Here is a 72,089-nt window from a genome sequence, read left to right as displayed (position 1 = left end):
TATAATTGTATGACGGAGTTCTAGGATTGCCTCTGGCATTCCCAGAACCTTATTTATTGTACGCGTGGCACCTTTACCATGCTAAGAACCTTCGGTTATCACCCCATACTGTGTTGTTATTTTCAGATGCAGGTCGATAGGCTCAACGCTAGGTGTCTAGATTCCTTGAAGCAGAGTAGTCCCTGGTGTATTTTGGGTTTTAGTTTGTATATGTATGTATATATGTACTAGCTTGCTGTAACGACCCAATTTTCAATATGTCTAGATCATACCGGAAACTGAGCGCTACCAATTTGTCTTCCTAATTATTATCTATTATTTATCATATGAGCCTGATTCGTTGTTAAAAGTGTGGTTAATTTGTGGTGCGCGAAATTGTGAACTATACTTTTTCACAACTCTCATAATCCCTGGTAATGGCTCCAAAAACTTGGTGCGCTCAATACCATGGCATTACACAACTTCGCACAACTAACCAGCAAGTGCACTGGGTCGTCCAAGTAATAAACCTTACGTGAGTAAGGGTCGATCCCACGGAGATTGTTAGTATTGAAGCAAGCTATGGTCATCTTGTAAATCTTAGTCAGGCAAACTCAGATATATATGGTGATGAACGAAAATAACATAAAAGATAAAGATAGTGATACTTATGTAATTCATTGGTGTAAGAGCTTCAGACAAGTGTATGAAGATGCCTTCCCTTCCGTCTCTCTGCTTTCCTACTGTCTTCATCCAACCCTTCTTACTCCTTCCCATGGCAAGCTCGTATAGGGTCTCACTGTTGTCAGCAGCTACCTCCCATCCTCGCAGTGAAAGCTAATGCTCAATACTCTGTCACAGTACGGCCAATCACCGGTTCGGTTCCCTCCCCTACCGGAATAGAATAACTCTTTTGCGTCTGTCACTAACGCCCAGTAGGTTACAGGTTTGAAGCACGTCACAGTCATTCAGTCATTGAATCCTACTCAGAATACCACAGACAAGGTTAGACCTTCCGGATTCTCTTGAATGCTGCCATCAGTTCTTGCCTATACCACGAAGACTCTGATCTCACGGAATGGTTGGCTCGTTTGTCAGGCGAGCACTCGGTTGTCAGGCGATCAACCATGCATCGTGCAATCAGGAATCCAAGAGATATTCACTAAGCCTCAGATGCTTGTAGAACAAGAATGGTTGTCAGTCACCTTGTTCATGGGTGAGAATGGTGATGGGCGTCAATCATCACCTTCATCATGTTGAAGAACAAGTGATATCTTGGAACAAGAACAAGCGGAATTGAATGGAAGAACAATAGTAATTGCATTAATACTCGAGGTACAGCAGAGCTCCACACCTTAATCTATGGTGTGTAGAAACTCCACCGTTGAAAATACATAAGCATAAGGTCTAGGCATGGCCGAATGGCCAGCCTCCCAATGATCTAAGAACTAAAATGTCCAAAGATGATCTAGAGATCTAAAAGTGATCAAAAGATTTTTTTTATACAATAGTAAAAGGTCCTACTTATAAGAAACTAGTAGCCTAGGGTGTACAGAAATGAGTAAATGACATAAAAATCCTCTTCCGGGCCCACTTGGTGTGTGCTTGGGCTGAGCAATGAAGCAATTTCGTGTAGAGACTCTTCTTGGAGTTAAACGCCAGCTTTGGTGCCAGTTTGGGCGTTTAACTCCCATTTAGGTGCCAGTTCCAGCGTTTAACGCTGGGATTTCTTGAGGTGACTTTGAACGCCGGTTTGGGCCATCAAATCTTGGGCAAAGTATGGACTATTATATATTGCTGGAAAGCCCAGGATGTCTACTTTCCAACGCCGTTGAGAGCGTGCCAATTGGGCTTCTGTAGCTCCAGAAAATCCACTTCGAGTGCAGGGAGGTCAGAATCCAACAGCATCTGCAGTCCTTTTGAGTCTCTGGATCAGATTTTTGCTCAGGTCCCTCAATTTCAGCCAGAAAATACCTGAAATCACAGAAAAACACACAAACTCATAGTAAAGTCCAGAAAAGTGAATTTTAATTAAAAACTAATAAAAATATACTAAAAACTAACTAGATCATACTAAAAACATACTAAAAACAATGCCAAAAAGTATACAAATTATCCGCTCATCACAACACCAAACTTAAATTGTTGCTTGTCCTCAAGCAACTGAAAATCAAATAAGATAAAAAGAAGAGAATATGCAATGAATTCCAAAAACATCTGTGAAGATCAGTATTAATTAGATGAGCGGGACTTTTAACTTTTTGCCTCTGAACAGTTTTGGCATCTCACTCTATCCCTTGTAATTCAGAATGATTGGCTTCTTTAGGAACTCAGAATCCAGATAGTATTAATGATTCTCCTAGTAAAGTATGATGATTCTTGAACATAGCTATTTATTGAGTCTTGGCTGTGGCCCAAAGCACTCTGTCTTCCAGTATTACCACCAGATACATACATGCCACAGACACATAATTGGGTGAACCTTTTCAGATTGTGACTCAGCTTTGCTAAAGTCCCCAATTAGAGGTGTCCAGGGTTCTTAAGCACACTCTTATTTGCCTTGGATCACAACTTTATTCTTTCTTTTTCTTTCTTTTTCTCTTTCTTTTTTTCGGTTTTTTTTTTCGTTTTTTTTTTTTGAAATGCTTTTTCTTGCTTCAAGAATCATTTTATTGATTTTTCAGATCCTCAGTAACATGTCTCCTTTTTCATCATTCTTTCAAGAGCCAACATTCATGAACCACAAATTCAAAAGACATATGCACTGTTTAAGCATACATTCAGAGAACAAAAATATTGCCACCACATCAAAATAATTAAACTATTATAAAATTCAAAATTCATGCAATTCTTTCTTTTTCAATTAAGCACGTTTTTATTAAGAGAGGTGATGGATTCATAGGACATTCATAACTTTAAGGCATAGACACTAAGACACTAATGATCACAAGACACAAACATGGATAACCATAAGCATAATTTTCGAAAAACAGAAGGACAATAACAAGGAAATCAAAGAACGGGTCCACCTTAGTGATGGCGGCTCTTTCTTGCTCTTGAAGATCCTATGGAGTGCTTGAGCTCCTCAATGTCTCTTCCTTGTCTTTGTTGCTCCTCCCTCATGATTCTTTGATCTTCTCTAATTTCATGAAGGATGATGGAGTGTTCTTGATGCTCCACCCTTAGTTGTCCCATGTTGGAACTTAGTTCTCCTAGGGAGGTGTTTAGTTGCTCCCAATAGTTTTGTGGAGGAAAATTCATCCCTTGAGGAATCTCAGGGATCTCATGATGAGTGAGATCTCTTGTGTACTCCATCCTTTTCTTGGTGATGGGCTTGTCCTCATCAATGGAAATGTCTCCCTCTATGTCAACTCCAACTGAATAACAGAGGTGGCAAATGAGATGAGGAAAGGCTAACCTTGCCAAGGTGGAGGTCTTGTCCGCCACCTTATAGAGTTCTTGGGCTATAACCTCATGAACCTCTATTTCTTCTCCAATCATGATACTATGGATCATGATGGCCCGGTCTATGGTAACTTCGGACCGGTTGCTAGTGGGGATGATTGAGCGTTGTATGAACTCTAACCATCCTCTAGCCACGGGCTTGAGGTCATGCCTTCTCAATTGGACCGGCTTTCCTCTTGAATCTTGCTTCCATTGTGCGCCCTCTTCACATATGGTTGTGAGGACTTGGTCCAACCTTTGATCATAGTTGACCCTTCTAGTGTAAGGATGCTCATCTCCTTGCATCATAGGCAAGTTGAACGCCACCCTCACACTCTCCGGACTAAAATCCAAGTATTTCCCCCGAACCATAGTGAGATAATTCTTTGGATTCGGGTTCACACTTTGGTCATGGTTCTTTGTGATCCATGCATTGGCATAGAACTCTTGAACTATCAAGATTCCGACTTGTTGAATGGGGTTGGTAAGAACTTCCCAACCTCTTCTTCGGATCTCATGGCGGATCTCCGGATATTCACCCTTTTTGAGTGAAAAGGGGACTTCGGGGATCACCTTCTTCAAGGCCACAACTTCATAGAAGTGGTCTTGATGCACCCTTGAGAGGAATCTATCCATCTCCCATGACTCGGAGGTGGAAGCTTTTGCCTTCCCTTTCCTCTTTTTAGAGGTTTCTCCGGCCTTGGATGCCATAAATGGTTATGAAAAAACGAAAAAGCAACGCTTTTACCACACCAAACTTAAAATGTTTGCTCGTCCTCGAGCAAAAGAAGAAAGAAGAGAGTAGAAGAAGAAGAAATGAGGAAGAAGGGAGATGGTAGTGTGTTCGGCCAAGAAGGGTAAGAAAGGGGGTTTAGGTTGTGTGAAAATGAAGAGTTGAAGAAGGGTATTTATAGGAGAGAGGGGGTAAAGGTTCGGCCATTATGGGTGGGTTTGGGAGGGAAAGTGGTTTGAATTTGAAGGGTGAGGTTGGTGGGGTTTTATGAAGGATGGATGTGAGTGGTGAAGAGAAAGATGGGATTTGATAGGTGAGGGGTTTTTTTGGGGAAGAGGTGTTGAGGTGATTGGTGAATGGGGGAAGAAGAGAGAGAGTGATGGTAGGGTCCTGTGGGGTCCACAGATCCTGTAGTGTCAAGGAAAAGTCATCCCTGCACCAAATGTTGCTCAAAATCACGTTTTGAGCCATTTCTGGCGTTAAACGCCGGGCTGGTGCCCATTCCTGGCGTTTAACGCCAGGTTCTTGCCCTTTACTGGCGTTTAACACCAGTCTGGTGCCCCTTTCTGGCGTTAAACGCCCAGAAGGGTGCCAGACTGGGCGTTAAACGCCCAACAGCTAGCATTACTGGCGTTTGAACGCCAGCTTCTCCTCCTCCAGGGTGTGCTGTTTTTCTTCCTGTTTTTCATTCTGTTTTTGCTTTTTTCATTGTTTTTGTGACTTCTTATGATCATCAACCTACAAAAAAGATAAAATAACAAAAGAAAATAATTAATTATAAAACATTGGGTTGCCTCCCAACAAGCGCTTCTTTAATGTCATTAGCTTGACAGAGGACTCTCATGGAGCCTCAGAAACACTCAGAACCGTGTTGAAACCTCCCAACACCAAACTTAGAGTTTGAATGTGGGGGTTCAATACCAAACTTAGAGTTTGGTTGTGGCCTCCCAACACCAAACTTAGAGTTTGACTGTGGGGGCTCTGCTTGGCTCTGTTTTGAGAGAAGCTCTTCATGCTTCCTCTCCATGATGACAGAGGGATGTCCTTGGGCCTTAAACACCAAGGATTTTTCATTCACTTGAATGATTAACTCTCCTCTGTCAACATCAATCACAGCCTTTGCTGTGGCTAGGAAGGGTCTGCCAAGGATGATGGATTCATCCATGCACTTCCTAGTCTCTAGGACTATGAAATCAGTAGGAATGTACTGGTCTTCAACTTTAACCAGAACATCCTCTACACGTCCATGGGCTTGTTTTCTTGAGTTGTCTGCCATCTCTAATGAGATTCTTGCAGCTTGCACCTCTAAGATCCCTAATTTCTCCATTACAGAGAGGGGCATGAGGTTCACACTTGACCCTAAGTCACACAAGGCCTTCTTGAAGGTCATGGTGCCTATGGTACAAGGTATAGAAAACTTCCCAGGATCCTGCCTCTTTTGAGGCAGTTTCTGCCTAGACAAGTCATCCAGTTCTTTGGTGAGCAAGGGAGGTTCATCCTCCCAAGTCTCATTTCCAAATAACTTGTCATTTAGTTTCATGATTGCTCCAAGGTATTTAGCAACTTGCTCTTCAGTGACATACTCATCCTCTTCAGAGGAAGAATACTCATCAGAGCTCATGAATGGCAGAAGTAAGTCCAATGGAATCTCTATGGTCTCATTTTGAGCCTCAGATTCCCATTGTTCCTCATTGAGGAACTCAGAGGAGAGTGGTGCACGCCCACTGGGGTCTTTCTTAGTGGCGTCTTCTTCCTCTCTTTCCTCTCCATATTCGGCCATGTTGATGGCCTTGCACTCTCCTTTTGGATTTTCTTCTGTATTACTTGGGAGAGTACTAGGAGGGAGTTCAGTAACTTTCTTGCTCAGCTGACCCACTTGTCCTTCCAAATTTCTGATGGAGGACCTTGTTTCATTCATGAAACTTTGAGTGGTCTTTATTAGATCAGAGACCATTGTTGCTAAGTCAGAAGTATTCTGCTTAGAACTCTCTGTCTGTTGCTGAGAAGATGATGGAAAAGGCTTGCCATTGCTAAACCTGTTCCTTCCACCATTATTGTTATTGAAACCTTGTTGAGGTCTCTCTTGATTCTTCCATGAGAGATTTGGGTGATTTCTCCATGAAGAATTGTAGGTATTTCCATAGGGTTCTCCTAGGTAATTCACCTCTTCCATGGAAGGGTTCTCAGGATCATAAGCTTCTTCCTCAGATGAAGCATCCTTAGTACTGTTTGGTGCATTTTGCATTCCAGACAGACTTTGAGAAATCAAATTGACTTGTTGAGTCAATATCTTGTTCTGAGCCAATATGGCATTCAGAGTGTCAATCTCAAGAACTCCTTTCTTCTGACTAGTCCCATTGTTCACAGGATTTCCTTCAGAAGTGTACATGAATTGGTTATTTGCAACCATTTCAATCAATTCTTGAGCTTCTGCAGGCGTCTTCTTCAGATGAAGAGATCCTCCAGCAGAGCTATCCAAGGACATCTTAGATAGTTCAGAGAGACCATCATAGAAAATACCTATGATGCTCCATTCAGAAAGCATGTCTGAAGGACATCTTCTGATTAATTGTTTGTATCTTTCCCAAGCTTCATAGAGGGATTCTCCATCCTTCTGTCTGAAGGTTTGGACTTCCACTCTAAGCTTACTCCATCTTTGTGGTGGAAAGAACTTTGCCAAGAAGGCATTGACTAGCTTTTCCCAAGAGTCCAGGCTTTCTTTAGGTTGAGAATCCAACCATATTCTAGCTCTGTCTCTTACAGCAAAAGGGAATAGCATCAGTCTATAGACCTCAGGGTTAACCCCATTAGTCTTGACTGTGTCACAGATTTGCAAGAATTCAGCTAAAAACTGATGAGGATCTTCCATTGGAAGTCCATGGAACTTGCAATTCTGTTGCATTAGAGAAACTAATTGAGGCTTAAGCTCAAAGTTGTTTGCTCCAATGGCAGGGATAGAGATGCTTCTCCCATAGAAGTCGGGAGTAGGTGCAGTAAAGTCACCCAGCACCTTCCTTGCATTGTTGGCATTGTTGTTGTTTTCGGCTGCCATGGGTTCTTCTTCTTTGAAGAATTCGGTCAGGTCCTCTAAAGAGAGTTGTGCTTTGGCTTCTCTTAGCTTTCGCTTCAAGGTTCTCTCAGGTTCAGGGTCAGCTTCAACAAGAATGCCTTTGTCTCTGCTCCTGCTCATATGAAAGAGAAGAGAACAAGAAGATGTGGAATCCTCTATGTCACAGTATAGAGATTCCTTGAAATGTCAGAGGAAAAGAGAAATAGAAAGAAGAAGGAGAAGAAGAATTCGAACTTTAATTAGATAAGGTTCGAATTGTGCATTTAGAAGGAGTGGTACTCCATAAATAGAAGGATGTGAGAAGGAGGGAAGAGGATTTTCGAAAATTCAATTAAAAGATTTTGAAAACATTTTGAAAATTTGATTGATAATTTTCGAAAATTGAAAGTGGAAGAGAAATCAAGTGATTTTTGAAAAAGATTTTGAAATTAGAAACTAAAAAGATTTGATTGAAAACTAATTTGAAAAAGATATGATAAAAAAAACATGATTGAAAGGTTATTGTCTTAAAAAGATGTGATTGAGAAGATATGATTTGAAAACCATTTTAAAAGATATGTTTTGAAAATTATTTTAAAAGATTTGATTTGGAAAATTAGTGACTTGCCTAACAAGAAAAGATATGATTCAAACATAAAACCTTCCTTAACAGAAAAGGCAAAAAATGTTCAATCAAATCATTAATTGTTAGTAAGTATCTTTGAAAGGAAAGAAATTAATTTTGAAAACATTTGAGTGAAAAGATTTGATTTGAAAAAGATTTGATTTTGAAAAACTTGAAAAAAAATTGATTTGAAAACAAAATCTTCCCCCTAGCACCATCCTGGCGTTAAACGCCCAGAATGGTATACATTCTGGCGTTTAACGCCCAAAATGCTACCTTTTTGGGCGTTAAACGCCCAACCAGGTGCCCTGGCTGGCGTTTAAACGCCAGTCTGCCTTCTTCACTGGGCATTTTTGAATGCTCAGCTTTTTCTGTATAATTCCTCTGCAGTGTGTTCTGAATCTTCAATCCCTTGTATCATTGACTTGAAAGGACACAAATTAAAAATATTTTTGGATTTTTAATAATTAAAATGCAACAAGAATCAAATAACAATGCATGCAAGACACCAAACTTAGCAGTTTGTATACTACTGACACTAATGAACTGAAAATGCATATGAGACACACAAAATACTCAAGTCAATAGAATTCAAAGTTTAGAACACGAAAATCATCAAGAATTACTTGAGGATCCTTAAGACACATGAATGAATGCATGTAATTGACACCAAACTTAAGATGAGACACTAGACTTAAGCAAGAAACATCAAATATTTTTGGTTTTTATGATTTTTTTATTTTTTTAATTTTTTTTGTGTTTTTCGAAAATTAAGTGGAAAAAGAAGGTATCAAAATTCTTAATGAGAATTCCAGGAATCAGCGCAATGCTAGTCTAAGACTCCGGTCCAGGAATTAGACATGGCTTCACAGCCAGCCAAGCTTCCAAAGAAAGCTTCGGTCCAAAACACTAGACATGACCAAAGGTCAGCCAAGCCTTAGCAAATCACTGCTCCAAAAGCAAGATTGATACGAAATCAACAAGCTCTTGTGGTGATAAGTTGAAACCTCGGTCCAATCAGATTAGACATGGCTTCTCAGCCAGCCAGATTTCAACAAATCATCATGAAACTCTAGAATTCATCTTCAAGAATTTCGAAAAAAAATAAATACCTAATCTAAGCAACAAGATGAACCGTCAGTTGTCCAGCCTGAACAATCCCGGGCAATAACACCAAAAATTTGATGTTGTTGCCGGATCTTGGCACTGATGTTACCAAAGGCTTGCTCAAAACTAGAACAATCCCCGGCAACGGCGCCAAAAACTTGGTGCGCGAAATTGTGAACTATACTTTTTCACAACTCTCATAATCCCTGGTAATGGCTCCAAAAACTTGGTGCGCTCAATACCATGGCATTACACAACTTCGCACAACTAACCAGCAAGTGCACTGGGTCGTCCAAGTAATAAACCTTACGTGAGTAAGGGTCGATCCCACGGAGATTGTTAGTATTGAAGCAAGCTATGGTCATCTTGTAAATCTTAGTCAGGCAAACTCAGATATATATGGTGATGAACGAAAATAACATAAAAGATAAAGATAGTGATACTTATGTAATTCATTGGTGTAAGAGCTTCAGACAAGTGTATGAAGATGCCTTCCCTTCCGTCTCTCTGCTTTCCTACTGTCTTCATCCAACCCTTCTTACTCCTTCCCATGGCAAGCTCGTATAGGGTCTCACTGTTGTCAGCAGCTACCTCCCATCCTCGCAGTGAAAGCTAATGCTCAATACTCTGTCACAGTACGGCCAATCACCGGTTCGGTTCCCTCCCCTACCGGAATAGAATAACTCTTTTGCGTCTGTCACTAACGCCCAGTAGGTTACAGGTTTGAAGCACGTCACAGTCATTCAGTCATTGAATCCTACTCAGAATACCACAGACAAGGTTAGACCTTCCGGATTCTCTTGAATGCTGCCATCAGTTCTTGCCTATACCACGAAGACTCTGATCTCACGGAATGGTTGGCTCGTTTGTCAGGCGAGCACTCGGTTGTCAGGCGATCAACCATGCATCGTGCAATCAGGAATCCAAGAGATATTCACTAAGCCTCAGATGCTTGTAGAACAAGAATGGTTGTCAGTCACCTTGTTCATGGGTGAGAATGGTGATGGGCGTCAATCATCACCTTCATCATGTTGAAGAACAAGTGATATCTTGGAACAAGAACAAGCGGAATTGAATGGAAGAACAATAGTAATTGCATTAATACTCGAGGTACAGCAGAGCTCCACACCTTAATCTATGGTGTGTAGAAACTCCACCGTTGAAAATACATAAGCATAAGGTCTAGGCATGGCCGAATGGCCAGCCTCCCAATGATCTAAGAACTAAAATGTCCAAAGATGATCTAGAGATCTAAAAGTGATCAAAAGATTTTTTTTTTATACAATAGTAAAAGGTCCTACTTATAAGAAACTAGTAGCCTAGGGTGTACAGAAATGAGTAAATGACATAAAAATCCTCTTCCGGGCCCACTTGGTGTGTGCTTGGGCTGAGCAATGAAGCAATTTCGTGTAGAGACTCTTCTTGGAGTTAAACGCCAGCTTTGGTGCCAGTTTGGGCGTTTAACTCCCATTTAGGTGCCAGTTCCAGCGTTTAACGCTGGGATTTCTTGAGGTGACTTTGAACGCCGGTTTGGGCCATCAAATCTTGGGCAAAGTATGGACTATTATATATTGCTGGAAAGCCCAGGATGTCTACTTTCCAACGCCGTTGAGAGCGTGCCAATTGGGCTTCTGTAGCTCCAGAAAATCCACTTCGAGTGCAGGGAGGTCAGAATCCAACAGCATCTGCAGTCCTTTTGAGTCTCTGGATCAGATTTTTGCTCAGGTCCCTCAATTTCAGCCAGAAAATACCTGAAATCACAGAAAAACACACAAACTCATAGTAAAGTCCAGAAAAGTGAATTTTAATTAAAAACTAATAAAAATATACTAAAAACTAACTAGATCATACTAAAAACATACTAAAAACAATGCCAAAAAGTATACAAATTATCCGCTCATCAATTTGCGAGGTATATTTTTTTTTTGAAAACGTTTGGATTAATAAACATAATCAATTCACAAGTAATAACAGATAAGTCAATTATAAACAACCACACATAAATACATCACGAGTAGCTAGAAACATTCATTTATCCAGCCTTTGTTAGAGTATAGACCTTTAGTTAGAACACCCCTAGATATAGCTAAATAATATCTGTATACATATATATATATACAACATCCCAGGTCCTGACCTGTTCAAGAAGTCCCTAAGCTGGCACCCAGGCTAGCCTAGACTCTATACTTGCCTAGTCCCTCTAAACTACTAAAGCGAGGGAAAGTACGTTCTAAGTCTTCAAAACTCAAGTCAGGTGAACGTCACCAAAGGTAGGACATCATCTGCTATTTCTCTGCACGATCAGACATTGCCATAGGACGTCCCTCTGGTACCTCATCAAGTAGCCACACAACGGGAGTCTCGTACACAGGATTTAGGTTAAAGTGCGCATACGAACGGGGTGCAGACGTTGGCTGGTCTCACAGTATATATGTATAATCAGAGAACGATATTCACCCTAGACTCAGAAGACTATCTAGAGCAGGATCCTCTTCGCAGAACCATCATCAACGAACTACGGTAAGGTACTCTTACTTCCATCTGAAGGGGAAGGGAGAGAGAAGGGGTAAGAACTGGGGAGTTCTTAGTAGGGTCGGGGTTATTAGTTATATTCATTTATTTGGGGTCGATTAGCAGACGAATAATAGAATATAGCGAAGCAGTAACCAAAAGATAAAGATAGAAAGAGAAAGTAGAGGCAATAGAAAGCAGAACACAAACAAAAGAATACAAGAAAATAAAACATAGAAATAGCATACAAGCAGACAAACACAAAGAAATAGATCACACACAGAAAGAAATACAACAGAGAATGATGCGCATACAAGAATGATGCATGTCTAGTCGTAGTACAGGCCATGAGCTCATGTGTCGGTTAGCACCTGCATTCCCGACATTTATCCGGTCACGAGTTCACGATTTCCCGGATACGATTCTCCGTTCAAATAAATGCGCATATAATTATTAGCAGCTCTATTGATACAGCCTCTGCTTTCTACTCGCAGGAAATATACTCTTGGGAACGGAAAATTACTCTTGGGTTGCCTCAGGGCAACAGATAAATAAACAAACATCTCTTGGGTTGCATTAAGCAACAAATATATATATATATAATATCTCTTGGGTTGCATTAGGCAACGAATATATATATATATATATATATATATATATATATATAATATCTCTTGGGTTGCATTAGGCAACAAATATATATATATATAATATACTTTCTCTTGGGTTGCCTCAAGCAACAAGGAACTTCTCAATAAGCCTTCTGCTCTTAGTCTCTTTACCCTGTTCTGATTTCTCTGCTTAACGTATGTATTTAAAGCTTATGTAAATTTCGGTATGAATAGTTAGCTTGTCCCAAGTATAGGTTCATTAAGTCTATACTGAAACAGTTTAACTTTTCATATTATACCTAACCCTAGTCGCAACTCAAGGACTAACTATGTTGCCCTAGTTTGTTCACTAATGTCTGTCTGTTTTTCTGTCATTAAAACTTTACAGACTTTTTCTTCGATTTTTATCTTTTCTTCAACTTTTTATCTTTTATTTATCTTTGCCTCACTAATATGTTCTTACCACTCCCTAAGTGTTTTATGAAGGTAATTATGAGATTCTGCACTTAAAGTTGTCTTTCTAAAGCTTTTACAGAAAACTGCCTTTTTCGCATTATTTTATTATTTTTATTAAAATATTATTTTTAATTAAATATTATTATTTAATATTTTATTATTATTTATTATTTTATTATTAAATTTTCGAAAATTAACTTACCTTTTACTTATAACCTTTAACATTCACTTTTTACCACCCGTAACTTTTAATATTTCTACTTTAACCACCCTAACTTTTAGAAATTACAAAATAACCCCTCAAACACCAAAATAATTACTTCCTTGGCCTTTTATGAATCAAAAAGGTGTTCTTCATTGTTCTTCACCACACTCAAAGTGTTCTTCGTGTTCTTCATAAATTCTTCAGATTCTTTCTCTGTTTTTACCCGTTTTTCAATCTTTTCAGCAACCGATTTTTACCTAAATTCATAATAAATCCCCAGCCACTAAAACCCCATCTTTTCCACATGATTTCAACACAAATTGAACCTCAATTTAGGGCCTGGGGTTCGTTTTTCCAGCAGCCATAAGAACACACATTCATAGCTTGAATTTCATCAAATTTCATCAAATTTTCACCAAAATTTCAACAAGAATTACTCATACAAACAATCAATTTCAAGCACAGCCAAACCATATCATAATCACACAACTCAAACACAATTAATCAAGATTAAATTTGTCAAACCCTACCTGGTTTTGCTGCTCCTAATTCGATTAAACTTTCAGGTGGTCCTTAAGCACTTTTTCCTCCTAAATCACATCAAGAACAACTTTAAATCCAAAAACTCTCAACTGACCAAATCTCACTCAGCATATTAGGAAGAGATATATCACCTTAGAGTTTCTGGAAATTCATGTTTCTTGGCCCTCAAGTCAAGTTAAGCATGATTCCTAAGGAAAAACATCAAGAAAACACATGTTTACATGGTTTTCCTTGAAAACCGAATTGAAGAGGAAGGGAGACAGCCATCTCACCTTATTTCCAGCCTTGATAAGTCACATGGTTATGTAGAGGAAGAAGAGAGGATCATTTTGGTGAAATCAGAGTTTTGATTTGAGTTTTAGTTCAGCAGAAATCAAACTTTGAAGATTAAAGGGTCATGAAAGTTTCTCTCTTTTCTCTCTTCACATTTTCGGCCAAAGGGAGTAAATGACCAGCCTTGGAGTGTCTTGGGGGTGTAAGGAGAGTTGTGATTGGTTGGCTTGAAGGTGGATTAAAATAATATTAAAATATCTCTGGTGTATAACTACTAAAACTAGGTGTATCAGAACACTTGTAAAAATATTTCTAAAAATTATTTTCTGAGCTACTAGCATAAATGACACTAGTAACATATTTATTATGAGAATAAAACATGTATGATGAGCCCTTAGCATTGCTAAAGTCATCAGAGAGTGCTGGTGCTAAGCTGCACCAGTAAACCGTAAACCCGGTTAAACTGATTTTCTGTTTTTAACAAAAATAGACTAGGTAACCTTATAATATCATTCAAGCATTTTCTAATACTAATATAATGATAATATTATACTATTATCTCTATCCTCTCATGAATCGAGTCCGGTTCGTCAAACAAAGACTATTTACGAGAATCAGAATCAAAACTGCCAACCGATACGGTTCAAAAACTAGGTTCTTCGCGATTGCATTATCGAGCTTGCCTCAAAGGAGGTTCTAGCTTAAGGATGACATAATGATAATGAGGATTGAGATGCTTGATGATATAATAGAGGTGTTTCCTTTACTGATCTTCCGGAGAAATTCGTACTTTCAGAAAAGATCTCATGTACTCGAAAATCAGGGTTGTTACACTTGCTCTCCAAGAAACTTGATTATTTTGTTCCTCATAGAGATTACAGGAGAGTTAGGGACTTGTTTCTTTATTTTGGGTATTCGGGATACTTATGTATATATATGTAAATATTCTCCGACCAGTCTTAACTTCACAGCCTGAGTCAGGAGCTAGTTCCTCTGTATTGTTGGCACTCTTGTGACTCTTTCGCTTATTTCTATCCTTAACTTTTAAGTTTCTTAGCACGCAAGTAATTCTATTTCTTGAGCGTTGCGCCTTTTATTTTGCGATTTTGCTTTACCCATTTTTCAAGACTCCTAGTATATTATCTCTTTCCACTATTATATGTAAATATTTTCTGTTTAGAGGTCTGTAACACTACACTACCCCTATTCTCACTACAACATTTTTAAGCTATTGCAACATATGCTATAAACAACACTTAAAAAATGTTGTTTATAATAGTAAAAAACAACACTTAAAATTTATTGCAAAAAAATAAGGCTATTACAACTCTTTATTAATAAGTGTTCTCTTTGATCAATTTAAAGAACATATAAAAAAACGTTGCTTTAGTGAATCAAAAAAACAACATTTATAATATTCATATATTACACTTTATAAGAGTTGTCTTTAAAGATATATAATAAACTTGTGGTGGTAACCGTTGCTTAAATATTTTTCATCATATTTTAATTTCCTCCAAATATTTTAATAGAATTTACTTTCCCTCCTAAACCAAAAACAAGAAAGGAAACACGAGCAATAATTAATTCATCACCTTCCTTACTAACATGTCAAGTACACTTAGAAACACAACTCAATTCATACCATTTTAGAATCAAAATCCTAACCGCAACCCTAGCTCAATTTCTCCAATTTCACGATATTGACTCGCGTTCTGCGTTCCTCTCTCTCGCCGTCGTGGTGTTCTTCACTGCTCTGCTCACGTCGTGTTATGCTTGCATCGCATTCTGCTCTGCTCGTGTCATGTGCTTCTTCTCGCATCGTGTTCTGCTCTGCTCCGCCATGTTCGATCTTCAGCTCGTGTCATTCTGAAACACTCACTTTGCTCCGCCGTGGTGTTGTTCACATCTTCCTCTCAAATTTCTCAGGTATGACAAAAATTTCTCTCAAATTTTACTTACTAGTGGTTAATTTGGTTGAATTGTTGAAATAACAAAACTACTCCAACCACTTTGAATTTTGATTGATGTGAGATTTACTCTTTTCTCTTCGCATTCCTTGTCACGGCTCGCGATTTACTCTTCTCTATTCGATTTCCTTGTCATTGCCTGTGTTCCTCATTGCTGGCGTCGCTGTTGGTGTCTCTGTCGTGTTCGTCACTCCTCGCCTCACCTCGCCGTTGGGTTCGTCCCTCCTCGCGTCACTATCTGTTCATTGCCTACTGCTTAATTAATTATGGTCTTGTAAAATCGCTACAATGTTTCATTGTTATGATATATTTATCTGTTGCTGCTTTAATCACTGAATGATGGCAATTTTAGGGATTGGAATTTAATTATTGTTGGCGAAATCTCAATTTGGGAATTTAACAGTGGATTCATTATTATTGTAGATGTTGGAGTTGGCTGGGAATTCCTTCAGTTCAATTGAGTTAGCGCTAAGTTTTTCGCCATGCTTCCAATTACGTTCACTTCTTTTTTTCTGCTTCTCTCTTTGCAAATTAGGTTTGCTTTCATAGCTACAATATTTGGGGAATTCTTGGAAGCTTTGTCTTGGCTACAGCTACCTCAAGTGCTTAAACATTTGATGGTTTTTGAGTGCAATAGCTATTTCAATGGTTTGGCTGCTTGATGGATTTTGTGTGCAATAGCTATTTCAATGAAAAACTTGTTTTACTACTTTAACTTATAAAAAATAATTTAACTTCAACCTGAAGGCTACTCAATGTGATCATTGATCAGTTTGAAATTTACATATATGATGTTGTTTAGTATTTTGTAATCTATATATTATTTTATTAGCTAAGTAGTTGTAGGGTCAAGTCTTGTTCTGTTTCCTTTTTTAGCTAAATTGTGTCTCCCATTTAAATATAAGGCATTGGTACAAATTAGAATGTTCCATGCCTGCATTTGTTTTTTGCTCTTCCTGAGATTGCACATGCATAGATAGATACTCCTTTAATTTAAGCCATTAGTAATTGTAATTATTTAATTTAAAACATTAATTGGTGGGCATGTGATTCATCTACTACTAAATAATATGTATGGACAGATTGGGGCGAGAAGTAAGCCATGTATGTTAATGGAAATTAACCTAAAAATGGTTTATAAAGTTAAGCTACACATTGCACATGTGCCTCCACAACTTTGATGAACTATACACAATACAGACATGCATTGCATAACTTTGTATTTATGTTCGTTATATATCATATGTGTGTTTGTGCCTTATTGATTTAGTTTAAGGGGGAAGTCCATTTGAATTAAGTGTAATTAAAAAACCTGGGTACCTCATCATTGCATTGTAATCTCCCCATTTAGTTAGAGGTCAGTATTTGTTTAGATATAAAAGCACATGCATTTCTATGTTTAAATTTTCATATAGAAATCAGTGTTTTTGTCTTCGCTAGTTGCTACTTAGTAATAAATTTCATTGTTTTTCATGGTATCTCCAAGTACTAGTCATTTCAATTAATTGGATGTCCTTTTGACATTAGAATTTTACTGCATGCAGATCTATAATTTGGACAGCACAGGCTTTGCAATTCTCTTGCAGTTTCATTTAAGCTCTATGATTTGGACAGCACAGGCTTTATAGAATGCCAAGAGGTAGCTATTCTTTTTATTTGATGCTTCAGGATGTAAGTAACTTATTTTTTTATGGAGGAAGAGATGGATAGATTCAGCAAAGTTCAGGAGAGTTTCTTGCCAAGTTCTTCAACTCTCAGTATACTTGAATTCATATTAGTGATCAAAACATAAATGTGGAGCCAATTGAATTGTTGCAATTGTGAAAAATGTGATGCTTTAGTGATTTTTTATTTGAATTTTGGCAGATTGTTGATATTAGCAAAACCCTATCGTTGTTCATAGAGCTTCAAACCTTAGGTGACAACTTCTGTGATTTGGTTTAATGGAGGTTCCAATTTACAGGAATACCAATGATTTAGAATTGGAAATGATGGGAACTTACAAGGAGTAGGCCTCTTCATAATTTTTTAAATTTATTAGGAATATGCCCCATTACTTAATTGCTGCTAGTGGCTTTACTAAATTATATTATTTAAGTAAAATCACCAAAATTAATTAATTCATTCATTAATTATAAGATAATTTTGATGATAATTGTGATAGGTGCTATTAGATTGATTCTTTGGACACTTTGGCTCTACTCGGTGACCATGACCGCTTTGCCGCTTCCGTTGAATGGATTGATAAAAATATTCGCTTTGATATTGTGAGTGAATGGCTAAGCAGCTGAATTTTAAGTTTCTGTACTCAATTTGGAGTTAAGGATGAATTTAATTACTTTTTGGTCTGTTACAGAACAAAACTGTTTCTTTGTTTGAGACGACAATCAGAGTTCTTGGAGGATTGCTTTCGGCTCATCTTATAGCCAATGATTACGCTACGGTATCTGTTATATACATTATTATATACCTGCATTTTTGTATTTTGATAATAGTCTAGTGATTCTAACATTTGAGCACAGGTGAAAATGAAGTTATCCATTAATCATTATGTTTCAATTGGACATAGTTGAAAAACTGTTGATTCAAATGTGTTGGTTTACAGGGATGTGATGATTGGTGCCATTCCAATCTATAAGGAGCTGTATATTCAAGTTCCAAGGGTCTTAAGTATGGACTAAAAACTTTGTAAAGGTACTTGATTTGATACAAGGAAACAAGACTATGGTTTTGTACTCTGCATTTTTTGGTTCTTTTTATTGGAAAATGATCTAGCTCTTAATCTATATGACATTCATTTTTGTCATCATGAGTTTGTGTCCTGCCATTTGTCTCATTCTTATAAAACAATCATCTGTGTCCTTCATTCACAGCTGGTGATCACCACTTTAGTTCTCAGAAAGTAAGAGTTATAGCAATTGATGCTAAAACTACCCAAGACACTAAACTATGTTTTTTTTTTTGGAGCATTTGATTGTTTTCGATAAGTTGAAGGTTTTGTTTTCAATTTTCTAATCTCCAAAAAGAAAGAAACATTCTAGATATGTCCTATAAGCCAATATATACTACTGACTATGAATATGAATAGTTGATACTACGTCCAATGCATTAATCCATGTCTCGGCTCAGGGAATCTTAATAGGGACCTTAGCAAACCATTTATTGATAAGTGAGTATTTGATACAGCCCGTACATATATATTTTTATATGTTATGTATTATTGTGAATAGTTTAGAATTATTTTTCTATTTAATTATGTTTTTGAGGTACCGAATTATATTTGAAATTTTATTGATTAGTTCAATTTAATTTATTTATACGCATGAGTGTCAATTTGTCATGCTTTTGATTGTTTCTTAATGTTCTTCAAATTTATGTGCAGTTCATTGAAGGTGGAGCAGAGGCTGAAATAAACTCATAGTGAAGTTGACTCGGTGAAAGACCTGAATGAATCAATCCTTCTTCAGGTATATAAAAAGGATAATTTTGACATAATAGATGGTGAAAAGTAGATATGTGTGAACTTCTCATTATGCTAACTATATTTTAGAAATTAAATTTAAATAATGAATACATCTAATATTTAGTACAGAAACAGTCGAGCAGCTTGCCTGTGTTTTTTCTGCTCATCTGAGTTGTTCATTTTTGTTTTTTTCAATGTTGATATAAGATTGTTGCTTTATTCGTACAAAGTGACACCATGCTTTGGTTAAATAACCAGGATGAAGAACATGAAAACAAAGGAAAATATGAGAGCTGTGAAGCTGCTAAAAGCGATGCATCTGAAAGGGAAGATGCAACTGACGAGGTAATGGTTAGCTTCTGGTTCTTTTTTCTTCTGCAAAAAAACCTTGAATATACCGAATTATTATGAAGTTTGAATTTGTAATATATCTCTTTGTTAGTTAGCTCCATATTTATATAGAAGTTAGTTTAGTCAGTGGCAAAAATAGAAGATTGAGATCTCTCTTTGCACATAGCAGAATCTTGAAGCTTCTTTTCTATTTTCTATTCTCTCTTCACGCATCAACTCTGTTTTAATTTAGTAATTTATGTATTTGGTATTTAGTGATTTTGTGTCTTGCATGAATGAAATCTGAGGCAAGCTATTTATTACTTTTATATCTATGTATTTAATATCATAAAAAAAATTCTATTATTATAATTTTTTAGTTTTAATAATAAGTTACTTATTTTTTTGTTGTGTATTATTTGCAGATTTAGCATATGGGACAAGTCAAGCATGGATATAAAATATGCAAGTAGATTGACATCTTTTTTACAAATATTAATTACTATTTTGTTATGTATTGTTAGATAAGAATTTTATTATTTTGTCGAGAATTATTGATGAACACGTATTTGAAATACTAATTGAACCTTTTAATATTTATTTTAATTTTTACTTTATTATTAGTTATTTTGTCTCTTTTATAAATTTTTTCTGTTGTGCACAAATTTATTTATTAATTAAAATAATTACATATGTATGAACAAAAAATTTGTTATAAATTTTATTTTTTTGTATTTTTATTACAAAAGTAACTTTTATTTTTGCTCAAAAGGCAACTCTTCTATTAGTTGCATATTTTGAATATTAGACAACACTTATATGGTTGCATATCCAAAAGAAAAAGCAACACTTGTATAGATTGCATATCCCAAAAAAAAGGCAACACTTATAAAGATTGCATATTCAAAACTAATAGGCAACACTTCAAAGGATTGCAAATTCAAACTTATAAGCAACGCGTAAAAGGGTTGTATTTTATTGCAAATAAGCAACACTTTTTAGTAGTGGCCAAAATATAAGAAAAAATACAACACTGCAAAGTGTTGTCTCAAACACACATTTGAAGTGTTGTTGTTTTTCAACCAAAGGCAACACTTACCAAGTGTTGTCCTCAAAAGCAACGCTTTTGAAGCAAAAAAGTGTTGCCTTGATCTAAGGCAACGGTCGCATATACAACGCCGCCCAAAAACGCTGCCTTAGGTCCAAAAGTGTTGCCATAGATAAAAAGCAACCTTTTATCAGCTTTTAGACAACACTTTTTAAATGTTGTCTCAACTTAAAAATGTTGTAGTGTCTACAACTTAAGTGTAAAACTCTGTGTAATAGGGTGTTACAGTCTCCTTATATATATCAATGTTAATTGTAATTAAAATATAATAATTAATTATTGTTGACAATAAGTTGACAGATAATATATTGGTACCATATATTTTTTCATTTTAAAATTAAAATTAACTTTTTTTTAACTTATTATTTACTATTTACGTGTTCAAAAAAAATATTGTACTCCTATACTTTTTCTTTATAATTTGATAAACATCATCAGTATATTATGGTTATTATTACATATATAAGTCTTACTATTTGTGACTAAAAGTTGATTTTATTTTTTTTAAATTGAATCTGGAAAAAAAATTGTAACCTATTCGCTCAGTCAAGTTCAGATTTCAGAAAAACGTAGAAATTAAAGAATATCCGATAAAGATGATCCCAACAAAGTCATATGCATATAATAGAGAAGTGTTATGCATATAATACACATTAGCGTTTCATCAACTTGTATTATTGTCACAAATAATTTTGTTTTCGTCTTATTCTCCCACATGCATGTACATAACTTGTAATAATACCAAAAATTATTAATGTGTGATGGTAAATAATTAAAGGGGATTCATCAATTATTCTAAATAATACTATTTATTAAAGGTAATATTGATTCAACAACTTTGACAATGATTGGTTTGCAATATTTTGAAAACTATATACATATATATATTATCATCACCTTTCTGATATCTTCTTTCATTATCATTATCATTTTCATTATCTTCTTCCAAGTTAAAAGTATTTTCCATTATTCATATAAGAAAACAAAAAGATACCTTCTCTGAACAAAAAAAATAATGTTGCAATCTGTGTCTTTTAATTACTTCACCATTGTACGAGTTTGCCACCGTTTTGATGATGACTAGTTTTTGTCAACATCTAAACCAGCTAGCTAGCAAGAACTTCACAAGCAGATTGGAAGTTCCAAATTGAAGCCGAGGAAAAAAGAATCATTTTTGAGAGGGACTTGTATGAATCATATGGTTTCAACATGCATAACTTACATAACAATGCGTGTGTGTTTATTGGTTTAGTACGTAGAAATATTTAGTGTTTAATTTGTTTCATTTTGCGAAAGTATTTTTAATTTTATATTAGTTTTTTGTTTTATTTTTATGAGATCTATTCTTAAGAACAGAAAATATTTCAATAAAAATAGCTCTTTAGTAGTGTAGATATTGAGGTGACAATTTTTTTCTGATCTGTTCAAGATATTAAATTTCAAATGTATATTTCGTATTAATAAATTTTGTTTAATTAATACGATATTCCTGATCAAAATTTGAGCATCATTTTTGAATGTGTCCCTATCAATAATATTTTCATTTTACCTCGGTCATTTTCACCCATAAAGGGTCTATAACTCTGGCCAATAAATAAGTCCTTGGATGCTTTATCAAATGGGGTTTTGTTATTGTTCCTAGTTTTATTAGAATTGAATGGTAAATAAAACCCATGGTGCTAAAGATTCACACACAGAATAATCCTCATTAATTTCATATGATATATATGAAATCAGATGCGAGTCTATAATTCGGTGCTTATTACTGCACATTATGCGTCATAATTAGTTTTATTTGTCTTAACTTTTACTTTGTAACTAACTAGCTTAATAACCATCATTATTCATTTAATTACTAACGGTCATCACATCAATTGTATTAATTAATTCTTTGTTTATAAAAGACATTTTTTATATCTCAATAGAAAAATATATTCACATGATTAATTTTTTAATTTTATATATCTATTTATTATTTATTAATATTTTATATTTATAAAATTTTTATATCTTTTAAATACTTACTAACTTAAATATTGAAATATTTTTTCAGGTGCCCACTATCCATATTTTTTTCTTATTGAAATATAATTTTTCTTAAAAAAAAAAGATAAACTCAATTTTCTCTAAAATAAAATATATTTCGAAGCTATTATATACCATAAGAAAAAAACGCACACACATAGATATATATTATAAGGAATTAAATAGATTCAAGTTTGGAACTCAAATAAAGTTAATATTAACATAACTAGTCTTATAAATTTTTCATTAGATTGCGTTATTAATTCCAAAGGTTCACATAAATAAATAGATCATTATTAAGAAAATACTAGCTAGAAATAACAAATCAGAAAGTGTGAGGCATTATTATTGCTCAAATTTCAAAGGTAACAGCAGAATTCACATGGGACATTACTGTGAGGTGTGAAGTCCTTTCATGAAGATGAGTTCTTCAACAGGTGGCTGAGATTCTTTTTTGCCTTTGTGAAAATTCAGCGGTGTTAAATTTCACTTTCACCATTAAGGCCAAAGAAATATATTCTCTGATCTGCAAGCACTTTCGTACACAGAATCAAATGAGATCGAGTGGCGTATTTGATATTTTATCTCCATAGGAATAATAATGTTGCATTCTCCGTTTTGCTTTCCACAAAATTACAGGATTAAGTTTTGACCATTACATTATTATATTGATTACATTCTTCGATTAACAAGATCAGAGAATACAAACAAGGATTTAAAAGAAGACAATGTTACAATGAGAAGTAATGTTATTTAATTTGTATTGCCACTTTGGCAAACAACATTTTTCTACGTAGTATTTAGTAAAATAGTTTTTTTTTTTTAACAATACCCCTTACTCAATAGAGTAAATGCTAATTTATGTAGGTCTAAATTTTATTTAACAATTTATTATTAGTCAATAAATTATTATATATATAAGATAAGATTTAAATCATAGATATTTATTTGAATAAATGAATAAATTAATCACTCGACTAATTTAAATTAATTTTGATTAAAATAGGCAAGTACTTTTATCAATGTATTATAAAGTTTGAAAATGTAAAAAATTTTGTAAATATTAAAAATATAATAATTTATATATTTTTTTTATCAACTTAAATTTTTTTAAAAAAAATATTTTTATGACATGATATCAGAGTACTATAATCTAAAAGTTTAGAGTTTAATTCTTATTGAATCCTCTTAAAAAAATTGGCATAAGACAAAATAAAAAAAAATCTATAAAATAAATTCATATAAACTAAAAACAAATGCTCTTAAAAAGATGTGTTAAAAGATATAATGATTTACGTGTTTATTATTCTTTGCATTCCTAATACAGTAACATGATACATTTAAACCTTATGATAAACATTCAAAATTACATTTTAATGCTTAGTAGGATGGTAATTGGTAAACATAATAAAGCACTAGGATGAGAAAGAAAATAGACATGTAACATGTATCAAATTTAGAAAATAAATTATTATTATTATTATTGTTATTGTTGTAGTAGTTGTTGTTGTTATTGTTGTTGTTGTTGTTAGGGTTAGTATGATTTTGTTTTCTAAGATTTTGGCTGAAAATTAAAAACGTTCACTATAAGAAAGTTATCAAATACTATTGAATTTAGCGGCAAAATAAATCCAACAGTATAAATTTTGCCGATAATTATTTATTGGCGGATTTAGTAGTAGATATAAACTTTTAATTGGCAAAATTTTAGAGCTTACTAGCGTAAGATTTTTTTTTTCAGTAAATCCGATGATAATATATTATTTATTATTAATAATTAAATTAAATATTTACCGAGAATTTAACCGACGATAAATCCGACAATAAATTTAAATTTAATCATTTCTAATGTAACAAAATATTAAATTTTATAATTTTTTATAATAATTTGTCTAAAATTTTTAGTAAAGGTTCAAAAACAAATTCAATTACAAAAATTAAACAAAATTAAATCAGAAATTAAAAGAGCAATTATTTACTTAACATTTACAATGAACCAAAAGTAAATGATTTACTTCACATTTAAAAATATAGATTTAAGCATCCAATCTAAAAACATGTTGTCAAAATCAATTATATCATATGAATACAAGTCTACAACAAAGGAAGTATAACTTGTATATACCAAAAATAATTATATTACATCAACTTTCAGATCATATTATGTTCCTATCACTAAGCACGCATTCTATTAGAAAAATTATCATAACTAGCAATAGAAGATTATACATATGAAATATTTCCAACAAATTGTTAAAAAAATCAACAAGACATTACATTATACAATCTAATGATACACAAGAACATGTTTAATGTTTATTGTACCAATCATTCAAAATCGTTTCACACATGACTATTACTTCCTGATAGAGTGCGCAGATTATTGCTAATTTATTTTTCATTTTACCATAAAAAAAAATCAAAATTTTAATTATAAGTGCATATTACTTAAATTAGTGACTTACACCAAGAGATACCTTCACATTTCATACTAAACAAGCATTGTTCATTTGAACGTCAAAACAACAATTATTTACAACAAATCTTACTATCCTTAAAAATTGCATGTGCTAAATAAACAAACTAACAAAAAAGTCAATTTTTACAACAAAAAAATGGCAAAACCTATAGCAGCGATCACAATAACTTCCATTACTTTCTAAAAGGTTGAAATAGGTATATTATTAATCTCAAAACCTAGACAATTTTGAGTACCAATTTAATTCTCACAGAATACATCCAAAAACCACTGAAATCCTAGAGAGATAATAATATTACACAAAACTTAAATGACTCACTTGAAACAAAACTATAATAAATTCAATAACCTAAAACCTTGACAATTACACAATTCAATATCACATGAAAATAAAATAGGTAAGTCAAATTTTACGAAATAACAAACACAACAAAACAAAAATTGCAAAATCTTAACCTTATTATGCATCAAAATGGCACCACCAGGCTCTAACTGATCCTTATTCACCTTTCGCATGGCACCTCCAACCCTACTAACAAGATCAATCCAAATAAAAATTAATAAATAACTAATTAAAATTCAGAGTTGAAAATAAAATCAAAGTTACCGGTAGACAACAAATAATAAATTTCTAGTGTAAACAAATTAACATAATGAAGACATTACTATCAACATTCTTACTACAAATATTAAAGTTTTTACAGAAAATATAAATATAACAAAATCAGAAGATCAAAACAATTAGATAATGATAAGTGAATAGTTCAACCAACGTCATCATATCCAAGTACACTAATACTAATTACAGGGATAAAAATTGGGGGAGGGGAAGAGACAGAGAAGTGTAGGATTAGGATTTAATAAATGCCAACAATGTCATAAAAAAAAAGAAAAAAAAAAGACATATCTAAATAAAAGAGGAAGGATAGCATCACAGCTGACGGAGGCAAGTGACGGTGGTGACGAACGACAGAGGCAGTAACTCGCAGGGGAGAAACAAGCTCCTTAGACACAAGTTCTAGGTGAACGCTCCTCGACGGCAACGATAGCTGGAGTCGAGGGAAGCGGTCAAGGACGGCAAAACGACAGTGAATGGGAGCGATGGGGCTGACGGCAAGAGAGGAAGAGAAAGGAGGAGAGAAGTGAGGTTGATGATGTTGCAGAAATAGATGGGAAGGGTTTGCAAATTCAAATTTAGCATCAATTTTACCGGTGGATTTACCATCGGAAAATCTACCGATAATACACAGCCTGTGACCAAAATGACGTGTTTCATTCAATTACTTTACTGTTGGATTTTTTCGCTCCTAAATCTGATAGTAATGATCGCACCAATTTTTCTTTGTTTCCTCCAATTATCACCAGCAAATTTATTGTCAGAAAACCAAATCTGACAGTAACTTTTTTTACCCGACGAATTTGTAGCCAAATCCGCCGGTAAATCTGCTGGTAAATCCGTCAATAACCTTCGACGCTAAATCTGATGGTATTCAGCGCTTTTCTTGTAGTGGTTCTTTTTTTGTTTTGCGTTCAAAATCATTCCTAACATTAAATTTTTTTTAAAATTATCCTTTGGACCAAAATATCATTCTTAACAAAAATTATAATTATAAAATCAATCATTACAAAATTTAAAATATAATCTCATTTTTTAGTGTTTCCCAATTTTTCCAATTTTCTCATTTTTCTTCTTCTTCACCCATTGCTATTGCTAGCACTGTTTTTCAACAACTCTCTCAACCATCATCTTTACTTCATCTTAGTGCATATACTGCCGCTACCATCACACATCCATTGTTATCCTCATCAACATCAAAATCAAAACCATCTCTCTCTCTCTCAAAATAAATTAAATGTTGTTGTTATTGATGTTGAGTTGAAACTTGACGGAGTTTTTGTTCAACGATGTGTTTTGGTAACAACAATGATAATGACAAATAAGAAACGACAAAGGTCATCCCTTTTTCCTCTTTCAATCTCTCTGCTCGTGTCCTCCTCTCCCTTTTTTTTTCTCTTTCGGTCGACCAAAAAGGCAACGATGACGCGCAGCATCCTCCCTTACCGACGTCATCGCCACCTTCTTCTTCCCCTGTATTTCTCCCTTTGATTATGGCTTTGATGTTTCTCTTCTCTCTCTCTTTCTCTCTTCCTCTCTTATCTTGGTCTCTCTCTCCATTGCTCTCTTGCTCGACGGTAAGCACAGCAGAGGGAACAATAGTGAAGTGGCAGTGTTTGACAATTTAAGACGCTTGCATCTTTCTTTTCTCTTTATCTTCTTTTATGTGTGTTTATCTCTATTTTTTTATTTTATAATTTTTTTAGAATAATTTTATTCAGAAATTTAAAATTTTAGATAAAAAAATAATTTTAAAATAAAATTTAATATTAAGAACAATTTTAAATAAAAAAATTAAAATAATTTTGATATTCAACCAAAATTTTAGATACCAAAATTGTATTTAACCCTTATTATTATTAGTGCTTGATGACTTTATCTACTTTGAATTATTCTTGCCTTTGTGCTATTATATGTTTCAACAACTTGAGAAAAATGACAAGCCCTCATATCAAACAAGGGGAAGTAGACATAAACAAGTACATGAAAAATTTTAGTAGTTTGTGAGTGTGAGCATGAGAAGGACCCCATTATTGTGCTATGTTGAGAATCCCATCATCTCCATCGACAGCCATGTACCAACTTCAATATATTTAGAGAGAGGTGACCTTTCCTTTTCTCATGCGCAAATAATGAAATAAACCTTCACATATAGGAGGGGGCCACATTTGGTTTTGGCTTTTTAATGCATTGGTGTATATGTGACATGTTTAGTTTCAGAAATATCTGTATACCTTTTTAAGCATAACTGAAGTGTATGTATTTTTAAAATATTCATAGTTTATTTTTATTTATTGTAACAACTTTCTTGGCATTTAATAAAATTTAAGAGTATCAATACTTTAGTGTCCAAATTACTCAAATTTTAATTTTTTTTAATCATATTTAAAACCATGTGATAATTGTAACTAGACATACAAAAGATATTTATTAGTCTTATAAATTAAATTCAAAATTCAAATCCATCTATACAATTTATTAAAAACAATATATCTAACTTAAACAACTAATTTAAATCGGTTTAGTTACGTATAACTTTAAAATTACATATTCAAATAATGAAAATAACCATTAATATAATTATCAGATTAGACTATATATACTACAATTTTTGGATGCGGTCCTTTTTTCAAATTTTGTATTAATGTAAAGTACTTATGTATCGAACTATCATTTTTCTTAATCAATTTGAATTAGTGGAGTATTCGGCTCTTAATCAACCAACTACCATGGCTTCATTTCCTTTCATTGTCCAATAAGACATAACATACAATGAATCAGCACATACATATTTTTTCAGGGTCTTGGACCACACTACACACTCCACAGAGTCCCACCAAATCAAAGAACTTAGTGGAACCTAATACTCTATATATCTCACTTGTCCTTTTCTCTTATATACCATATAATATATAATATAATAAAAATTGCACACTCCTACTACTACTGCTAGTGTCATTAACAAGTAGTGTCATTTGACTCATTTTGCTTATAAACACTGGTTCCTTTCTCCACATCCCTACCCACTCACTATTTTTATTCTTTTTCCCCTCAGGCCCTCACACACTTTTTGATACACTAATTAACACCCATAGCCAACTTGGAGTCTTTTGTTTCTACATGTTCTATCCTATTTCAATGATCCATTCAAATTCCATCACTTGAAGTAACAAAAGCATTGATCAAAGTTTCAAACTTTAACTTCATCAAGCCAAGATAGAGAAACCCTTTTCTTATTTTTCTTTCTTTCTTTCACACACATAAACACAAGCACCTATAATATGATGATGATGCCTTTCAAGATGAGTGAGATGATGGCAACAATGGGTTCAACCTTAGCAAGCTTCATGTTTGTTTGGGCAATCATACGCCAGTATTGTCCATATGAAGTTAGAAGGTTCTTTGAGAAATACACAGAGAGAATTATGGGCTATTTCTACCCTTATATAAGAATCTCCTTCCATGAATTCTTGGGTGATAGGCTCAAGAGAAGTGAGGCTTATGCTGCTGTTGAGGCATACCTCAGTGCCAACACATCAAAGAGTGCAAAGAGACTCAAAGCTGAGATGGGAAAAGATAGCACCAACTTGGTTCTCACCATGGACGAGTATTGCAATTCTTACTTTCTTTTTGCCCAAGAATGCGTATCAAAGGTCCTCTTTGGTTTGTATTTTTATTCTGAGTGTTTCTTGTTTTCATTTATTCTTAAAATATTGAAAATCTTTTGTGAAAGAATGAACGAAAACAGGAAATTTTAGCAAATGAAAAAGCAAACCAAATAGACCTTCAAATTTCTTGAATTTGTGACTAGCTTTTTGTTTCCTATAAAATTGTATCATTGAATATTAGGTATGAGAGAGTCACTGATGATTATGAGGGTGCAAAAGTTTGGTGGTTATCTAGCAAGGTTGCGTCACCACCAAGGTCCATGTCATACTACCCTGAACAAGAGAAGAGGTTCTACAAGCTCAGCTTCCACATGAAGTATAGGGACTTGATCACAAGTTCGTATTTGGAACACGTTATGAGGGAAGGGAAGGAGATTCGGTTGAGGAATCGGCAGAGGAAGTTGTACACAAATAGCCCTGGATACAAGTGGCCAAGTTACAAGCAAACAATGTGGAGCCACATTGTGTTTGAGCACCCTGCAACCTTTGAGACAATGGCTATGGATTGTGAGAAGAAGAAGGAGATCATTGAGGATCTGGTTACTTTTAGCAAGAGCAAAGATTTTTATGCAAGGATTGGGAAAGCTTGGAAGAGGGGTTACCTCCTTTATGGCCCTCCTGGTACTGGAAAATCCACAATGATTGCAGCAATGGCGAATTTGTTAGGATATGATGTGTATGACTTGGAGCTTACAGCAGTTAAGGACAACACTGAGCTGAGGAAGCTCTTGATTGAGACGACGAGTAAGTCTATAATTGTTATTGAGGACATTGATTGCTCGCTTGATCTTACAGGGCAGAGGAAGAAGAAAGGTGGCGACAAGTTGTCGGATGATGAGAGTGAGAAGGTGAGCTTAGAACTTAGGAAAGAAGGGAAGGAAGATGGAGGCTGTGGCAGCAGCAAGGTGACGCTTTCGGGGCTATTGAATTTCATTGATGGGATATGGTCTGCTTGTGGTGGGGAGAGGTTGATTGTGTTCACTACTAACTATGTGGAGAAGCTTGACCCGGCGCTGATTCGAAGGGGCAGGATGGACAAGCACATAGAGTTGTCCCATTGCAGCTTTGATGGATTCAAAGTGCTTGCCAAGAATTACTTGAAGCTCGAAACTCATCCCATGTTCGACACCATTCGGAAGCTGATTGGGGAGGTCAAGATCACTCCAGCCGATGTTGCTGAGAACCTTATGCCTAAGTCTCCAATGGATGATGCAGACAAGTGTCTTTCTTGCTTGATTGAATCACTTGAGGAAGCTGCTGCTGCTATGAAAGCTGAGGAACTGAGGCAGAGCTGCGCGAAAAAGGAAGATGAGGAACTGAAGCATGCCAATGATCACATAAACGAAGATGAGGGACTAAAGCACACAAATCACACTAAGGAAAATGGTGAGGTATGGGAGGACTTAGAACCTGCTCAAGCAAAAAACCAAAGCCTATAGCCTTTTATTGTGCCTTTTGTTAGAAGAATTCTTAAGAGCGAAACATGAGAAACATTATTTCTCATCATTGTAGGTAGTAAGTATCATATATTCATATGTCTACATCCCATGAAACCAAAATGTAGATTAAATATACTATAGTGGTCTCGGGTCTGGTTTGATTTGGTTCATCTTGTAATTTGGCTTCTGAGATCTTTGATATCCAACTAAACCTCCGAATTTTAGGATTAACTAGAATCGACGGTAAATTAATGATAGTATATAATAAATATTAAAAAAAATTATGTTTTGTAGAATTAAATTAAATATGTGTAAATTAAAGTTAATTTAAAAGGTGTTTTGTTTAAAATAATTTGTAGTACAAAAGATTTGGATGTTGGAGTTATACAAAGTGACATTTTTATTTGGTAGTTTGATTTTTGCATTTGTTTTAGTTGATGGATTTAGTCTTCTTATATGGCGCTCATTCTCTTTTTCCTTTATTGGTTATTTAGTCTTCTTTATGAATTGTTGAGTTGTATGCACTTTTTATTATGTCGTTTGTTCCATCTTTGCAGGTATGTTTTTCTTCCGAAGATGTGTCTTGAATTTGTATGGTTTTCTTTCTTCTTAATCTCTTGATGTAGTTTTTCAATGACATTTACAACAAAAAGAACAAAAATGTGTAGATTTTTTTTGAATAATTTATTTTTTATAAGAATAATTGAAATAATATAAAATAAAATTACCTGTTAATATTTTTCTTTGACCCACTCTGTCACACAATGTCTCAAGTGATGCAAATTTAAAATAGTCTTGGAAAATGTTCAAAATTAGATCTTCAATTTTTTTCACAACAATTGTGAGTAAAAAATTTGTTTTCATTATACCTTTAATTGGCTTATACAAATCATTTGTATCTTCTATTTTTTATTTTTTTTATAGTATAGACTTTTCCTTCCCTACAGTGGTTAGTAAATCATAATTCATAATTAGTTAAAAAAGAATAATGAATAGCATATTAAAATAAGTATAATTTTAACGATATAAAAATACAATTATATATAAAGTATTATAAAATAATATAAAAAGTATAAAAAGCAAAGATAATTAAAGTATTTTTTCGTAAATTCAATTTAAAAATATAATAAATATGTTTGTTTTGTACTTTTTCATCTAATATAATCATTTCTAAGCAAAGAGACTTTTCTTCGTTTGTGGGTGTTAATGTTTCCCATAGATGAACCACGCAAACTTTGATAAACTAATTGTCTTTTTGTTTGGTGATATTGCCCAAAAAATGATGATCCATTGAGTGAGTTTGAGATGTTGTGTAGTTCGGAAATAAATTTTTTGTGCTAAATTTGATGTCATTTGAAGGAATAGTGATAAGACACTTATATAAGTAGTTCAAATAGTATAGAATTTGAATATTTGTAACGTAAAATTTATTATGATTAATAATATTATTATTACATTTGTAATATGAATGTTTATTATATTTAAGGAGTTATTTATAGAAATTAATAAATTAATTATTGAAATTATAAATTTATTGTATTGTTTATAACGGTGAGATATAATAAATATATGGATATGGATTCAATGTCTTTGTAGGTTACAAATTTGATTACAAATTTTTGTATATTTTTTTTTTTTTTTTTTTTTGATTTGGAAATAATAGTTGATTTGGCAAAAATTGAGTGGTTGATTCTAATATTTTGCCAAGTAAGCGATGTTGCTGACATGTTATTAATAGAAAGAAAAAGATGTTTTAAAAGTAATGTGGGTAAACTTATGTATCTACTTTTATATATATTAAGAATAGATTTTGAACTGTTAGAGAATAATAAAATTAATTGTTAATAATGTGCTGTAAAAGGTGCTCAAAAAATTATTGCAACTTGTATGTATGTATGTATGTATGTATGTATGTATGTATGTATGCTGTGAACTTTATCATCAATGGCCATGTGAACTTGCAAGGTCATTGTCTTTGTTAATTTCTTTCTGGTTAAAACAACTAACTTAACTAATAAGACAATTCAGCACATTAATAAACAGTCTTGGAAACATTGGCAGTCTTGATAAAATAATTATTATTTGTCTTCTGTCAGTTCCGTTATTATTAAAATACCACTTTTATCAATATGAAAAGCCAAATTTTCTAATGCTAATCACTACCGAAGTCAACAGAGGAAAAAAAGAGTAAATAGAAAACTGCAGTGCTCATTAATCTGAAAGCCGCATCTTTTTAAAGTTACAGTACCTGTTAAGTTATTGTACATCAATTGGATGGGTCAAACAAACCCCGCCAACATTTCCTCCTCCATTTTCGTAGACCCTTTGAATGTAGAAACACTAAAAAAATGACTACCTAACCTACATAACTCAGCATTATGCTGCTTCTGGCAGCATCAGAGGTTTGCTTAGATAATGCCATAGGGAAGATCATGATCATAACTAACACTGAGCTTACAACAAAAATTTATAATTCTATTATCATACACGTCGGCTTCCGCGGTATAAAATTACAATCCCTACTCCCTTCTACTCAAGCAGAAGGGCAAGCTTCAGTGGTCATTCATTGTCTTCATCTTTCATTATTGTATTTGGACCATCATCGAAACCCGAGCTAGGGGCGAGCTCGTTCAAATCAAGGAAATGGTGCTTTCCGATGCTCTCAACTTCCTCCTGACCAGGACTACTTGACTTTTCGGGAGGTGCATTTTGTTCATTCTCTTCAACTATGGGGTAAGTAGCAGGCTGCTCTTCTACTTTCATTTCCTGGTCTTCATCATCATTCCGGTCGGAATCTTCACTTTCCATCATATATTCCCCATTCTCACTGGGATCTGAGTGATCAGCTGATGTATTAGACTTTTCAGGTTTAATAAACTCTTGTTCTGATTCAGACGCCTCGTATTGTCGGTAATTTACACGGTTTCGGGTTGACCTCTTACTGCGCCTTAGACCTGATTGAAAATCATTGACAGGCCTGCGTTTAGAATCCCTCGTAGTACGGCCTCGCAATGCCTTGAACTTGCGGGGTTTGTCACTGTCCTCACTGATACTCAAGGAATCTTCATCGTCATCATCATCTTCTTCTTCTTCCTCTTCCTCTTCCTCTTCTTCCTCTTCGACATTATCTTCATCCCACTGATATTCTTCATCTCCTTCGGAGCTACTAGAATGCTTCCTTCTCTGCTTACGCTTCTTGAGATACTCTTCATCATATACAGCTTCTCCAACAATATCATCATCGCTGTCAAAGTCAGCATCATTATCTGATACAGGATCAAGGAACTCTTTATCTGAATACCGCTTCGGTCTCTGTCTTCGACGATTTCTGATTTTAAAATGAAATGGTTAATGAATATTAGATAGGAGAGATCAAAACACAACAAATTCGAGACAGAAGGAGGACAAAAAGTTACACACGTTCGATCAAGTGGATCCGTTATATGGTCTTCCTCATCATCATCAGAGTAAGGTGATTTTGGAGATGACCAACCAAAATTCAGATTTTGAGGGGAATGTGAAGGACCACTCCATTTACCATTACTAAAAGCTTCCGGTTTTGCTACCAACTCTCTCTTGGGCATGGATTCTGGGGATGGTTGTTTCCGTCTGATAAAAGAAGAAACAGAAACATATAACTACAAATTCTAAGTGAATAAGTATGACTAGCCTGTCTACCCACAGAAAAATATGCACATACTTGGTTTCTTTGATTGCCTCATTTATGGACTTATCATAATCATCTGCAACGGCAGTATTACAAAAGTCAGAATAAAATCAGCACATAGAAAATACTAAAGTAGATCAGGTACAGGGGACAAATCGATCAAAGACATTAGGAGTGGTTAATGGTGGAGGATTTGAGGATACTGCAGGTCATAGATTCAAATCACCATGGTGTCATTGTAAAAATAAAAAACAATAGAAAGGAAAGAATTTGGTCAGACCAATAATGAAAACAGACAGAACACAAATGAGGTTACACCTTGCATAAATATGTAACATTAAATTTATTAACTTCCAAAATGCTTAAATTTCTACAATTGGTCACCATTAGGATCAATGCAACAATTGTAACTTTTGTTTATTGGGTCTTAAACCAAAATTATTAAAACAAGAAAAGGTGCACCAGTACAAAGTATGACACTAGTGCAGTGGTATAGTGTTAGCATCATGAGGGGAGAAGATTCCATGATAAATAAGAAAAAATAATCAAATGTAGCACATTTATTCAGACCAGAGACTAACTGGATGATAAAAAAACAAGCAGTCACTAGAGAGGTCTAACATCCTAGTACTAGAAGCTCTTGTCCCTCTAGTGAAGTACAATAATACTAAGACATTCTCCACACCATAATCATGATGTAGATATGATCCAATGTCAAAGAAAAATTTGCCAAACCACAGAAGGTACATTAGGTGCAAGAACATTGACAAAAACCATACTTCTCAAAAGAGGAGTGAACTGTGAAGTCCAATATACTTGAAAGTTGAAAACGTAACACCAGCAAAAGAACATAAAACAAAAAGGCCAACCCCAGCTGTAGAATCAAAATGCTAATCTCTCTATAATGTAGATATCAAATACCAATACTGAGAAAATGAAGACTCAAGTTATAGTGAAAAATTCTTGCTCTTACCGAAAGTGTAGGTAACAGGCTTCCTATAACGCAGTGAACGTCCGGTAGCAAGACCATCAGCAATCATGTAATTATCAAGAAGAAGGGCCTCTCTCTGTTGCTTTTTCAGCAACTTTTCCTTTCTCTGTGCCAACATTCAAATCAATTTTGTAAGTTGAAAAACACTCAGATTCTTCAGGACCATAAATCAAGATACTTAGTAGAGAGGGGATATCAAATAAAAGTACTTAGGTTGTCCCTACATTCTTAAATTTGTCAACTACATAAAAGAGTACCTTATGGACTTTCTCAATTTCAGGAAGCATGTCTATCTTTAGCTTTTTCCCCACAGAGATCTCTGTCCTGTTTTTACTTGAGAAAAGCTTCTCCTGTGGAAACAGATGAATGAAGTGATATGCAGCTTGATGTGAAGGTCACAAATTACACAATTCATAATAAACTAATAAGGGGATGGGATACTTTCTTTGTTCCCTCCCCCTCCCTGACTTCAGAAAATGAATAACATAAGAATGGATCAATCAGCTGGACGTATGAACTATCAGCTTTGTTAAAATCTTATGGATAACATAATATTGATTATTTTATGTATTTTATTATTTTTTTAAGTTTTTTCTTTAAAAACAAATTATGGATTTGTTCCATAAAGTTTAAAGCACCCTTTATGGAACAAAACCGCTTTATTATTTTTCTTGTTTCCTTACTTCTGTCTCACTGTTGATGTCATTATATATAACAAAAGAAAGCTTTCAATGTATAATGTTAACTAAGAAGCAGTTCCAACAGGAATTTCTATAGCTGGGTAACTCATGTTCAATTTTTATCTGTTTGGGAGAACCTCACAACATACTATTGATCATATCTTCAATGTTATTGATTGTTGATTTATCATCTAATGATAAATTTATAACACCAACGTTCCAATTCAAAGCAAACCACCCAACAATTATAAAATGTCAACTGCTCAGTGCTATGCAGTAACCAAACAAAGATCAACCAGTTTTAGTAACTTACAGAAACATCTTGAAATTCATCAAAATTGGTAGCTACAGATTCCCACTGGTATGATGTATTAGAAAGAACCAGTGAACCTCTTGGTTTCCCTTTCTTCATTTGAATCACTTCAGTTTTTCTTGTTTCTCGATACAGCCTGTGACCAACAACTGGGTCATCTTCATACCTGCACTAACCAAATTTCAAATGAATAAAAACACAAACAGATGTCCAAAAAGTTTTAAAAATAACATCTGAATTGGGCTCGTATAAGTGAAACCAAAAGTATATTACCAATAAGAAATTCCATGTGAATCACCTCCAATTCGCTCTTTACGAAATGTTGAAAGTTTAACACCATGTTTGAGGGAGTTGTCAATATAATTCCGGATATCTTCTTGCTGCGGAATATTACTCAAATTTGGTCAATAAAGCACTTGTAAATTAGAAAATGGGATAATCAGAGAAAGATATCCATTGCCTATGCTGAGACATCACTGTGCCATTCAAAGTTCACCCATTTAATTTAATATATGATGTTGTAATTAATGAGTATTACCTCAACACGAATGTCACATAATGCTTTTAAGATCACAAGACGAACCCCTGGATCAAGCGATTTATATACTTCAATTTCCGTCCTGTCATATTAGCATAAAATCTGAGACTTGGTATATACATATATTAACATTCTCCTATTTAAATGTTGCAATAATACTAACCCATGTGACGCAACAATTGGAAGATCCCCATCAGCAACCTGCAATTGAATTCCATCCACTTATCAGCTCTTGATACTAAAAAAAAAACAAAAACAAAAACAAAAAAAACACACAATACTCAATCAAATAACAGCCTGTTAAGTTGAAGTATTTCATTACCCAATGCCACCAATCTCTCAATTTTCTGCATAATACAGTTATCCAAGTATCACGTGTGAGTGCCATGCGTATAATAGGAGGGATTGCCTGTCAAAAGATTCAATAAGTGTTGTTATTAGACCAGAAGCAGTTGTGTAAATAAACAATACAATAAAACTACTATGTTCTTAAGGAATAAACCAGAGATCGCTGCACTAGCACTATGGCTAAAACCATAACTTCAAATACCTCTCACAAAATCTGGAACTGTACGCTCCCTTGCAATAAACAGCCCTAACATTCTCTCTTTTTCTCTATGTAATACTCACCACTGAGTATCCTCTTTTGACAGAATAATGCAACAATAATGTTGTTATAATCAAGACAACTTTTATTGGCCCCAATATCTATCTGCCCACCCATGTAGTACAGATTCAGAATGTATGGTTGATGTTATGAGTAGCATCTTTTTATAAACATAAGTTAAAGTAGCATCTTTGTTATTGATCAGCCCACTTTGATCCATAACTCAATCGATCAAGGATCCATAGAGTATCTTGCATCAGGTATTTCAGTAAAGAACTAAACCTCAAACATAAATTCTTGCGTTACTGACAATATTTAAATCTTCCAGTGAATTATAGTTCAAGTCAGAAACCTTTCAATACGAATTAAATATAACAAAATTCTTGCAACAAAATATAATTCTGCTATGCTGACCCATATCTGTTTCCCATGAAGCTATCTTATACAAAGTGCCTGTCAATGTATACATTTGTATCTTGCAATCCTAATTTTGACTGAGGATCTATTTGAATCCAGAACATTAGGAAAATGTCTAAGACAAGGATAAAATGAAGAACTACATTAAAGAACCCCGGCTCTCTACTTACCAACCTTGGCCAAACATGCTATTCAGTCATAAAAACTATGTCTGTGTGGGAATATATTATTTTCCAAGTTCATTGATGAGTCATCAGTTTGCAATGGAAACTCAAGCAAAACAAATTTTCAGTTTCTGATTAATTCCACCATCTTTCAGCCACAGCAACATCCTATGAGCTATGAGTATATAGTCCCCAAACTACAACTTCATATATCTAAAGTCTCACTAATAAGTCAGCATCCTACAAAAACCAGCAGAGAACTAAAACTTGAAACTCATGAAGCAAAGCTATGAAAGTAAAAGCTTTGCAGGATTTGCAAACTTCACTCACTATGGAAACAAAGTAGAACTTTAATTTAAGTTCTAATAAGTAAACATCACAGTAACAAGTACTAAAACAAACTGGAACCACAAAGACAAAGGACATACTACATTCAATGATAAAATGCCATAAACTGAAGAAGAAGCATAAAACAAAGGCACCAACCTTAAGCAAAGGCATATGTATATCACTCAAAGTGTCATTGGGAGTAAGAAGTGCAGTCTCGAACTCTTCAGCAGAAAATTCAAGTGAGATATTCAAAAGTGGCCTAAACAGCTGCAAATAAACACAAAAAACAAGCATTTTCAGAAATACTAGGAAATGCATAAGAATTAAGCACTCCCCCAGTAATGAAAAACGCAATCCAAGACGAAAAATATCACAGCTTTGGAGCTAACATGCAAAAAATTGAGCACCGAAGCCAACTCCCACATGCACCGGAGGTTCCACCGCGGCATCCTCGACGGCGACAGCGGCGGTTCCACGAGCTGCGTCACGATCTTCGCGCATTGCTGCTGCTGTGGCGACAGCGGCGGCGACTCCTCATCTTCTTCTTCCTCCTCCTCCTCCTCCGCCCGCCGGCGCTCTTTCTTCCCGGACTTCGGCTTCCGCCGATGGATCGACGGTGAAGGCTCCGCGGCGAAGAGACCTGAGAGGCGAGAAGCGGCGCGGAGGACGCACGCGCGAGAGGGGCGGTTGCTCCTTGTGGTTTGCGGAGGAGGAGGATCGGGAGCGGCGGCGGTGGCGTGATCGTCGCCGGCGATGTGGTTTAGGGAATTGCGTTCCGGCGATGACGAGGATCGGCGTTGGACGGTTGCCGGAGGAGGGGGAGATCCCTGGAACATGGTGGTGACAGAGAGATCGGAGAGTTTAGGGTTTAGGGGAAGTTACGGTGGATTACATGTAGAGGATCATGGGTTAGAGAGAGAAAATCAAACAAAGATAAGAGATTTAGAACGAGAAACAATGAATGAAGAGAAAAAAGGAAGGGAAAAAAAAAAAAGGTTTTTTTCCTTTAAGTTAAGTTGGGGAAGGACCAATGGGTCCAAACCCTCAAAATCCAAATACCCCTTATGAGGTTTCTGTGTTTTTGTGACTTTGCAAATAGAATAGCTCTGAAGTCTGAACTGAAGTGTGTGTAACAAAGTGAAGAGAGAGAAAGAGATGTGTTTGTGGTGAAGAAGGGAGCAAGAGTGAGAAACACAACACCTGAATTTGGTTTGGTTTGTTGTTGGATTTTATTTTCACTTTAGGTCAATTTGTAAAATTAAGGTGTTAAACTTGTTAATTTGAGCTTATATTTTATTCTATTCGTTCCGTTACCTTGTATCTTTGTAGCTCCTACAAATACACAGGTCAAATTTCTAAGTCTACAAATCACAGGAAAAATCTGGTTTGGCAATAAAAGAGGTAGCTAGGGTTAAACTTGAATAGTCTGTGTCTTTTCTCTTCTCCTGACACATTTACCTCCAATTTGAGGTTTTGTCATTTGGGTAAAATCGAAATCTATAAATTTGATCGTTGCTGGTTATTACCAATTAGTAGTAAGAATTTCACAGCAGAGTTGAGATATTGATAGTATTGATTTTCTTTTTTTGACAAGATTGTTCCCCTTTTTCATTAATGCTAAAAGACTTGGCAAATCCATTGATAAAATAAAAATGAGACAACTGCTGATGTCGAGAGCTTATTAGTTAATATGTATTGAATATTGAAAAATGTAAGGGAATTTAAGACTTCAATAATAGCAGATAACGGATTACCAAACAAGAGTACTAGGTTTTCTTCTTCCGTGCATGTCGGACCAAATCACCAAAACTACTCATCATCATCACACAACTAGATTCGCTTGTTTTCTAACTTCATGTTGAGAATGGAAACACATTAATAGCAAAAATAAGAACTTAACAAGTGTAGGTTGAATAAGTTATACTTACTTTAGGATTTAATTACTCTTTTCTTTATACTTTATTATTTATAATTTTAGAATTTAATTTTGATGCACCAATTATAATTGTTAGTGTAAAGCAGTATTAATGTTACGTTCTTATTTGATTTTCAAAGGGAGAAATCACTTCTGTTCATCATTACCATGAACACATAACATTACATCAAGTGAATATGCTTTCTATGTTTCTTCATGCCCAAGAAACAGGATCACACTACACAAAACATATCAAAAGCAACAAGAAAAATGAAATCTGCAGAAACTGGTATATAGAGAAGTTACGGCATGCATGAGATGGAGAAGTAGAAGGAGAAGGAGCCTCTGCTGTTGCCTTTTCCTGAGAGCAAGTGTAGCTGCAGCGACTCGGACGAACAACTCTGTAGACGCCTTTGCTTGTAAGGATATACACGTCTTTGTTGTTGTCTTCTCCAAATGAGTAGATGTAGCCTATCGCTGGGAGGGAGGTTCCAGGCTCAGGATCACATTTGATAGGAGAATCATGTGAACAGCTGAAGGGGATTCTGCTTTTGCTGAAGTTTCCACTGTTTACAGGATCTTCTGTTGCTTCCCACACTGCAACTGAATATAGATCAGCATACAGGTACCTGAAATTCAGGTTTTAGTGAGAAACTGCGCAGATAATATTACAAAGACCGATATTATTCCAATCAAAAAAATACTTAATTTGGTTTCTGAAGTTACACTCAAGCCAATTTAGTCCTTGAAGTTTCAATTGTCTCGATTTACTTCTTAAACTTTTCAAATTTTAATCACGTTAGTTCTTGTAGTGGTTTCTTTCACAGTCAATTGAAAAGTTTAGAGACTAAATTGAACCAATTGAAACTTCAAGGATTAAACTGAAGTTCGAGTGTAACTTCAAGGACCAACCTGAGTATTTTCTCTATTTCAAACTTTAGGGTTACAAATTTATATTCTAGATGTGGTCTAATTTATTAATATAAAAATTAGTTTGGATGATATTATTAATTAATAAATAACTATCATTTGGTTAATTATATCGGAAGTTAATAGTTAAATTATTTATTTCTTATTCGATGGAGAGAATGTATATAAGATAAAATATTTGGGTCTCCAATTTAGACTATCATATAACATTCTGATTCCATCTCGAATGATGATTGACGAATTAGAAGTTCCCAAATTAGATCGAGAACAAAAATAAGGGTAGACAAAAGTGTACAATTTCTTTTTTTAACTCGATATTACTAGAAAGGCAATTATATACCTAACACTCAATCATGCTAAATTATGTGTAATTATTATCAGTTGAAGGGCATCAATGCATATAATGAGAAGCTTGTGAATACCTTCCATACATGCAAGGATCAGTGTTAGATCGATACATATAACCCCCAATGATGCATGCTGACCCTTCATTCTTGTTAACCTCCGAATGGTTGTATCCAAGTATTGGCATAATTGGATTTATGGAGTCTTTGGAGGTATTTCCTCCAGGTGATTCGTTAGGGGTGAATGGATAGGGACCCTCATAAACACGCCAGCCATAGTTTCCACCTTTTGTGATGAGATCCACTTCCTCATAAAGATCCTGCAAATATCACTGATGTAATTCACAACATTCCTCTTTACTCAGGTTGTTATTGTGATTATCTTTCAATTTTTATACAAGTACAGAGTCATCAAAGACAATAGACTTGTGCTTTCTTGAATGCTCTTTTTCTTAGTGCACGCATCAATAATACCTAGAAATTCTGTATGGAATTTAATAAATGTAAACTAGACATGTAAACTTGACTAAAGAAAGAGAAAAACCACACTTTAAAAATTAGTTGTCAGAGGAAAGAACTACTCTCCTTAAAGACAACATCATGTATTCCATAATATGCAAAGTGAGACTTTGGGCACCCTATAATACCCAAGTCCCTAACAATACACCGTCCATGGAGAGCCGACGTCCACAATGACTTCCCTTTATCAACACTGACCCAGCGATAGCCACTTCACTACCAGCTATGATATTCATCTTAGTCGTCCAGCTACCAAGGCTTGGATACCATTATTAAGTATCTAAGCAAAGTAGAAAACCACCCCTTAAAAGCTAGCTATTAGGGAAAAAGAATCCCTCTCCTTATATACAATATCAAGCATCCCATATTACCGGATTTGAGACTTTGGGCACCCCATAATACCCAAGTCCCTAGCATCCTTCTAAGGTGAAGAATTCATATACCTGTCCAGCATCTCCACAGAAAAAGTAGGAAGGTCTTTCTGAATCAAAACTGCATCGCCATGGAGTTTTTAATCCCAAGGCCCATATTTCAGCCTGTGAACCATTGTCTTGGCTGAATGGATTGTCCTTAGGAATGGAATAGCTACCCCAAAGACCTTGTTTGCTAATTTCTGCTGCACCTGAAAGATAACAATAGATGCTTATCAAGAGTGGGGAAAAAAACTATAATTTTTTATGCACTGAGATTGTATGACTTGAGTAGCGAGTGCTCAAGTCGAACACTTTAGCTAACAACAATCATGACAATACAAGATTGAAATGTCTGTATAAAACTTTTTACAATATCAAGACATATAATTTAACACCTGTATATGGTTAACTAGGGACGGATTACTTAGTTCTGCTACAAGTTTCCTTACAAACCAATGCATTACATTAGGATATCAATTGAGTTAACACTCACTTGGGATGTTGTCTATATCAAGCCTCATAATCTTTCCAAGCAATGATTTCTTGTTTTGAGCAAAGTTGTATGGATCACCAGTGCCTGAACCATCTCCCATCATGAAGTACAAGTACCCATCATCAGGTCCAAAGAGAATCTGACCTCCATTCTCAGTATTAGAAGGCAACCCCATGGTAAATATCCTTCTCACCTCTGTTGGTTTAGCACTTACAGCCTGAAAATTCAATAACATCTTAGTACTTTAATGTAGTCCTATTAATCATGACATTGCATTAAATGAATAATTCTTGGAAGCTCATGGAGGAAATGACCACTAAAACTCTTATCTGTTATGACATTTTCTTATTAATTATCGGCACATTACATAATACGCTGCATAAACACCTAAGAATTTTTCAAATTAAACTCATTATAGAAACTACTTTTGTGTGTGTAGAGATCAGTACCGATGAAGGCTGAGACGCGGTACCATTAGCAGTATATTCAGCAACAACAGCTTGGTATTGGCAGGGTTGTACACCACTACTACCTGTGCCTATCTTTGAAGGATCACAATTAACATTTGAATTACAAGAACATATTCCATTACAACCAGACCACTTATCTTTGTCACAGGTGAATGAGGCGAAGAACCGGCCATTTTCTGCGAATTTCGGATGGAATGCCATTCCCATCATTCCAAGTTTAGCATCACTATAAACCATATCAGTTAGATCAACAAAGGGACTTGACTCATCAAGCTGCAATTGTCCTCCTGATCCATCAGCAGGAATAGTTGCTAACCAAACTTGTCCCTTCTGATTCGAGAAGAATGCACGGTTCGTGCCATCTGGATGAGCAACCATGTTGAGATAGGATCCATTGCCAATTTTTTCCAGGCACAAGCCATGTGGAGGACTAATAGGAGCTTCTGAGTCAGTGTTCTTTAATGCAACAGGTTCTCCTTCAAAGCATACAGATTCACTAGTGGAGGATCCACCAAATGCAGTACAAAAATCTGTTTTCGACTGCCATTGATCTGTGAGTTTGCTTGGATTGCTTTTAGATGGTGTTCTCCCTGCTTGGCCTTGTAATGAAGGCGAAAATGGCGAGTTCTTTATTGACACAGATTGACATGATTCCCAGACTTGAGAGCAGAAGTCTTCCACTGCTACTGCCTTTGACTGGGAGGAATTGGATGCAATGGTGGAATTGCAGAGCAAGGGAACTGACCGGGGCGTCGATTGAACTGTAAACAGCTCGGCCGAATACGGATCACACCTCTAGAAAAAATAAATCAAGTTACAATGAAAGGAACTGCATAGAGACAAGTTATGAGTTTACAGGACAAATAACTTCTTCTAACATTGAAAATTATGCAAATAATCCACAAAGGAATAGTTTGTTCCTAGACTTTTGAAAACTGTGCTTCATCTATGTTGAGGAATTGAGTGAGGCTTGAGACTCAAACTTTCAAATATGAACATGTGAGTATATGACTAGATAAATATTTAATTATTTTATGGCATAAAGTATGGAATAAAATTGGTCACTATTACTGGTTAGTCAACAAATTACTTGCAATATGCAGATTTTTCAAGCAATCAAATTTTCAAGATTCATAAAGAGATAACATTATTATCTTAAATCTTAATGGCATAACTCAACCAAGTGTAACCCATTAATTAAGGGGAAAAGATTTTGTTACTTCTTCACTTTTCTGGTTCCTTTTTCATAGACACCTCAACTTTACCGCACAATTGTTGGTGTTGGGAAGAACAGAACCTTACCGCACAAAGTATCGATTTCAGAGCTGAGGCACAGGTAGTATCAGAGATGTTCATAAGCTGGAATTGTTTCTGAATTTGTGCATCTTCTGTGGAGTTGCAGCAAGTGCTTCCATTGTAAGGACAAAATTCAAGTGTGCTATTGAGGATGAAAGGTGCACCTACACCAAACAAAAACAATATTAAGAAAAACAAAAGCATGTGCATAAGAAAAAATGGCAAAAGAAGAAAGGACGAACATACTTGAGTCAACGCATAAAGGAAGTGAAGTTGATGAATCCAAAAACAGTAAGAAGCAACAAAAGATAAAGTTGATGGAAATTAGAACACCCTTCATGATACCAAATCAGTTGGAACTGAAAGCTAAAACTACAAGATCGAAGAATATCAAATCTAATTCAACTTTAACATTGTTTAACTCTAAGGAGCATTAGTAGTAGGAGTGGTAGGGTTGAAAACATTATTCTACCCAAAAAAGAAAATAAAAATAAAACAGCTTTCTGAAAGTGTTGAATTTTCTTCCTTCTGCTCTCTGTGTCTGTCTCTTTCTTTGGACTTTGAAATCTTCTTCTAAATCAGTCACTTTATCTCTTCTTCTTTTGTTTTGTTCAAGCATCAACTTTCACAGTCACATGAAAGCTACTTGAAAAAAGACGGTCAAAAAACACTCGCCTCAATTTTCAGAGTTAGTTGTTGCGTTCATTTATTTTAGGCTTGTAGGCTATGGCTTCATAATTCATATTCATCATAAATAAAATCATCAAATTATAATCATGACAGTTGAAGATGATGATGATAAAGGCATCAAGTTGGAGATGTCTATGGGCAGCAGTTGACTTTTTTATCTGCCTCAATGAAAATAAAGCCAGCATCTAGAAAACAATTTGCGGGTGCTTGTCCATCTTGGTTGTTGCTTGGTTCATTGTGGGGTATATATATTTAAGCTTAATTGGCGGTCAACTTCTTTTGGTCAATATCAATTAATTTTTTAAATTTTTTTTTGTTTTTAAATTCTATATCTTTTAAAACTAGGATTAAAAAATAATTTTATAATAACAATTTACTAGTATTAACTAATTAAAAGTTAATTTTTTATATTTATTTGATACTATTTTACTTTTAGACACTAAAAAAAGATATCATTTATCAACTCAATTAAGGATAACCCAATAGAAAAGCATGTTGTACATTTTGCTAGGTAATTTGTTGGATATATAGTTTTATTGTACGATTTGAATTTTACCAAACTAATTTAATTTTTTATGAATGTCGATTTAATCTAATTTCTTATAAATGTTCGTATTAGAGATAAATTTAAAGTGGTCTCTGAAGTTGCACTCAAGTCTTATAGTAATTCTTGAACTTAAAAGTTATCTATATTCGTCCCTAAAGTTATACTTTGAGACTCAGATTCGTCATTCCGACACATTATGTTCACCTGATACCACCGGAAAGCTGATCTGGACTCCTCCGTGACACGCTGGCCAGGTAACGGCTAACTGACGTGAATTAGTAAACTTTTATGGTGCAATTTGGTCTCTAAATCAAAATTAAAAATTTTAATCCCCAACTTTAATTATTATTCTCGTCTCTATAGTAGTAATCCCTCTCTTTTCTTTTCTTCTCTTCTCTTCTCCGTATGAATGTAAAAGAGACTACAAATTACAACTTTATTGAAAGCACGCATATGTTTTGTTAATTAAAAGTCACACATACTATGTCTTTGTATTTAACATTTTATTCACTCATTTAACTCTAGTTTAATTAAAATGTTTTACAAAATTTAATTTTATATTTTTATATGATTTTACGAAAATTTATCTCTTGTATTTATAGACATTACATTTTCTTTCGAATCCTCTGTTCCAAAATAACCATGCATCATTCTAATTTAACGGTCATTCACATAGTATTAATATAAAGTGTTATATTATGGCATTTCAAATCGTATGACATCTCCGTTAAAATGACGTGTCTAAGATTTTATTATAATTAAGTAGGTATTTCAAATTAATTAAGGATAATATTAGAGAAAAAAAGTAAAATTTTACCTAATTTAATATTTATTATTTTAGTCTCTAATTAATAAAAAGCTAATTAAGCAAAATAAATATAATTAACTAATTTAAGACACTAATTTGATCATATTAAAATATTAATTATATCATCTTTTTGTTTGAAAATGTGGTGCTAACATTTTTTAACATTTTATATTAGCATTAGAGATGAAATGAGATTCACAATTTATAAATTTAGGAATCAATTTAATCATTTTTAAAAGTTACAAATTTTTATAAACGTTCACAATTTTAGAAACTAAACTTTGCATTATTTATTTAATTATATATATCACATAACTTTTTTTTATATTATAATCTCACCATCTTTCTTACATACAAAACAGGGATACAAACGGTTAAACTTGTTCAAATAATGATTGTTAAGAAAACTCTAGTTGTTGTTATTGTTATAAGATACTTCAACTAAAAATAAACAAAAAGAAAAATCTTGTGAATTTGGGATATGAAGATTTATGCCCTGTAGAGAAAAGAGGGATTACTATAGAGAAGAGAATGATGATTAAATTTGGGGATTAAGATTTTTAATTTTGATTTAGGGACCAAATCGCACCATAAAAATTTACTAATCCACGTCAGCTAGCCGTTACTTGGCCAGCGTATCACGAAGGAGTACAGATCAGTTTTTTCATGGTGTCAGGTAGACAGAATGTGCCGGAAGGACGAATTTGAGTCTCGGAGTGCAACTTCAGGGACGAATATGGATAACTTTTAAGTTTAGGGACTACTACGAGACTCGAGTACAACTTCAAGGATCACTTTAAGGCTTATCTCGTTCGAATCATGATAAACAAAAAAAATAATTTTGATCATTCAATTACATTTGTTTTATTTATTGACGATTTATACTATTAATGTATGTGACATTACCTAACTGAATGTATATGTAAAATTATTTTAAATTGAATGGGTAACCAAATAAAATTAAGAGCAATGACTCAAATCAGTCCCTGAGATTTTAAAATTGGACATTTTAGTCCTTTAAGTTTTAAAATAGACAAAATAATTTTCAACGTTTATTTCTGTTAGACAATATAGTTCTCCTTTGTTAATTACTAAGGGTGATTACTGATGTAAAACATTAACTCACACACGTAATCGTTAAATGTCCATGTGTGCGATCTAGACAAATCAATTCCAAAAATAAATTTAAAAACAGTCTCCAAAAAGTTTAAAAAATTTCAAAATAGTCCCATATTTTTTTTTAAATCTAAAATAGTCCCTTCGAATTTTTTATGTATAATTATCTTTTAATTGATAAATTTTAATTTCTAAATTTTTATCTATTTATCTCTAATTTGATTATTCATATATACAAAAAATATGCATTTTAAAATCCTAAATTATAAATTAATTTTAAAGTTTTTTAAAAAAATAATTTAAAATAATTAAATAAACTCATATTTATTTTTGATCATGTAAAATATTAATTTAATTGTAAGTACCATATTTTATGATTATTTTTTAGTGATAAAAAACAAAATGAGTTAGTGGAAAATTTTGATTTAATATAAAATTTTTTATATAAATAATTAAAAATATTTGTGCAAATACAACACTTTATAAGTCACTTATAAAGTCAAATTTGTAAATTTTGGTTATTTACATAGTCAATATGGATAATTTATAAAATTTCAATACAATGTGAAAACTTCCATTACTTTACAATACTTAAAGAAGAAATATTTTGACAAATTCAAGTGTTTTGTTCATAATTTTTTTTTTAATTTTGAAATCTACTAGTTGTAAAGTTGCATAAAATAGACTTGTAGTTAAAGATATTGGTGCTGCTACAATTAATAGTTATATAAAAAAATAAATTGTTTCACTTATAAATATTTTTTTGAGTTTATTTAGTGTCAATATCTTAAGAGTTTAGGCATATAAATAATGACATTTATAATGCAACGACTTCTTAAATTTAGTTGTTATTAATATGGCTTTTAAATCACCTAAATATAGAAATCATATGTTGATTAAATAATGTTATTTCTTATGAAATTTTAGAGTTAATAAATAAAATTATCTTTTAGTTTATATTTTGTTATTTTTTATATTCTTTATTTATTATATATATTTGTAAAAATATTTTATTATTTTGATTAATAAAAATATTTAAAAAAACTGTTTTGAAATTTTAAAATTTTATCAGCATTGTTTTGGAATTTTTAAAATTTTTCAAGAACTATTTTGTACTTCACTTTAAAAATTGATTTGTCCAGTTTGCACATGTAGACATTTAATGGTCACGTATGCAAGTTAACATTTTATGTACTATTAGTAACTAATAGATGGAGACTGTATTGTATAATGAAAATAAATGTTGGACCGGATTTGTGTATTTTAAAACTTGAGAACCTAAAATATCTTATTTTAAAAATTTCATGGATTAATTTGGGTAATTACTAATTACTCTTAAATTAAAAAAAATATATATATGATTTAATTTTTCTTTGATTCTCAGCACCGTCCCAACCATCGAGAGTCACTACATCTGCGCCGCACAACGTCCGTCCGCAACACAATCAGAGAAAAAGAGTGGCAGAATGGTGCTTCAATAGAAGTATGAGAGTAAGTACTCCTCATACTCTATAATCTATCTATGTCTAATGTAAGGTGGGACAAAATTAGACAACCCCATGTTAGGAAAGATCCACGGATTTGGAACCGGGAAGCCTATCTCCGATTGGAGAGTAAATCATTCACAATTTTTGTGGATAATTTACCTAGCAATCTTTCGAAGAATGAATTGTTTCATACGTTTAAGTGGATAGGAAGGATAAATAACATCTATTTGGCACGTAAGGAGAAGTATGGACGGATCCATCTGTTTGTTTTCGTCAGGTATACTACAAAAGGAGGGGCATTAAAGGCCATCAAGGAGATGAATGGAATGCGATTAAGGAGCAATGAGATCTTTGTGGGTGAGGCTAAGTACAGGAGGAGGATTGATGTACGGAAAAAAAATCACTTCGCACGATGAAGATTCTCCTTATGGAAAACAAGAAAAAATTAAAGAAAATAATATTGAGGTGAACGAGAAAGAGAGAGTTGTCTTGGAACACCATAGAAGTGAGAGGGAACCGTTGGAGATGGGATGTGATGCGGTGGTAATAATGCCACAGGGGCTACGAGAGGCAAAACATAACAAGGATAGAAAGGTATTTGCTATTGAGGATTTGGATGAGTGGCAAGAGGATTTTTTGAAAACTCGAACAAATAATCTTTTGGTGTATCCAGCAGTTATGGTGAGTGCGGAATCTATGAGATCTCAAACAATCAGTAACGAAGCAATCTCTAAAAGAACGGAGACTTGGGAATACGGGGATAAACGGAAAGAAGGAGTTGATCTGGTGTTAACAAAATTTCAGTTGGGGCTAGGTTGAAGCATATAAGACCCAATATGTTAGTGGGGTGCGGCGGCGAAGTGGCTGTGTGGTGCAACGGAGAGTACGTCATTGTGATTTAAAAGGGCCTCCTTGCTGGCTGCTGCGGACGACAGTGAAGAGAGGGACGTGGCTGGTCATGGAGTTCGCGAAGGGATTGATGCCACGGTGAGCAGCGCCGACAAGGCAGATCTGGGAGCAGTGCAGACGTCAGCTGCTAGTGGCAAAGGTGATAATGTCCACGCTAAACTTGATGGCGTAGAGGGCAGGGAGGAGTGTGAAGCCCCTTATGCACCCGACGAGCAAAATCTAGCTGGAAAAGAGATTGGCGGAGGTGCGGAGAATTGTTCGAACAGCAAAACGGAAAAAAATATTCCACCAAGTTTAGTTAATGAGATCCACACCAGTTTGGACGAGAGTGGTAAGCAGCATGTTGGCATATTTCTTATGAGGGGTGATGCAATGCAAGATTCAGATTTAGAGGATGAGAATACAGTGATGCAGAAAACTGGGTTGGATGATAAAAGAGCTGTAAAGAACTTGGAAGATTCAGAGGACCCAAAGCAAAATGCAAATGGTGAAACTAATCAAAATGAACACGGAGGAAGTTCGGATAAAGATATGGCTGAAAATAGGGCTGCTTGGGATTTGACTGTCGAATCAGGGGCTGTTTTATATGATGAGGATGAGAACATTATGGCTATTCTCCAAGATCAGAATGAAGTATTGGCACAAAAAAGAAGGCAAGCAATACAGAAAGAGAAAGCAAGAAGATGCAGCCCCAAAAACCGAAATAAGGTGTGTAATAAAGTTTTTAAATGATTTTAGTTCGTGGAATATGAGGGGTTTAGGGAGTGTTGGAAAGTGAAAAATGGTAAAAAATTTAAGCGTAAAAATAATATGAATATGTTAGGATTGATAGAGACAAAGAAGGAGGTGATTTCTAAGTTTGATATAGTGCAATTTTGGGGTAATGAAGCGGTGAATTTGGAATTTGTAGGATCGGAAGGTGCTTCTGGAGGTTTATTAATAATGTGGGATGTTATGATGTTTAGGTTGAGTAATTGTTACAAAGGAGAGAGATAGTTGTGTATAAAAGGAGAATTGACAAACAATAATTTTTATTTGTGCTGTCTGCTTGGTGTATGGTGTGCATACAAGGGAAGAGAAGCTTGCTGTGTGGAAGAGTTGAGTTTTTTTATCGGAAATATATCAGGTTTCTCTTTGCTATATGGGTGTCTTCAATGAGGTTGTGCAATTGGAAGAAAGAAAATGCGCTAGTGTGTTAACAGCATTATCAAACTGGTGGATATAGAATTGAATGACCATAAGTTTACGTGGTTCATGAGGTGGATCGTGCAGTCAAACTAATAGAATATTGGTGAATTTGATTTCATTGTTATCATTTGGAGCACTTGGTTGAAAAGGAATGACAGAATTTTCAGGAATCAAGAATCAGATGTTGCAAGACTAGTTAACAGGTCGATTAAGAATTACAAAGAGTTTAGTGATTTTTTATCTTTTGAGTTTTTGATGATTTTTGTCGAAGATAATTAGGAATTACGTCGATGCTCTATCTTGTTGCGTTGAGCTTTATATATATATATATAACTGTTGGGCGGTGTAGTGCTGTGTTCATGACAGTGGTATTATTCACTTGGGATTACAAATCTTCTAATAAATAAAATAAAAGACAAAGTAGTTAGGCAAGGATAATAATCAGCAAATAAAAATATATAATGATTAGTGATATTATAGTTGAATCCGAAAGCGAACTTCTTCGCTTGATTAGAATCACATGCTCATTGTTGTCTTCATCCCTTCAATTAAATTATGAAGTAATAAAATAGTGTCTGGTCAAGGTAAACCAATCAATTGCAGATGTATTGAAGAATATTCTTGGAACTTGGGAGGTGTGAGATAGGGGAACTTAGAGCCTGAAACGTTGATCGAAAACTTAGTCTGAAACATGTTTGCTTGTTTTTAGGGCTACAGAAAGTAAAGAAGCAAAATTAAGTGCCAAATATTATTCTCATATTATCCACAAAAGAAAGAGAGATGCGTAACAAGCATAGAGAACCGCCAAATATTATTCTCATAATAGTCTTTTTCATGTTAGAATTTGAGGATTCATGAATGAAAGAATTTATCCTCCAACATATATGTCAATCATTTTTGTAGCAGTTAAAGGAATAAAAACAAATAAAAGTAACCTACAAGAATGAATAATTGGTAAAAGACCGAAAGTGAGTAACAATATGCGACAAACCACTGATTTAAGCGAAGATAATTAGGCATAATTGTGTTTAAGTTGAAGACAATGTCTTTTCAAACCTTTATGGCTCCAACCCACTCTATGTTACATTTGGTTCTGAGAATATAATAAGATAAGACAAAAACATAAAGATGAGAAACAAACAAAAATAGTATTTTTATATTTTGTTTGGTGATAAATTAGAACAAATTATAAAAGTCTAATTTACTCTTATTTTTTTATATAAAAAATTTGAAAAGAAAAATATAATAATAAAAAATATAATTATAAAATATTGATAAGAATAACAGAAAAAAAAAGAAAAATAAATTGTGTCTTATTAGTTTCTCTAAATACAATGTCTCTGTTAATATCTCATCTATCAAACATAATTTTATATCTCTTCCCGTGCCGGATCCTTTTATCAGGTACCACTTAATTAAGCCAACTCATGGATCATGAGATATTATATCTTAGTTCTATATAATAAGTCAAACTTCAATTAGAACTTGACCTTGTTTAGTAAATGAATCAGACTTGAATTTTAGTACATTCAACTTACTAGCTCGGAATCTACCTTGTACATACATGATATATAGTTGTGGTTGTTGAGAATTAGTACTGTGTTATTCTGACATAAAATTATAGTTCATTAAACAAACAAAATAGACTTGACTCTTGATCTTAGAATAAATAATTCCCTAAAAATTTTTAGTGGATATTTCATATTTGTGTCCAAAATTTGGACAATTCCAGTAATACTTTAAAATGGCTTATTTGGATTGCAATTATGTATAAGTTCTATTCAGATTTTAAAAGAAATATTCCAGTAATACTCAAATCTCCACGAGAAATGGGAATTAGCAAAGATGGATTAAGACAGGAACAGGCAAAACACAAGTGAGAATTAAGGATACTTGTAGTTTGACGCAAATCACGCCATATGTTTTCTCGAATATTTTCTTTTTTAAAAAATATGAAAGGCAATTTTTTAACAATGTATCAGCACATCGTTAAGACAATATTTTATACTATTGTTTCATCTAATTTCAACTTGAATAACTATTAGGTGCTAGTTGCAGAAAAAAAGATCACTTGGGAGTCGCAAAAGTACAAGGATATTTGCAAGGTGTTAATTTAGACTGTATCATCAATAATAAAAAAATGAGCTGGGTCTCAAGATTTTTAACACTTTTTGGCAAATTTCCCTGTGCATAATCCTCATCCCATATGCAGCTTCGGCATCTACAATGATCTCAACCATCAAGTGCACCAAGGGCTTTCATGTCCTCCAAGAAAGCTGTGTAAGAATCATCTATGCTCTGTGCTTTTGGAGCTGACGATGATGAACTCACTGACTCTGGTTTTACAATAGTTGGTGGCCCCGAGACTGTCCTAGAGGTTGATATTGTCGGTTTCGGTTTGGATTTTGCCACTGCATTCTCTCTTCTAACCCGAACAGATGCAGGAATCTACCCAAAAACAAATCAAGGTCTGAATCAGAGAAATAATATATATGAAAATGAGAGAGAACCTTATGCGAGTAATGCCAATTTAAGTGTCAAGACATAAACTACTTAGGACAACTTGGCTTATTTAACAACTAGAAGGAAATTGTCTCTACTGAGATAGTTGTCACGGAGAAAACGACTTGATTGTATCCCATCATTAATCATAATTGTAAGCAAGTTATTTAAGTCTATAATTCTAAATTTATTTGAATGACCACTTCCATAACTTTTCCTTGTCCCACTCAACTCAAATTGTCAGGCTACCCTCCATTAATCAAACTCTTCTTACTAAGACTTCTACAGGTCTTATCATCACATAACCAAACCACCTGAAGCATAATCTTATAGTTATCACCTCCTACAGACTTCCTTAACACTAATAATTGCATACCTAATGTATGTGCACTTAAAATCCCTCACTTAACCCTATGTAATGATATCCTCATTCCAAAGTATTTAAATTCTACGATAAAATATATGCCGATGTAAAACATGCATTTCATGGATATATGGAGAATATAGAGGTGCAAAGCATCCCATATTACACGGAGTCTAGCAAAGAGGAGCCACATCCAAAGGGTGTAATTTTAAAATTTAAAAAATAAAATAATATCAACCTACCATAGCTGTAAGTTCTGGTGTGTGCTGAGCTAATGGCCTTTTAACAACAGTAGATGCAGCAGATTTAACATAAGATGGTTTTTGAGGAGGAGGAGGCGGTGGAGGTAGCCTAAAAGCCATTTGATCATCTTCTTGGAAGCTTGGAGGAGGACCAGGAGGAAGTGGTGGTCTCATCATTGGAGGAGGCCCAGGTGGAGGACCATATGGGGGCCTAGGCATCATTGGGACCATCATTCCAGGAGGTGGTGCCTGACCAGGAAGTCCAGCCACTGGTAAAGGAGGCCTCATATCAGGTGGTGGTGGGGGTGGTGGAAAACGGGATATTCCAGGAGGCAAAACATCGGCCTGCAAAGTTGGAACTAAGGTGGATCCTGGAACAGGAGGTTGTTGCCTTGGAGGAGGAGGCCCAGGAACCATTTTTGGGATCTCATGGCTTGGCAGAGAATTCGTATTGTCAGTGGTAGCTAAAGCACCATCAGACTTTTGTGGCATCCGATGTGGCAGAGGGGGTGGAGGGAGCTGCATCTACATTTTAGAAAGGATGTCACTGTATTAGAAGAATTGGGTTAGGAGAATAATACCAATTCATGGGCTTTAAATTTAAAGCAATCAAATGTGACACAAGCATACTCATCATCAACCTTTTCTTTAACTTTTTAAGTCTTAACCAGGATGATTTCCAAGCAATAACCATTTCAAAATATGCATAAGGAGTACAGCCCATGGTCTGAAACGTTTACATAAAAATAACGGGGCCAAAATGGCATAAACGTAAGATTTTACTCCAACACTATAAATCATATGCATTGATCTGATTTCACTACTTTTTAACATAAAAATATAATATATAATTTTCTTTAGATTCATTTATTCTTCTCCTGGATTTTCAGAAATACAGGAGGCCATGTATCTGCCAAATCATTTCAGATAAATAACAACTGCACAATGCTTCTTAGCTTTCCATTAATCTATAGTTCCTTTTCTATAATATTGTTTTAGATTATAGTTTCATGCCATTATAGATAAAGAACATAAGCCTACCTGACCAGTCTCCTTAGAAGGCAAATCATCTGCGGATGAAGATTGGTTTCGCTCTTCACCTCCACTAGTGCCAGGTGGTGGTGGCTGAGACTGTGGTAGGGGTGGAGGTGGAGGGGGTATCGGGCGATTTGCAACTTGCTCTTTAGGTGGAGGACCAGGAGGTGGAGGTGGCAAAGGAGGTGGTGGTAATGATGTAGGTCCAGTAGTAGCAGGCTTCGGAGGCATGGGCGGTGGTGGAGGCAAAGGCAAAGATGCCGCAGGTAAAGCAGTGTCCTCAGCCAAACTTGAACTGCCAGCTTCGGGCAGTGGGGGTGGCGGTGGAGGTGGAGGTACAGTTAACATATCATCCCCTGACTCTGCTGCTGATGATGATGCAGCAGTACTCGATGAAGCACCGGATAAGGGAATCCTGGGCCCTAAGAGCTCAGCACAAAGAGGCGGATCAGGCAACTAACAGCACATATTCATGATTTTAACAAAAATGAAAGGAAGCTCAACATACCTATAGACGATTTAAACATGGGAGGTTTCCCAGGTGGGGGAGCCCCTGTAGGGTTTAATGTTGGATGGTAATAAACGGAATCCTGTAAAAAAAAAAATAATTAATTAATTAATAACTCAAAACTATTAACTATATCCTAGTTTAGTTTTGTATGGTGAGAAAAATAAATAAGTTAAACAAAACAAGACATGCAACCCAGAAACAACTCTAAATCCTACCTCAGGCTTTGGGTGTTTAACTCTCTCTTCTTCTTCTGCAGTTGTTCTTCTTCGGGGAGGCCCTAAATGACTGCCAAAAAGGCATTCTAGAATATATAAACTAACAAAGAAAAAAGTGGGTCAAAAGGTTGCTTTTAAGCAATGGAGAAATCCCTCACCTGAACATAACAGGGGTCTCACCCTTCTCCTTCATTTTATCTTCATATTCCTAGTTAAGAAAGAAATCGGTTTTAGATCAGAACATCATAAAAAGTAATAATTTACAGAAACTATTTATAAAAAAGATTAGCATACAACTGTGTGGAGTGACTTCTGAGTGTAAATTTAATTAAGGTCAGTTTCTGCTAATGGTGCAACATCATACTCAGGTAACGAATATTCCATAAAGCTTTACTTCTGCTTTTCACAACACAGTGCAGTCAACGGACTAAGTCAGTCTGATGTTTAAATTTAACAATGACTCCCTACAGTCTTTGATTTAGTAGATACAAAAAGACAGATTTTAACTACCAACATAGTTGAACATACAAGCTTTTATTTTGGACCGAGAAACTATCAATTAAAACTCACATAGAGGGGCATGAAAGTAAAGATGTGTTTTTAACCATGATGAAGAAACAGATAAAATCAACTTGGAAATTGGCCTCAGTGCTAGAGATCAACTAACACAGTTATATGTTCTCCATTATTGTTTTCCGTAAAAAGGAAATAATTGTGTGCAGCATACAACTAAATTTTAATAAGAAAAGAAATATTTAACAATAAAGTGAAATGGTCCAAGAAAAAGAAAAGCACGGTATATTATTACCCTCCTTTTCTTTAGGACAAGGTTAAGTGTATCTTGTAGTTGTCTCTTCTTGTGCTTTCTTGCCTTATCCAAAGCACCATCAGCCTCTGCACCAACAATATACAGTAAATTTGAATAGGTAAAAGTTCTAGACGACACCTAACTTTGTTAATGTAGTATATGCCAAGAAACTAATCTAGTGAATAAAAGCAGAAGCTGTCAAATAGAGTAGGAAACGAGAGCAATAAAGAATTAATATGCCAAAAAAAATGTCAAAAAAACGAGAGCAAAAAAAAATGTCAAAAGATAAAGCAAAAAGAAGAGGTACATGTAAATGATCCACAATTTTCTGAGCATAACTCACGAAACCATAGCATTATCACACTGCACACCACAGGCCTAAACAAATGCACTGACTTTGAGGTACTTATGTTTTCAGCCACGTAGGCTGCGTTTGTTTCCAAAAAACAGGACAGGACAAGACACTGAGAACAGGACAGAATAAGACACTGATGGACAGAGACACAAAATTTTGTGTTCTTGTATTCTGTTTGGTGATAAACTAGAACAAATTATGAAAATCCAATTTATTCTCAATTTTTTTCATTCAAAAAATTTGAGATGAAAAATATAATAATAAAAAATATAATTATGAAAAATTAACAAAAATAATAAAAGAAAAAATAAAAATAAGTTGTGTCCCTTATTAGTGTCTCCATGTCCTTCCTGTCAGGATGGACACAAAATACACTAATTCAGTGTCTCTAGACACATTGTCTCTGTCCATGTTTCCTCTGCCAAACACAATTTTGTGTCTCTGTGTCCCTGTCTCAGTGTCCTGTCTCTGTAAACAAATGCAGCCGTAAAGTTTCACACTTGATTTACATAATTGTAGCATAATCGGGAATGAATCCTCTCAATTTTTTTTTTCAGTTGAGAGAGTAAAATGTGATCTCTAATCCTTCAATATTTTTTCCTTCATGTTTTCTCTTGGTCCCACCAATAAAATGTATGGTGTGAGATCACATTTATATCCTCTCAAGTGAAAAAAAAAATTGAGAGGATCCATTCCCTACATAAACTGCTATACAACTGTCAAAGTTTCATATTGCAATTGAAATCTCTATATACAAGTGAACATCCATAGTTCTTTGCCCACCCTTCACTGAGACAGATAACATAATTCCTCCATTGAGAATCAAACAACCTTCCCAAGATAACGACTAATTTGGCGGCAATTTGAAAGAATTTATGCTCACAAACTTGCTGAACTCTATTTTCTTTAACTTCATGTAAATCTTGTCCTGTTAACCAGTTCTAATTATCAGAAGATGATCATGATTCTTGAAGAAATCTCAATTCTCGGCAGATATTACAAGTCACTACAAATTGGTTTTCACTATTCCACATGATAAGAGATTCATGCATTCTATAGCAAAACATATGATCAATTAATACTTTCATGATGACGACAATAACAATAATAATAAAACAATAACAACAACAACAAATAAACAAAAGGAAGTGGTGTGGGAAAGCTCAAGACTTGACATACTCATCATTTCCAAGTTCTCAATCTGTTTCTTCAGCTGTTCAGGATCTTTCTTAAGAATTCCCACTTCCCTCACCTTCTTCCTTTCCTTCTTATTCTGTTAAGCAAAAATAAAAGAACAAATAATTATAAACTAAATTAAAATAAATAATTAAGCAAGAACTTCGTAATAACAAAAATATCAGTAGATAAAGCTGGGTTTCATTGAAGCAGCTACTAGGGTTAAAAGGAAAAACCCCTATGTCTATCATCATAATTTCCCCTTTAATTTGTACAGCGGCTACTTGCATTATAGTTTTTCAACTAATTAGGGTACATATTGAAAAAAACAATTATGAGAAAAGAGTGAAGAATTACCCTTTTCAATTCCTTCTTGCGAAGCTCCTTTCGATAAGCATCGGTAGGATTCATGACCTTGCCACCCTTCGTGGTCTTCATTTTTTCTTATTTTTCAATTCTAAAGCTCAAAACCTCTTTCCCCTTCTTTTCTACCTCTCTCGAGAATAAGCTCCTTGATTATCGTTAATTAACCTCGTCGTTTCGTTCCTATTGCAATTTCAATCAAACCAGTGAGGAGGAGGAGAACCGATAAACGACAAACGGGGAGTAAAACGGCGAGTTCATATGAGGTTATGACTTACGATCCATTCAAGCATTCGCAGTCTTCCGGATTCTTTTTCTCTATTCTCTAACACTGATTTGCGTTCCTCTCCTTTTGTTTCCAATGCACCGATTTCGATTACAGCCTTTTTTTCAAAAGAAATATAAATAAATAAAATAAATGAAATAAGTTTTGCAATATTTCTTGATGAACGGCCCATTGCACCTTTTCCACCTCTTCTTGGGCTTTTATATGGGGCTCCATTTAGGATGCTGTATACGCAGATCATCTAGAGCTTCGTAGCTCAACTAGGGCCCTGATTGGTGACCTAACCCAGTAGGGTAACAGGCTTTCAGTCCGATCCATGGAATCGAGCCAAATTTAATAACAATGGAACGTATTTTACCAAAAAAAAAATTAATGGAACGAATTGAGGCTTTTTTACATTTTTAACAAGGTGAAGTGGATTGAGGTTGATTTCTACCTCTATAGATTTGAGTTGGTTGATAGAGAATTGGACAAGTGTTTTAAAAAAGGACAATTTCTGCTCTCATTACAAAACTGATTCAGGGACCTTTCCTGTTGAATATATTTTATTTTGGTGATTATAAAATAATGTATACTACACATGATAAAATTTTATTAGTGTCTTTTTTATTAAAAGAAATAACATTTACTCTTCAATAAATCTTAAATTCTCACCATAACATTACTCATTTTAGGTGTTTCTTTCGTTGTTCATTTTCAGAGTGTATTTTACTGCCCCTTAACTAATTCTTTTACAACGTTTTTACTTATTCTCTCGTATATATATTATCATAAATTTCAAATACATACTATAACAAACTATTATTAATATATTCAGGCATTCAGCTAAAATATGCAGTTTGTTAGAATTAATTATTGTACCATATTATTTTCAATATTTTTCAAATAAATATATCGCGTTATGAGTGAATTATAATCTATCAAGATAATTAATTATTTTATATTAATTTATTTTTGTTTACCTTTTAGTTGATATGATTAATCATTATATATGTGTTTTGATTTTCTGTTTGGCTAATAGCTATTTTTTATTAAAATTAATATAAAAAATTAAAAATACATCTGTTTAGATTGAAATACGAAACTAAAAATAGGTCATTTTTTATATAATAATATAAAAAAATCAACTTATACTGAAATTTCTAATTATCTCAATTTAATTAGTAATAACATAAATTATTATTCATTCGAATATTTCTTTCATCACATGCACAACAGAAAAGGTGTACAATAGAAAAGGTCTCTAAATCAGTTCTGCAATGAGAGCAGAATTTGTTTTTTTTTTTTAGATATTTGTCCAACTCTCTATCAACTAATTCAAATTTATAAGTGTAAAAATCAACCTCCATCTATACCATAGACTTTATCTTTTAACAAACTACAAGTAAATCACAAGTTACTATTAATTAGAAAGAAAAGGTGAATCCAATCATTTAATGCGATTTAAGTTTGTTTTAATAAAAATAATGAATGTAAATTTCATCGAGAATAAGTATTTCAAAACACGTAAATCTACCTTCGATCGTCACTAAGATTTAAGAACAAATTGAGAAATTTTTTAGATATCAATGCAATTTATATATTAATAACTATAAATTTTAGTAAAGTTTCATTATATTGGTTTGATTTAGATTCATTTCACTTTCAGTTCTGCCCATAAATTATGTATGCAGATGAAGATAAAGATATATTTACATAAATAATTTTGCCAAGTAATCTACTATGGTATCAGCCAATTACAAAAGATCTAATAACACACACAAAAAAAAAGCATTCCACAATATTATATAAATCTAATCCTGTTTTGATTTTTTTCCTATTACTCACTGTAAAAATAAAAAACCAAATGCACATCTCTCTCCCACCTTTCCCTCCCATTCCCACTCACATAGTTCACCCTGCCGTCTTCTTCTTCCGCTCCAGTCACATTGTCGCACGACCCCACAATCCGTGTCGATCATCCGCTCATCGCAGCAATTACCCCGATCTTCTTGCGCCGACGACGATGCCGACGAAGGGAACCAATCGATCCCCCTTCACGTCGTCGCGTCGTCCAACCCCGCCATCAAACCGATGTCGTAATTCATCCGCCTCAGCAAAGAGCCGCCAAGACGATGTCCATAACACTATAAAGAGATCACCAAACGGCACCCACTGCGCCGCGCCAAATTACGTCGTCGACCGGCCCCCACCCACGCAATTCATTCGCCGTGAAAGATGGACAAAAAACTCTCCTCTACCAATTGCAACGGATACTATGAGCAGGTAACTATGGGATGTTTCTTTTATTAAATATGGGATTTTTTTTTGTTTGATCGGATTTTTTTTGTAAAACTTAGAATGTTTCTATTGTTAATCTTAGGAAGTTTTTTTTGGTTAAACTTGGAATATTTTTTTTCTTAAACTTGGGTTGTTTCTTTTGTTAGATGCAGGTCGGCCCGGCACAACGCACAGAAAAATAGCGACGGAAGACACAGCAGCAACATGACAGATAGTTGAAGACAAGGTACCAGCTACGTAATGAGAGAGGACTTCAAATTGACGAAACAATTACGCGATGATAATCAGTGGATGGTTATGTTTCGCTAATCCTAATTTGGTGGCGCTAATCCTAATTATTTAAAATTCTTTTTTTTTTTTTTTGATAAGTTGTTCAAGTTAAATAATAATCTAGTTGGTCTTATATACTTTTTTTTTGCATAAATACATCATGTGCTAATATTTTACTTTATCTTCATTATTTTATGAAAACAAATATCAGAAAATTATTTTATTCTCGAGTACCACAATAAAAAAATTAGAGAAATGCTAAAGGAACAACATTTAGTAGCAAAAAATTAATAGGAATTTCTACTAATTTCTCTCCATTTTTATAGATCTATAAAATAATATTATGCTAACATTAGATCATTTTGGTCCGAAAATTTTTCAATCTTATATAAAGTAAACTCCCATGGCATTTAAGTAAGGATATATCATAGCTTTTAGATATAAAATGATGGTAAAATGCAAATTTTATTTCATTACAAAACTAAATTTTTAAAAAATCGCACTGTCAAACTATTTGTCAAGATTGAGAAAACACTTGTAAATTATGAAAGATCCACATAAAAAAAATTATCATTTTTACCGTCTAGAACGTTAAAAATTTCTTTCTCCACTACACACCTCTTTTCATTTTGCTTCATCGTTATTGTAACTAACAAACCAGAAGTAGCACCAGTTGCAATGACTTGCTGAGGATGAGGAAATAGGAATTGATAATAATAAAAATAGATAAGAATAATTTAGAATTTTTTTAGTAATTTTTTAAAGAAATTAACAAAAATTTAGAATTTGAGTATTTTTTATCAAAAAGACCTAATAAATTAATTATTTAAAATTTAAATTAGACATGATATTTTATATTTAAATAAAATATATAAAAATATTTTGTCTGTTACTCTTCTGTAATTTGGTTTTCACTATAGAATCAACGTTATAATTTGGTCATAAATTTTTTAACTTTATAGCTCATTTGTAATTGTCAAATAACTATATCTCAAATATTTTTATAAAAAATAATATCTTTAACAAGAGAGATATACTTTTAAAAATTCAATCTTAATTTACACAAAATTAAACAAATACTTATTTGGGTGTTAAAATATTTTTTTACAGAGAGTCACATTTTATATTTTTTATCAACTGAGATATAATTCATTTAACTAAAAAAATTGAAGTCATTCTAAGGTTGACGAATTATATAAAAGGATTTACTAAATTGCATAAGAACAATAATTATTTATATAGTAACACATGAAAAAAATAATTTATCACCTAATATTTAAAAAATACTGGAATAAATGACAAAACTAAATTGATGTATGTACAAACTTTGACCTCTCAAAAAAAATTAAAACCATTGACAATAACGAAATGAAAAAAATATAAGAAAAATTGCCAAAACAAAAATGATGCACGTACAAACTTTGCCCTCTTAAAAAAAAATTGTTAAACCGTTGACCTTGACCAAATGAAAAACCCGTTGAACAGAAATTGATAATCTCAAATCTCAATAATGTGAAAATGGGGGACATAAATAAAAATTGAAGGGGCAGAAAGGAAATGATGCATATACACCTACTCTAAGCAGTAAGCACCCGCAGCCGCGTCTCCCCAGTGACCACTACCATAGGCTCGCCCTCCTTTCTTTGAAGGGAAAGGAATTATTCATGGAAATTAATGTGAAGTAACGTTAGAAAAATTTAATTATTAAAAGAGATTTTTAATATTAAAATTATTTAAAAAAAGTCATGGTTACAATATTTTAAAAAATTAATTTTTTTATAAAAAGATAAATATATATTTAATTATTTTTTCATTTATTTTTTATAATCTTTATAGTAATTATTTTTATTTCTTTTAAAATCTTAGCCGTCTTTATTTTGGCATGTATTTTTTTTATAAAATACTTATTTAGTCTAATTGGATTAAATTTTAATTCTATTTCTAACATTTAAAATCTTATATTTTTATCCTAAATATGTTATTTGGTCAAAACTATTTTTTTTTTTTACAAAAAATATTCTTTTTTATTTTGATTTTTTTTTAGATAGTGATAAAAATTGTAATAGTGATGATCATAGTGGTAGTTCTAGTGATTTAAGAGTAAAAGTAGTAGAAGAATAAAAAAAATAAAAAGATAATAATAAGCAAAAAATAATACCTTAAAAGAAAAAATTTTAATTTCAACTAGATGATAAAAATAAAACTAAACAAAATATTTAGAATAAAAATAAAATATTTTAAACATTAGAAATAAAATTAGAACTTAACTAAAAGGTTAAAAACTAAAATAATATTTTTTTTAATATATTTATACAAAAATAAAACATTAAATTTATTTATTTCTATTAGTTTTGCTTTTTTCTCATAAAATTATGAAAAAATAAAATTAGAAGAAAAAAAAATAATAGCACAAACAAAATAAATCAATTTATTTTTCTTTTTTAGTTTTTTACGTCGATAGTAATTGTTCCGTTCGTGAAAGTCTGGTCGAGCTATAATGACTCCAGAAAACAGTGTGCTGCTAGCATGGGAGAACTATACGTCGGTTTCGGTTGAATTTTTTGGGTGAAAAACTTGCAGACGATATTCCAATGCTCAAGTTAAAATCTTATTTTAATAATAAAGAAAAGATGAACAAGTTAAGTAGAGAGTGTGAATGTGTCCTCTATGCGTTGTTTTTCGTTTCTTATATAGAGTGAGAATTTGTTGCGCTAAACTTGAGTTTTGTTAAGATTTCCAGTGGGTTCCGTGCACATCACTGTGTGAGTTTTGGGATTATACCATTTTACTAATCGTATTTGTTATTTGATTTGGACCTTACGTGTTTGAGGTTATTGCGTTTTGTGGCCAAGGTATGATGTACGCATTATATATAGCCCCTAAACATGACCTGTCTTGAAGGAAGCAGGTCGAGCTTTGTTATTTGTATACCTCGGCCATGTCTTGTGGTGTATAATAGAGTGTCCCAGCCCCAAACTCGACTTGGTACCTTTGGAGAATCTAAAAAGTTTGTTATTTATTTTTAATATATGAAAATGTTATCTAGTTTCATGCGCCCATTATGAATTTATTGATGTGATACGTGGAATGAGTTTTGGTGAACTCCTGAGCATTTGATTAATGTATTTTTTGAAGGATATGGAATCGGGGGTTTAGATTAAAAACGTTTGATTGTACACAACCGTTTGGTTTTCCACCATGGTCTTAAAGGATATTCTTTTTTCCAAGTGGATACTTGTGGAAGTTTCGAAGAAAAAAAAGTTTAACTCTCTTTTGTCCCCAAAATGAGTAAAAAAAGTTAGCCTTGGTTTCTCTTTTTGTTTGCTTCCTGAGTTCTTCTTAGCATTAGGCCAATGAAAAAGGAAAAAGTAGTAATTGATGAGAGTGACCTTTGTTGTTGGGTGGACGATAATGTGAAGAGTCATGTGTCTTGATTTAACGATGTTGAGTTGGTGAAGGTGCTAGGTTTAGAGGTTTGGGTCAGGGAAGGTAGCCAAATAAACATAGAAGTGTTACCGTGTGGGGAGAATGATCATGTGTGTGAGAAGTTGAGTGATTGGCCTTACTTTTACTTGAATAGCTGCTTGTTGATGGAGCTAGGTGTTAGGTTGTCGTTCTCAGAGTTTCAATGTGGCATTTTATATTGGTTAAACTGTGTTCCAATGCAGTTACATCCTAACTTCTGGAGCTTTGTCAGGGCTTTTAAAATTTTGATTGAATTGCTGGAGCAACCCCATCTCTAAGACTGTTCTTTTCATTGTTTCAAGTAAAGGGGTTGTAGGGGGACTATGGGTGAACTTAAGTAGTCACCCTAGTAGATCATTTTTTGCTTTATATAAATCATCGTTTAAAGATTTCAAAATAATATTTGTTAAAATTAGGGGTGTATTAGACGAATTTCTATTTTATCCGAATGAATACCTCGAGGAGTGGTTTACTCTTTCATGGTCTTCTGAGCTTGTGCAGGTATTAGATGTTGAAAATAGGTGTGTTAGTTATGGAATTTTTAATTTATGGAATGGAGTCTAAAGAGCTGTTATCTGTTGTTGAGTTATTGAAATGGGATATGGATAAGCAAGCGGTATTAGATTATATAGGTAACTGTAGTTTTGCTAAGAATGTGCTTTTTTTCCTTATTTGTGTATTAATATAGCTCGGTTTTCCAAGCAGGAGAGAAAGCTCCGACCATAACGACAGCTGGTCTAAAATCATTTTTCAGTCAGAGGAAGAAAAACAAAAAAGAGGGGTCGACAACAAATGTGGATAATGACACTGGTATGGGTGCTACTCAATCTGAATTGAAACCAAAAGCGAAACGAAAGAGAGGGCAGCTGACTATTAAAGAGAAGACGGCCGAAGTTATTGATTTAAAGGACAATAATGATGTGAATCTACAGTTGGTGGAGACTATATATGAATCATAGAAAAGGATGCATGAATATCTTGAAGATGATCATGCTAAGTCTCTATAGTCTAGGCTATTTCCCTTTATGGCCCTTGCCAAACAATTGGCCAATTCCCTGCTGATGTCAAAATGATTAATGAAATTGGCTATATAGGGGCAAGCTGCTTTCTACAGGTATATTTGTTTTTTTATTGTTCATAGTGAAATTTTCACTTGGTTTTTGTCTAACTTATGTATTTTTTAGGTCATTGAAGCTCGTCTTGTGTCGATCAGACGGTCACAGGAGCTGGCTTCTAAAAAGGAAATGAAAGATGTTGTGACCATTGAGGAGCTGACTATGGTTGTGGATGAAAAAGAAAAGAAAGTTGTTGAACTTTCTTCTTCTCTAAAGCAAAAGGACTCGAAGCTGACCGATGTAAAAGGTCTTCAGCTGTCAACAGAAGGTGAATTGAAGAAATTGAAGGTCGAGAATGAGCAGCTAGGTGCGTGAGTGAAGGAGTTAGAGACCGAGGTGTATGAGGCTTTTGCTCAAGGATTTGACTGAGCAGTTTCTGATGCGGAAAATCCGAGAACTATTAGAAAGTGTACCGAATCGTATCAAGTAATACCACGGTAAGTGGATTATCATTTCGACGAGGATTAACGAATTAAGAAACAATGATTAATTGATTAATCTAGTTAAACAATTCAAAATGTGGTCAAGCATTATTCAATTCAAAATTAAAGATCTAGATGAAACAATATTGAGTTAAATGAAGGCAATGAACTAATGGAAATAAGAACAATTAAATGAAGCAACTATGAATTAAAAGAAAGCAAATAAATGAGCACAAATAAACAAAAGTAATAAAATGAAAGCAATAAATTGAAGACAATAAAATGGAAGCAATTAACTAACAGTAATTAAATGAAAGCGATTAAATAAAAGCTATTAAATGACAGAAACTAAACGAAAGCAATTAGATGGAAGCAATTGAATGAAAACAATTAAATGGAGGAGAAGGTAATTTAGTTAAAAGCGTTAAGGTTTGGAGATGCTCAATTCTCAGGATCAATGATTTTTACTTCTGCCTCATTCATGCAAGATAGATATTTGACAAATCATAATTAATTAAATCCCAATTCCTTGGTGATTCAATTTTTCTTGACTTAATCAACTGCTAATTTCTTGATCATTTATTTATGAAATGATGTGAAACACATTATCTGATTCAAAACTACACAAATCTTAAGATCTAAATTTGGTTGATTGAATGTCACTTATCAAATCCAGATCACAAACCATAAGAATTATGAGAAAGAGCTTTCAAGCTTAGTTCTATAACCCATTCTTCCCAGATGAGCATAAAACTCAAATCAGAATTGAACTATTTCCCAATAGATTCAATTCTTTATAAAGTTATAAAGAAGAATGAGAACTCTTTTTTGAAAAACAACAATGCATGAATCAAAGGTTGAAAAGCAATTATATCAATCTATTAGAATTTCATAGAGCTCCTTCCCTTAACAGAGAGAATTGGTGACTCATATTATAAAGAAAAGCTAAAAAATCAAAGAGAAAGAATGTGTAAAGTGAAGAAGAAGTCCCCTTTTAGAGCATTCTCTCGGGACTTTTATAAATATCCTAGAATTCAAATGCAAATTAAATTCAAATTATATGAAATTCAATCTTTTCTAACTAACAATCACTAGTGACCATTTCTGCTTGTAATTGGATATTCATCCTTGATGAATTACTAATTGTGACTTCACTTAGCTGGGCTTGGAATGAACTTGGAAGTGGGAGTGTTAAATTTGGGAGATTGGCGTGTTGCACTTGGGAATAGGACGTGTGACACGCCCATTGAAAAAGAGGGGTTGAAGGCGTGTTGTGGCTGCATGCCCCTTGTGATCTGATGTGTAACGGGCCACATATTTGATGAGTCTGGAGGTGTGTCCTTAGCATGCAACTCACCCTAGTCTTGGCGTGTAACACGCCTTCAATTTGGATGAAATTGGGCACTCTGGATGACTTCCTTTCTTGACGTGCAACACGCCATCTCTTCAATTATTTCAGAGAAGTGCCTTTCCTGGCTTGCAACACTTGGTGCTGGCGTGTGACATGCCAATTTTGCTCTTGGAGGGTGCATTTTGGTGGCATTTTTAAAACAAATGCTCCCTTGTCTTGGCGTGCAACACGTTGGGTTTCACGGTGCTTTTTTTAGCCCAAAGATGTTCGTTGTTCATGGTCTAAATTGAATGTCCACTATAGACTATTATATATTGTTGAAAAGATCTGAAATAGCTTTTTAGTGCCACTGAAAGTGCTTAATTTAGACCTTGGTAGCTCAAGTTATCCTTGTTAGAGTATGAAGAGGTTCGTCCTACGGTCCTAGCATGCAACATGCTAGCCTTGGTGTGCAACACGCCAGCCTTGATTTTTTTGGCGGCAAAGAATGGTGATTTACACCCTTAGATTCAGCGTCTACTATAGAGTATTATATATCATTGGAAAGTTCTGAAAGTTGGCTTTCTAATGCCACTAGAACTGCTTCATTTGAATCCTTATAGCTCAAGTTATCTTTGTGGGAGTATGAAGAGGTCAAGGTTGTAATTTCTCTTTGAACTTTCCTAGGCTTGTTTATAAATCTTGCTTCCGTGGGGGTTGCTTCCTCTTGCATGCCACCTTTCTTGCTTCTCCCAAAGGCTTCTTTGATTGTCCTTTTCCTCCTTTGTCCTTGATTAAAATTTTTCAATAATTTTCTACACATATTAAAGCACAAAGCAACTCCAAGACATATCGATTAAAATACAAAAATCTCAATTAAAATAAGAAAATTACTAATCTTTGTCCAAAAAAGGAAACTCCAAGAAACATTTATTAAAAGCATGAAAATCTTACTAAAAGCAAGAGATCACAAAATTTATTCAAAGAAATAATAACTAAAAACAACTAATGATGCTCATGGATCAGTTTCTCAAGTCAGGGTTGTGTGCCCAGACACAAATGTTGGGAAGTTGGATGGGACAAAGGTGGTTGTGAACGAGGAGCTAGTCAATGATGATGCTATGGGCGAAAAAGGAAATGAAAGTTCAAGCATTGGTGAAAAAGAGGACTGATTTTACTTAGTGATAATGTTTTTAGCTTTTGTCTAGTTTTGAACTATTTTTGCTTTTGCCGATTTTGTAAGATCGGTTTTGTTTTGTATTTTGTTTGATTGACAGTTTCCAAGTATGAAGCTCGGTTGTTACTTTACCTGCTTTATCAACAGTTTGAATGTTTTGGTAATATATGTCAACATGTCCTTTGGAAATATAAAGAAGAAATGGCATTTGTGACTTCTTTATTATGTTCACGAAATAATGAGTATGATTGGCGTCTGATGACCGGAATTCACTCCTCATATAAAAATGATGAATCCGCTCATTTGGCAAGCGCACCAAAATTATCGTCAAGTAATAACCCACAGTGGAGTGGGATCTACAGAGATTGGCAGATTTGAAAAATTTTAATTAATTGGTGAATTAGTTAAGCTAAATAGAATAGATTGTGATTGCAGAATCATAAATGGGCAGAATTATAAATGACTCAAAAGTAAAGAAAAGCAGTAAAGTGCAGAAATAGAAATGGCAAGAATGTAAAGGGCAGAAGCTTAAATGACATAAATGTAAATGGGAATGGGGATTTGCAGAATATAGAAGAAAGCTATAAAGAATGTGGAAGATGAGAATAGGGGAATTCATTGAAATTAGGAGATGTTGTCTCTTTGGATTAAATCCAGCTTATATCCTCTTCAATCATGCAACTCATTGACCTCTTGGCAATCATGATTGATTGAGTCACAATCCCTTGGTGACTCAATCTCTCAGATCTTGATCAATAGCCAATTCCTTGGTCTAATTGCTCATGAAGAGAGATATGCTTGGTCCCTGATTATACCACACATCATCATAGGTCCAAGTAGAGGGAGAATTTTATGTCACCATATCCAAACACCAAAACCCAAATCCTACTCAAGTGTGAGAATGGATTTCTAGCATGGTTTCATGTTTTCATTTCCAAGGTTTCCATGAAACCCATTTTGCATTCAATCTCTTTTCCAAGATAATTGAATACTAAGCATGAAGAACGAAATTTCTTCTAGCAAATCAAAGAGAAGATGAAGAGAATAAGAAATTTGCTATTATTAATCCGAAGAAATTTGCTATTATTAATCCATCAAGTACAACAGAGCTCCCTTTCTCAATGAGAGGAAATTTAGCTACTCATAGCTCAGAGAAAAGTACTCAAGATGGAGAAGATGATGAAGTAAAAAGTAAATCTAAAAGCTCTCTTCCACACTTAGCTTCCTAACTGCTTTACCCCCTTTTTCAGTACTTCTTGAGGTTATTTATACTACTCCTAGCTCTAAAAATAAAAGAAATACAAAAGTGAAAAGAAATATACAATTTGGAGGGAAAAAAACTCAATAAACGTGATCTCCCAGGTGGCGTGTGGCTGGCACTTCAGTGGCGTGCCACGCCTTTCGCTGATTCTGGCTTGGCGTGCCACGCCCAGCTCATCAAGTGGCACGCCCTCCTTCATTAGCATCCCTGGCGTGCCACGCCTTCGAGCCCAAGTGGCACGCCCAGGGTCGTTTAATCACTTGTGTAACCTGGCGCGCCATGCCTTCGAGCCCAAGTGGCACGCCGAGGGTCTTTTAATCACTTGTGTAGCCTGGCGTGCCATGCCTTCGAGCCCAAGTGGCACGCCCAGACCTTCTCCCTCTTCTTCTTGCTTCTAAAAAATTGAACTAGCGTGGCATGCCCAGGGACTGGCGTGCCACGCCCATGCTGTGTGCATGATCCATCTCTCTGGAAAGTTGAATTAGCGTGACACGTCCAGGGTCTGGTGTGCCACGCCCATTTGTGTGCATGGTCCTTTGCTGGTGTGCCACACCCAGCTCTTCTTTTGGTTGATTGGTGATGATGGCGTGCCACGCCTGAGACTCAAAGTGGCACGCCTGTGTAGATAGTGGTAGCTGGCGTGCCACGCCTTTGATACCAAGTGGCATGCCCTTATGGTTGGCCTCCTAAATCCCTCTCTGAAAAATATAACCAGCGTGCCACACCCAAAGGCTGACGTGTCACGCCCATAATTTTGTCTTGGTTCCAGTAGCTGGCGTGCCACGCCCAGCATTCAAGTGGCACGCCATAGTGAGACTCTTGAGCTGGCGTGCCACACCTTCGATGTCAAGTTGCATGCCCAGCCTTTGCTTTGGCCTTCTTGTATGCTGGCGTGCCACACCTAAATGCTCAAGTGGCACGCGAGACTAGATGTAAGTCACATTATATTGAGTAGCTGAACCAGGATACATCTGTGTGTCATTATCCTTTCTTTTCTCTGTTTTTGGTTCTGCATTATAAGAGACAAAACTAAAGTATCTCTAGATTATACTATACATCAACACTTCTTTGTAACACACCTTGCACATAACTCTGTTTTGGCTCCTACTGCATCAAGAGACAAAACTATAGTCTCTCCTATTTTTTACTCAAAGTATCTCAACTGAACTTAAGGTTGAAGTCATAATCAAAAGGAGGCCCAGATTCAACCCTCTTCTCTTAGCCACTAATGACTATCAATTGGTATCAGAGCTTGGTCTCAAAGATACTAAGCTTCATAACTTTGAGGAAAGATCCTAATGGCGAACAACATTGGTTCCAACACGGTGGCTTACACATTAACAGAAGGACAATCCAATAATAGACCACCATTTTTCAATGAGAAAAACTACAACTACTGAAAAGAAAGAATGAAAATCTTTGTTCAATCGGTGGATTACAACCTCT

At 34.4% G+C, this 72,089-nt stretch overlaps 4 protein-coding genes, 1 long non-coding RNA gene and 1 other non-coding gene across 9 annotated transcripts; 3 read left to right on the top strand and 3 right to left on the bottom strand.

Moving 5' to 3' along the window:
* The first annotated feature begins 6,695 nt into the window (after positions 1–6,695).
* LOC130951536 (small nucleolar RNA R71) lies at positions 6,696–6,803 on the top strand. Its single transcript, XR_009074007.1, has one exon. It is a non-coding gene; the product is annotated as a small nucleolar RNA R71 (small nucleolar RNA).
* Positions 6,804–18,154: 11,351 nt separating this feature from the next.
* Positions 18,155–19,778, top strand: LOC130939035 (uncharacterized). Of its 2 annotated transcripts, none has more exons than XR_009070185.1 (4): positions 18,155–18,200; positions 18,889–18,973; positions 19,228–19,314; positions 19,725–19,778. It is a non-coding gene; the product is annotated as an uncharacterized LOC130939035 (long non-coding RNA). The 2 variants fall into 2 exon arrangements; XR_009070182.1 differs by lacking the exon at positions 18,155–18,200 and adding an exon at positions 18,618–18,675.
* An 8,779-nt stretch (positions 19,779–28,557) lies between these two features.
* On the top strand, positions 28,558–30,870 carry LOC130962531 (AAA-ATPase ASD, mitochondrial-like). 2 transcript variants are annotated; one of them, XM_057888737.1, is made up of 2 exons: positions 28,558–29,134; positions 29,377–30,870. In XM_057888737.1, the coding sequence occupies exons 1-2, from the start codon at positions 28,809–28,811 to the stop codon at positions 30,632–30,634; spliced, it is 1,584 nt and encodes a 527-aa protein (XP_057744720.1). In that variant the 5' UTR covers positions 28,558–28,808; the 3' UTR covers positions 30,635–30,870. The 2 variants fall into 2 exon arrangements, with proteins under 2 accessions (XP_057744720.1, XP_057744725.1); XM_057888742.1 differs by having other exon boundaries at positions 29,119–29,190.
* A 1,952-nt stretch (positions 30,871–32,822) lies between these two features.
* LOC130938364 (DDT domain-containing protein DDR4-like) lies at positions 32,823–39,626 on the bottom strand. The gene is made up of 12 exons (XM_057867150.1): positions 38,731–39,626; positions 38,498–38,608; positions 37,146–37,232; positions 36,987–37,024; positions 36,824–36,905; positions 36,559–36,665; positions 36,286–36,451; positions 35,550–35,642; positions 35,275–35,398; positions 34,335–34,377; positions 34,055–34,243; positions 32,823–33,962 (listed from the first exon to the last, which is right to left on the bottom strand). The coding sequence occupies exons 1-12, from the start codon at positions 39,175–39,177 to the stop codon at positions 33,194–33,196; spliced, it is 2,256 nt and encodes a 751-aa protein (XP_057723133.1). The 5' UTR covers positions 39,178–39,626; the 3' UTR covers positions 32,823–33,193.
* A 720-nt stretch (positions 39,627–40,346) lies between these two features.
* LOC130938332 (HIPL1 protein-like) lies at positions 40,347–45,615 on the bottom strand. The gene is made up of 7 exons (XM_057867148.1): positions 44,968–45,615; positions 44,728–44,885; positions 43,405–44,220; positions 42,956–43,172; positions 42,493–42,671; positions 41,609–41,850; positions 40,347–40,885 (listed from the first exon to the last, which is right to left on the bottom strand). The coding sequence occupies exons 1-7, from the start codon at positions 45,059–45,061 to the stop codon at positions 40,495–40,497; spliced, it is 2,097 nt and encodes a 698-aa protein (XP_057723131.1). The 5' UTR covers positions 45,062–45,615; the 3' UTR covers positions 40,347–40,494.
* A 7,741-nt stretch (positions 45,616–53,356) lies between these two features.
* Positions 53,357–59,432, bottom strand: LOC130938306 (protein EARLY FLOWERING 5). 2 transcript variants are annotated; one of them, XM_057867147.1, is made up of 10 exons: positions 59,316–59,432; positions 59,032–59,220; positions 58,678–58,771; positions 57,144–57,229; positions 56,494–56,543; positions 56,336–56,405; positions 56,118–56,199; positions 55,616–56,031; positions 54,575–55,099; positions 53,357–53,914 (listed from the first exon to the last, which is right to left on the bottom strand). In XM_057867147.1, the coding sequence occupies exons 2-10, from the start codon at positions 59,110–59,112 to the stop codon at positions 53,699–53,701; spliced, it is 1,620 nt and encodes a 539-aa protein (XP_057723130.1). In that variant the 5' UTR covers positions 59,113–59,220; positions 59,316–59,432; the 3' UTR covers positions 53,357–53,698. The 2 variants fall into 2 exon arrangements, with proteins under 2 accessions (XP_057723130.1, XP_057723129.1); XM_057867146.1 differs by having other exon boundaries at positions 59,032–59,398.
* Between the last annotated feature and the right edge of the window lie 12,657 nt (positions 59,433–72,089).

The sequence above is a fragment of the Arachis stenosperma genome, chromosome 1 (assembly GCF_014773155.1).
Source record: "Arachis stenosperma cultivar V10309 chromosome 1, arast.V10309.gnm1.PFL2, whole genome shotgun sequence".
Lineage (NCBI taxonomy): Eukaryota > Viridiplantae > Streptophyta > Magnoliopsida > Fabales > Fabaceae > Arachis > Arachis stenosperma.
Note: the sequence above shows the minus strand (reverse complement) of the source record. Positions and strands in the feature narration are given on the sequence as shown.

Excerpts from the sequence above, each read along its gene's own strand:
- LOC130962531 (XM_057888737.1), top strand. The coding sequence starts at position 28,809 with ATGATGATGATGCCTTTCAAGATGAGTGAGATGATGGCAACAATGGGT. Across the intron at positions 29,135-29,376 it reads TTGGTTCTCACCATGGACGA|GTATGAGAGAGTCACTGATG; the intron begins GTATTGCAATTC and ends ATTGAATATTAG.
- LOC130938364 (XM_057867150.1), bottom strand. The coding sequence starts at position 39,177 with ATGTTCCAGGGATCTCCCCCTCCTCCGGCAACCGTCCAACGCCGATCC. Across the intron at positions 38,609-38,730 it reads CGGTGCTCAATTTTTTGCAT|CTGTTTAGGCCACTTTTGAA; the intron begins GTTAGCTCCAAA and ends GTTTATTTGCAG. Across the intron at positions 35,399-35,549 it reads AAATTGAGAAAGTCCATAAG|AGAAAGGAAAAGTTGCTGAA; the intron begins GTACTCTTTTAT and ends ATGTTGGCACAG.
- LOC130938332 (XM_057867148.1), bottom strand. The coding sequence starts at position 45,061 with ATGAAGGGTGTTCTAATTTCCATCAACTTTATCTTTTGTTGCTTCTTA. Across the intron at positions 42,672-42,955 it reads TGATATAGACAACATCCCAA|GTGCAGCAGAAATTAGCAAA; the intron begins GTGAGTGTTAAC and ends GTTATCTTTCAG. Across the intron at positions 40,886-41,608 it reads GATCCTTGCATGTATGGAAG|GTACCTGTATGCTGATCTAT; the intron begins GTATTCACAAGC and ends CCTGAATTTCAG.
- LOC130938306 (XM_057867147.1), bottom strand. The coding sequence starts at position 59,112 with ATGAAGACCACGAAGGGTGGCAAGGTCATGAATCCTACCGATGCTTAT. Across the intron at positions 56,544-57,143 it reads TTGTCCTAAAGAAAAGGAGG|GAATATGAAGATAAAATGAA; the intron begins GTAATAATATAC and ends TTTCTTAACTAG. Across the intron at positions 56,032-56,117 it reads CATGTTTAAATCGTCTATAG|GGCCCAGGATTCCCTTATCC; the intron begins GTATGTTGAGCT and ends CTGAGCTCTTAG.